This window comes from Hydra vulgaris, chromosome 05 (assembly GCF_038396675.1).
Source record: "Hydra vulgaris chromosome 05, alternate assembly HydraT2T_AEP".
Lineage (NCBI taxonomy): Eukaryota > Metazoa > Cnidaria > Hydrozoa > Anthoathecata > Hydridae > Hydra > Hydra vulgaris.
Window position 1 is genome coordinate 25,457,371 of NC_088924.1, and position 72,089 is coordinate 25,529,459.

General features: G+C 28.8%; 3 protein-coding genes and 1 long non-coding RNA gene across 4 annotated transcripts in view; 2 read left to right on the forward strand and 2 right to left on the reverse strand.

Annotated features, from left to right (window-relative positions):
• Positions 1 to 1,001, reverse strand: part of LOC136071915 (transmembrane protein 107-like) — a 19,913-nt gene extending 18,912 nt beyond the window's left edge. Inside the window, exon 1 of the mRNA XM_065797727.1 lies at positions 860 to 1,001. The gene's annotated coding sequence lies outside the window, so the exon portion shown is untranslated. The remainder of the gene's footprint in view (positions 1 to 859) is intronic.
• An 18,731-nt stretch (positions 1,002 to 19,732) lies between these two features.
• On the forward strand, positions 19,733 to 25,715 carry LOC136080716 (uncharacterized). Its single transcript, XR_010638606.1, has 3 exons — positions 19,733 to 19,898; positions 25,139 to 25,207; positions 25,556 to 25,715. It is a non-coding gene; the product is annotated as an uncharacterized LOC136080716 (long non-coding RNA).
• An 18,119-nt stretch (positions 25,716 to 43,834) lies between these two features.
• LOC136080717 (uncharacterized) lies at positions 43,835 to 44,711 on the reverse strand. The gene has a single exon (XM_065797729.1). The coding sequence runs from the start codon at positions 44,654 to 44,656 to the stop codon at positions 43,892 to 43,894; it is 765 nt and encodes a 254-aa protein (XP_065653801.1). The 5' UTR covers positions 44,657 to 44,711; the 3' UTR covers positions 43,835 to 43,891.
• Positions 44,712 to 68,456: 23,745 nt separating this feature from the next.
• Positions 68,457 to 72,089, forward strand: part of LOC136071916 (heterogeneous nuclear ribonucleoprotein F-like) — a 23,814-nt gene continuing 20,181 nt past the window's right edge. Inside the window, exon 1 of the mRNA XM_065797730.1 lies at positions 68,457 to 68,609. The gene's annotated coding sequence lies outside the window, so the exon portion shown is untranslated. The remainder of the gene's footprint in view (positions 68,610 to 72,089) is intronic.

Below are 72,089 nucleotides of genomic sequence, written 5' to 3' on the forward strand. Positions count from 1 at the left end.
ACAGCTTAATAGTAAACTATTCTGATAAATAATAAAATAACTATTCTGATTTAATGTATGTGACAAAACAACATTTCTCAAATTAAGAAATATGTTGTTCCAAGCACATAAAATAATCACTTATTGAAAGTATGAATGTATGTATTTATTAATGTATGTATGTATGTATGTATGTATGTATGTATGTATGTATGTATGTATGTATGTATGTATGTATGTATGTATGAATGTATGTATAGATTTATGCATGAATCCATTCATACCTACATACATACAATCAAAAAAAGAAAAATATAGCTGGCCATTTTCTGGTACAATGTATATGAATTTTATGTTTTATCAAAAAAAAAAAAAAAAAAAGGAAAAAAAAAAAAAAAATTTTGAGTTAAAAATTAAAAGAAAATTAAAAGATTTGTAGTTTTTTGTGCAGAAAATGAAATTCAAAGAGACAATTATAAAACTTTGCAAAGTCATGGGATTTTTGGATTTTCAATTTAGAAAATTTTGTTTCAATATTAGATCTTGAATTAGATATTGAAAACTAAATTTTATGATAAATTTTATGATTTTGGGACAATTTTTACAGGTTCTCTATGACATTTTAGTGCAAATTTGTGTGGAATTTAGGACATTTTAGGACAATCTAAAATTATAAAAAAGTTTCCAAACTTAATTTTTTAAATTTAGGTTTGGGAATTATTAACCCTTTAACTTCAATTATTAATAGTAAATCATTTACCCTTTAATACCCTCGGAAATTATTTACATTTATTTAAATTAGACATTAAACAAAATATAATTTGAATAAAATATGAATTAAAATAAAATATGAACTAAATTTAATAACGTCAACTCTTACATGGAAAATGCCTCCAAACAAAAACTTTTATCTAAAATACTTAGCGTTAAAAGTACCAAAGTTAAATATACTTTTATTATGTGATAGATTTGTAAAGGACTAACAGAAACAAAGTACAAAATGTTAAGAAAATTTTCTTCTTATAAAGTTGATATCATCCTACAGATGGTTTATTCGAGAAAAAAAATTCTTTTAGAGTTATAACAGAGTTCAATGCAAAATAAATTGAGTTTTAATATATTTATATTAAAATATATTTCTAAAGTAACTAAACTGACAGTTTTTTTTTTAAGATTTTTTTATTTTTAATTTATTTTAATTTTCATGCTATATATTTCGGAAAGGGCAAGATACTACGACTCTAAATGAGGTTTTGATTTTTCAAAAAAACGCGACGGCTTCACTCAATATAAAAACGATGACAAGATTTGTCATCACTTTCCTGTTTTTTGCGATATTTACGAAAAACGTGGCTTAGGACAACTAAGATGGTCTGACAATCTGAAATTTGGAACACCTATCAATAAATGTCAGTTCTATATGATTTTTGGTGCCCTTTGCTTATATTTTGAAGAAAAGTTAGTTTGTAATGCATTTCTATTTTTAATTTAATCACTATTAAATCAAAATCGTAATTTTTTTGCAAAGGGCACCAAACTATCGAAATTGCAATCCTTTAATCCTACATATGAAAATTAAAAAATTATTTTCTGTATCTTTAGCTGTCAGGCCATATGTCTTCAAACTTGGCTGGTTTACAACATTTTTTCTATTTTTATGCGTAAATTTTTGTTTACATTTTAAAACAATCACACGACCTTTCATATTTTACGAGTAAAAAAATAGCGATTTGCTTTACTGACATAAATATTGTCTGTTTCAGTTAAAAATTAGGTTCAAATAAATTTCTTTTTAAGTTAAAGTGGTCTTACAATGTGTATATTTAATATTAAATATCTAAAATATACTTTTTCAATTTTTTTTTGATAAAAAGTGACAAAAAATTACTAAAATTTAGCCAAGCATATCATTTAACAATTTTATCTAAAATCGAATAAAATTTTTAATCATACATTTAATGTCATATGGTAAAACATTTTATTGGTGTTTATATTCTTTTTACAGAACAAAATTGTATTTAATGTTTTAAAAGTTTAAAAAGTTTTAGTAACACCTATTGATTTTTAAAAAAAAACAAGAAGCCGTAAACTCGCTTTAAAACAGCCGTGACGAAGACCAGATATATTAGTGGTTTAGGGAGAAACGTAGGAAAGTGCTGCTTCATTGACTAATTTATGGATAACATGCAAGGGATTGCTGCTACATCGACTGAGGGTTTGGGTTGGGGCAGGCATGTATCATTTCCTGAGATCAGATCCCTGTTTTGATCGACGAAAAATTTAACTTGAACTAAGTCCGAAAAAATGTTTCTTAAAAATTTTTTCCTACCTTGTGCAATATATCATATGCGCTTTACTAATATTTTAAAATATTAGTAAAGCGAATAAGATATATTGGAAATATATAATTTAGATTAAGGACAGTTTGAAACTAGTTTTTTGTCCAATCAAATCAAGGATCTTATCTCAGATCTAATATGACCAATGATTTATTAGGAATAACTATTATATAAAAAAAATAAAATTTGTTGAATGATAAAAATTATTCTTAATATAATCATTGCACAAAACTAGGTACGCGGAAATCCGTGTTTTACGGAACCGAATTTTGTGCTAAAACTTAGTGGCAGGATTTTTAAACTTTTTTTTAGATAGTGTCATTTATGTGTGGTTGGTAATTTTTGTATTGATTTTATTTGTATTAAAAACTTGGTTGTTGTTCTCAAATTAAGTAACTGCCCCCTTTATTTGTACTCGTATCTACTACAAAGGCCAGATTAAGGAGAAGACAATGAACCATATCTTTCTTTTTATTAAGAAATGACTTATAATTAGTTGCACTCTTCACATTGGCCAGTTGGCAGTTTATAGGGGCAGTGGTTCTAGTAACAAATTCAACCATTGATAATTAAAAATAAGGCTATTTAAAAATCCCGGCATTTTTGGTGTGGTTTTGACAAGTTTATAATGTTTGTATTTTCAGATAGTTTGGTCTAATGGTCTTATATGCTGTTAATCTAAAATCAAAACAAAATGTTAGAAAAATTTACAAGCATCTCAAAATGGCTGAAAATTGAACTTTTTAGAAGAGTGGACATTTTGCTTTTAGATATATTTGAGTTCTAAACTGCAACAAGCTGCCTATATTTTGTCCATTTATTGCAGACAGTAGTAGCTAATTAGAAAACTTATCTGTAAAGACTTGTGGATGAATAGAATAATGCTACAGTTAGTTTTATTTTGGTATGTTTTAACAATTTTAAAATATTTTCCAAAGTTGAGGAGGTCATAATTTTTTTTCTAATTTAACACAAGTTAATAAAAACGACTTTTTTAAAGAAAGAACTATCCAGAAAAATGTTCTAGAAAAAATGAGGCACTAGTTGAAAGTGAGAAAAAAGTTATACAGCTCTAAAGTAGTCTATTTTGACCATTTGTAAATCAAGGGGGTTCACTGTGTCATGTTTCTAAGACTATAATTTCTGAACTGTTGTACCTGGAAGTCTGAAATTTCAAATTTAACCTGTCTACATAATGCACATAACAGTATGTAAAAATCAGAGATGGTGACCCACAAAGTTTTCTTCAAATTGGTTGAAATGTAATAATTTGACCCAAGACTTATCCATTATAAACCTGAATGATAATTTATAGCATGTTATTGGCAAATGTACCAACATGTAACATACCATTTCTAATGGAGAAAATTATGCAATATTTGAATGTCATTTTTAATGATATTCCCCATTGTTGTATGATTGAACAAATTGCTTGTGAGCTTGGCAGTATAGCAGAACTGCAAGCATCAGAATGGACTATCATAAATTCACGTATTACTCTTGGATTTGATGCAACAACCCAAGAAGGCGTACATATTAATAGCATTCACTGAACATAAAGAATAAATACCAAGTCATTGCTCTGGATCAATTAGCTGGAGGTACAGCTTATGATTATGAAAGTCATATATGTAAAGCAGTTGATCATCTAGCTTTTATTTATTCAGATTTTCACTTAGCTTCTTTTAATGATAGTCGTCGATCGATCATCTCAAATATATCAAATGCAATATCAGACAGAGTTGCAGCTTACCATCTTACCATAAGCAAACTGTGTGACACTTGGGAGTAAATTCTGAATGAGCTAAACTGCCATTAACACGCTCTTGATAAAATTGCTACCTCATGTCTGGCTATGATTGTATGGCACTTAAAATAGTTTTGACTATAAGCAAGTTGAAGTTTAAACATGGCAAAGGTGATCCAAAAGGATTTGTTAGTTTTTAGATGATCAAAAGCTGCTACAAGGTATCATTCCAAGGTATCGAGGAAATCGTCTTCATATTCTTTTTCATACTTGTTTTATTTTTATAAAACATTATAATGAGTTTAAGCATTTTTTTAACAATCGGAATCATGTTTACATTGAATCATTGGAACAGTAAATGCGGAACTCTACAAACAGTTCTTAGAGCAGCATTTTGTAACAAAACACTCTAAAACAAATGTGTGTGCTTGCATTATTTGAAAAAACCACCTCCTCAACAGTCGTGTAAAACTTTGTCATCTAGGGTCCATCCTGGATGACAAAGTTTTATGTGACTGTTGAGGAGGCAAGTTTTGAACATTTTAGTGGAATCTGGGTATTAAAAAATGTTTTGCTAAAAATTGCAGATTCTAAATCAAATCCAGGTTCACTTTTTAAAATGACCTTAAACCAAATATTTTAGATCCAATAAAAAAATTTTGCTTGATTGATGAACACTTTATCAAGATGACTTCTGCTTGTCTTATTGCAGTGGGAGACGTAATAAGTCATCAATATAAGAGATATTTCTTCCGTTCTATTAACCAGACTCTCAAAGAGAAGACAGCAAGTGCAAGGTTTCACGATATAGATAGTAAAGAGTAAATGGGAATGTTTAGCGAGGCTAGAGAAAGATCACCTAATGCAACAGTTTGTTATATTTCATGCAAATTAAGATAAAAAAGAATCAAATGCCAAAATATGGATGAAACTAGTAAATTAAAAAAAAATTCTTTTTTCAAATCCATGCTTTATGCAAGCAGAATTCTATTGGGCCTAGAAATTCCTTTTTTGTTATCTTTTGTAGAAGGAAAAATTACTGTTTTTTTTTTTTTTAAATTTAAAAATTACTGTTTTTACTAAATTTTTCTTTTTTAACTTAATAACTTGAGACTTATTAACTTAATAACTTAAAACAATAGGTTTTTAACTTAATAACTTAAGACTTATTACTTAAGAGCCGTTTTTTCTAAGAATCAGGCAAATTCCTGAAACTGTGGAAGTGACCTCCTCCAAATTGCTTGAATTTTTTATATATTGATCAGAATATAGAGAAAACCTGTTGGGGAAAAAAAAAATTTTCAAAAATGTTTCGTTCACTCGGAATCTGGGCTTAAATTTTTGAGATTTTTTTAAAAATTTTTAGAAATTTAGTTTTTGCCACCTTTGAACCTATTTTTTTGGCAAGGCAAAAAGTTGCACATAGCTTTTGTAGTTAATATCAGACGTAACCCAAAAGCTCTCTCCAAAAAATATAAAAAAGTTGCGTGACACTGTGCGGTTGGCTAATTATCATAGTTCAAAAGTACAAAATCAATCACTTTTGTCAACTTTTAATCGGAGTTAATTCTAGCGGCGAAGTGTTGCACACAATTTTTCTTTTAGGATTTGAAATTATCAAAGGTATTGAGTCTAAAAATGCAAAGAAATTTATGTGATACCTAAGGCCTATTAATATATTAAGGCTTGAAATTGGAAAAAAATGTTTTAGTATACTTACAAAATGAACCATTACGGCAGAGGCGCTTAGTTTTGTAAAAATGTAAACATATCCAACTGTCAATACAAAAATGTCCTAACATAATAAAAAAAAAAATTCGTGTGATTTTGTCACACGCATGATATAACATGAATTAAAAACTGAACAAAAATCTAACATCAAGATAACTATATTGCTAATTAAATAAAACATAAATCAAACATTTAAATGTTTTTCCATTTAAAAATTAGTTTTTCATTTATTAATAGAGTCATTTACACACATTATCCACCACATCACACATAATTTCTACTCTGCTGCAGTAAGTTTCTCTAAGAATAATGATATGACTGTATTATAGTCTTCTTCGGATAATGAATAATCGCCACAACCACTGATTAGAAAAGGAGCATTTACTAAACAGATAATTTTATCAGTTTGGTTATTTATCTCCTCGGTAGTAACTGGCCAGCGAAAAGTATTCTTCTCTTGCCCGTTAATCATACAATTAACTCTGATCCCAGTTAAAGATACCTAAAAGTATTAGCGCAACATTTAAAATAATATAATAAAAAGTTTATGATTTGTTTAATTTTGCTTACATTCAATAAAACTTGTAAAGTCTTATATAATGTCATTCTGAAATTATTTTTACATTTTATTTATATTCCTTTTATTTTAGAGCACTGTTTTGTAAAACAAAATAAAAACTTGAAACTAATATATACTTTGAATAATATTACCTCCACAATATATCCAATATTCCATTGTTTTTCATATGCAACAGCAACCCAATCATTTACTTTCCATACAAGACAAATTTCTTTTGCAAGATTGGCGATGTCTTCCTCATATTTATTATCATCTTCATTGTCTCCTGCCAGATTAAAGTCATCATTTTCGCCATAAACTTCTTTGTTATCGTTAACCTGACTATTTTCATTATTTTCTGTTGTCGGTTCTACCAGCTTACCTTTTCTTTTCAGATTACTAAATCTATAACAATATCAATTGTACATATTTTTAAACATATGTAAACAAACACACAAAATTATAACTTTCACCTAAATTTTAATTTCATATTTGTAAAAGAACTATTTAACAGTCAGAAACATAATCTAATTTGCAAAAGTTTTGATAGCAACAATGCCTACCTTGAAAATAAAGATCTTATCTGTTGGCTAGTTACATATTGATCAGGCGGAAGTTCTCTCTTCAGCTGCATGTGAACCCTGCTCAGGGCTCATTTTATTACCTGATTCTTCTCCACGAATAAAGTATTTATACAACAGTTCTTTCTGCTGATTTGAAAATCTAAAAGAACTTCGAACTGGTAATGCCCAACCTTGTAATAGAAAAATGTTCATGCAATGTGGTTTGTCTTTTACGGAAGCAATGTTAGAGGATGAAGAAATTGGCATATTTAGTTGTGAAGTAATTTTCATCTTATGAACAAACGAGTTGCGAACTTTATCCAAAGATGTTAATGATTTCGGAACTGTATGAAGACCGGATAGCATGTGTTCTTCTAACTCAGCATCGCTTTCAAATGATAAAGTACAATTCATTTCAGTGCAAAATCTTAATGAATATAATTGCCTGTCACTTCTTTTCTGTTTTTCCTTAAGTGACTTGTTACGCTTAATTGAATTATCTGTTTTGCTATATGGCAACAACAACTTAATCGAGGGTTGAATTTTAAGATTTCCATACTCTTGTTCAATTCCCTCACCGATATTGAAATAACGCCACATCTTCATACTTTTCTCACCAAACTCAAATGAGTGATAGTTGCTAATGTTCTAAATCTTTGGTCCAGTAACTACAGTTTTATCATTGCTAATTTGAGCAACTGCTACTTTTGCATCTTTAGCGCCAAAACTATAATGCATAGCCTTGTGTATATCTTTAGCAGTCAAAAGATTATTACCAGAGTCAACGTAACTCCTTAAAATTGTCTTTACAACTGCACTCTCCCTGTCACATTGATCTTTTCCACAACAGGGTTCATTATAATCATATCTCAGCAACTTTATATCTCTCTCTTTGCATACATTGTAGATTGCTTCAGCTGAAAGATTTCCCTAATAGCAGCCGGCATTATCAGATTTGGTAAACATTTTCTTGATATGCGGTTGATCAATTCTGAATTGGTCTAAAACTGCAGTGGCTAACGAAACAACATCACCTATTCCCTGATCACACCTATACATTGAAGTAAAGTAAACACGTTTGAATAACTTTCCTGCTATTTTTATGAAGAATATATCCACATGTAAACTCATTCCTTTCTTGCCAAAATACTCTCTTTGGCCCTCTCTGTATCGAACCGGAAGAATTTTTTGACAAAAATCTTTAAGCCAGAAAGCAGTTTCATCGTTTAATTGCTTAAAAGCTTCGATTTTTGCCTTTTTCTGTTGAGAATCTCTCATCAGGTGTTTTATGTAGTTGAATACATCCTTTACAGCAATTTCCAAATCATAAATAGAATCAGCATCACATTTTGAATTGTTAGTTCTTTGATCATCTCGATAGCTTTGCACAAATCATAGCAATCGGCACATACCACTTCTGATGTCTCTGTGTTGGATTGAAGATTTTTTTCAGATGGATCTGATAAGGCATGTTTTGAGCTATGAGAAGAAATGTTTGAGTCATTGACACTACAATTGGTTTGATAACTTGTTTTCAAATACCTTTTTCCTTTTTCAAGGGCAGCTTCGAGAGATTTAGAACTAAATCTTTGTGCCAATTTTTGTAATGTTTGAAAACCATTCATGCCTGAAGCAGTAACATCATCTAATCCAGCTAAGCTTTTTCGACTTGAAGGTTTTATTGCATGCAATACTTTCCACAAACTTGAATCAGATAATGGTATATAATTGTTTTCACTACAACTTTTTCGATAGAACATGATAGCGTGGCTATATTTTGTCGTCAGTATTGCATGCACTATCTTTTGTTCTTCACCGCTGTCGTATTTTAATTTGGTTATTCCATAAGCAACATCATGCAAAATACCGCTTGTAAATATAAAGTCTAAGAAATGTTCACACTTTGTTTGATCAAGGCTAGATTGGACGAATACTTTCTTCTCTGGAAATGCCAACCCTTTATGAGATGCATGCCATTTTCTTGCTGTTTCTATACGATGTTTGGTACACTCAAATGTGTTCATTATAAACTTTTTGGTATACTTGGTATGGTCTAATAATGAGAGGATAACTAACTTTCCCATGGAATCACTTTGCTTATATACTTTCTGAGCACGAATAATTTCAATTGGGAGAGGGCTATTTATTTCATCAACATTTTTACTGTTAAGAAAATCTATAAGTATTTCCTCTTGTCCAGGAGCAACAGCTTCCGCAAATTTTTTCTTTAATAAGTTTTCTAGGCGAACATACTTGCGTTTTAACTTATCTTTAGTAGTATCTTCCAGATATTCGAACTTCCTTTTTAATCTAAATTTTATTGGACTTGCATTAAGAACCTCAGTTACACTCTCACGGCTTCTTAGAGATTCGTCCAAAATCTCCTGTGAAACATTAATTTCACCGGGATCAAATTCTTCATCTGGAGTAGCAGGTGTCATATATGTTTGTTCTTGTTGTGTTTGTGTTTCTGTACATAAATTGGTGTTTTCGTTGACTCTAGATAAAGCAGTTTCTTGCTTTAAATGGGTAAAACACAGCATTGCACCAACTGAAAATACTTCATTGTATCGCTTTGACATTGATATGACGACATGTATTGGCGACGCCCTTAAAGCGGGAGATTTTTTTCCTTTTATATTTAGATGGTGAGGATGAAAGCATGTTTTTGGAGGACTCCATGCAATACCAAACGTGTACCGGTGAAAAGCACATATTTTTTCATCCTTTTCAAGATTTCTTTTAAGTCTATTTGCAATAAGTCCATTTTCTTCCCAAATATTATTATCGTTTAATCGCATGACCTAAAAACATTTTTTTAAACAATAATAAGTGTGTCATTTAAAGCATTGTTTATAATCTGACTCTTCACGAAAAATGTTTACAAGTTTGAAATACATTGTTGTTATTATTAAAATACAATATTGCAAGAGTGTGATTAATTTAGTGATTATTTATTAAAAGAGTGAGGAATTAATTAAAAGAGCTATTTTTTTTTGTTTAAAGAACTTTGTCTCAAAATCTTATCGCAGAGAAGTTATAAAGTATGTAATTATAAAAATTATATTACAGTCTGCGTAAATTTAAAATACATAATTACCTTTAAGTTGATGAGGTGTTTCTTAACATCAACATCTCCCAGCTGATGAATGTAGAACATTTTGTTTATAATTTTATGTTTTATGAATGATCCACAATTTCCTTTTGAAAAGCAACAACAGTTTTCATAAAAATATTTGTTTTGTTTCATACTCAACTAAAAACAAGTTCTATTTATGCAGTACCTATTTCTCAATAGCAGTGATAAAATATCTACTCTATTTATGCAAATTTTAAAGATCGTTAAAATAAAGTTAAGACATTTTTATGGTAAAGTAAACAACCGCCCACTAACTTGTTTCTCCACAATCGTGATATCAGCGATTCTTCTTCCATTCGATCACCCCAAGTTATTTGGTTATGACGTAAATTTAAATAATTCACTTCTGATCATGTATTGTTTTTTATTATTATTTATTTCAATTGTTATGATTTCTATATCATAGTCAGAAACGCTTAAATTTTTTCTTAACATTACGTGCAATGTTTTGTGTAATGCTAAATGCTAATTTTGGATGATAGAAATTTTATTGTGAGCGAAAACCTCATCTGTGTGTCCAAAAAAATATCTCTTCGTACTTAATCATTTTTAACAATTTGTACCTTTATTTTTAACTTAATATCTAAAGATCACACGAATTTTTTTTATTATTATGTTAGGACCTTTTTGTATTGACAGTTGGATATGTTTACATTTTTACAAAACTAAGCGCCTCTGCCGTAATGGTTCATTTTGTAAGTATACTAAAACATTTTTTTCCAATTTCAAGCCTTAATATATTAAAAGGCCTTAGGTATCACATAAATTTCTTTGCATTTTTAGACTCAATACCTTTGATAATTTCAAATCCTAAAAGAAAAATTGTGTGCAACACTTCGCCGCTAGAATTAACTCCGATTAAAAATTGACAAAAGTGATTGATTTTGTACTTTTGAACTATGATAATTAGCCAACCGCACAGTGTCACGCAACTTTTTTATATTTTTTGGAGAGAGCTTTTGGGTTACGTCTGATATTAACTACAAAAGCTGTGCAACTTTTTGCCTTGCCAAAAAAATGGGTTCAAAGGTGGCAAAAACTAAATTTCTAAAAATTTTTAAAAAAATCTCAAAAATTTAAGCCCAGATTCCGAGTGAACGAAACATTTTTGAAAATTTTTTTTTTCCCCAACAGGTTTTTTCTATATTCTGATCAATATACAAAAAAATCAAGCAATTTGGAGGAGGTCACTTCCATTGACTGCCTGATTCTTACAAAAAATGACTCTTAATAACTTAAAACAATAGGTTTTGAATCGCTGCGCTTTAATGTCTTCGAAACTGCAAATAATTTGCAAATTAATGATTTTTGTGTCGTAATACGCAATTCATATCAATATATAAAATATATGGGGAAATACAAATGAAATTTTTGTTAACTTAATTAACTTTTTTGGGTCAAATTTTTCCATTTCCTTGTATTGTCATCGAAAATGATTAAGTGTGCAAAATTTGAGCAAAATTGGTTGAGAAAAAAGCTTTCAAAAATTGATTTCACGTTTTGTGGCACACAAACATATATATATATATATATATATATATATATATATAATATATATATATATATATATATATATATATATATATATATATATATATATATATATATATATATATATATATATATATATATATATATGTTTGTGTGCCACAAAACTTGAAATCAATTTTTGAAAGCTTTTTTCTCAACCAATTTTGCTCAAATTTTGCACACTTAATCATTTTCGATGACAATACAAGGAAATGGAAAAATTTGACCCAAAAAATATATATATATATATATATATATATATATATATATATATATATATATATATATAAATATATATATATATATATATATATATATATATATATATATATATATATATATATATATATATATATATATATATATATATATATATATATATATATATATATATATATATAGAAAGTAACCTTATATAAAGCATGGAAAAAAAAAGAAAGTTAAAATCACAGTTGCATGAACTCTCTTACAATAAAATAAAGAGTTTGTATACATTGTGTACCAAACAACTTGATGACTAAGATGATGTAATGTCAGATAGAATTGTTAAGCAAAAACTCTCCCCTGAATCGTACGATAGTGAGTATTTGAAGTATGTCATGTATGATGGTAGAGAAAAAAAAAATTGAAAAAACAAAGTTTACACTCTTTCTTACTGGAATAAAGATAATACTGATACTGAAACTGTTGACTACAACATGAAAAAATTGCAGCATGCTGCTGATACCGGACCAGGAGAGTTGACCTTTTCTTAAAGTGTAATATGTAACAAATTATAATAATATTACATGTAATGAAATTTTCAAAATAGATGCCGCAAGTGATAAAACTTGCAAAACAGATACTGTATGTGATGAAGCTTGCATAAAGGTATTGCAAGTCATAAGACTTGATAAGATAGCTGTGTACTAGTTTCACTTATTTTATTAAACATAGAAATATTTATTTATAATAAGAGAATTAAATATTTTTGAAATTAGGGTGTGTTAAACCATCACCACCATATCCACCACCAACTTTAATATACATCAATCATTGTTGTTGGTCTGGAATAAAATTATAGCAACTTTTTGTATTAAAAAATCACCATTGGCTGAAAAAACACACCCTTTTTACTGAAAGAAATATGCTTATTTTTAGAGTAAGGGTGGTGGTTAGGCACCCCCTCTAGCCCCAAGGAAATGCCCAATAGGTGGATGCGTAATACATTTATAGCCCACTGTTACACCTATCTTTTGATACCAAATTATAAGTATTTAGATAAGAATTGACAAAGTTATAACAAGTTCAGTGAGGAAAAATTAAATTTTGACCACAGTTTCTTCAACAAATCCATATATCAAAAATTTGCGACTAAAAACCTCATAACTTTTTGTAGAACAGTTTGATTTTAATAATTTTTTTGCCTTTAAAATACTGTATTAAAGCCCTTTCCAATGATATATAACAATCTAGCCTTTGATTAATTTAAGTTTTTTCAACCACATACCTAAAATAACTAATTAATTATATGAGATTGCTGCGCATTCTTTATCTTATATAATGTATGATTGAACAAAATAACTTTATTTAATTTATTTTAAAGTACAAATATAATACTATAGTTTTTATATTAATAATTTAGTAAAATTAATGGCTCAGGGTAACAACATCAGTTTTTGTTATGTTTAGTAACATCTGTTCAACAACATTGTAAATATAATGATGTATAACTACATCTATCCAACAACATCTGTAAATACACTGAGGTATAATTATTATACCTTAGTGTACATTATATGAAATCATAAATTATATGAAAAGATGTGACTACATCTGTAGTAATCATACAGAATACTACAGATGTAGTTACATCTTTTCAATCAGTTGAGAATAACTACATCTGTGCAACTGCATCTATTCTTCAGATGTAGTTACATCTTTTCAGTTCTAACATAATTGAACAGATGTAACTAAAAAAATACAGATGATCTTGGATAAAAGTGTACAAATAATCTATTACTACTCTACAGGTGTTGTTGGACAGATATAGTAATCTTTTACCAAAGTAATTCAGTTTTAAATTACTTAGTTGGAATTAATTAGTTGGTTAATTTTATTTTTTTATTAGAATTAATTAGTTGGTTGTTTTTTTAATACTTGAAAAAGATGAATTTTGATGTGATAATATGAAATAAGTTTTTAGTATTTACATGTAATGTAAATAAATACTTAAAATTTGAATAAATATTTAGTGTTTACATATAACAATAAAGTTTATTTAAAAACGTTTATTTAATAAGAACTACAGTTTTAGTCAATAAAAATTAGTCTGTGCTGGTATAAAATGTATATATTAATAAACAGAATTAAGCTACCCACAGTGGCTTATACTATTTTATAGATTATATATTTTTATAGATTAAAAGTTTATTAAAAATCTATGGCCAAAATAAAAATATCTCTATTCTTTTTTAGAATGTTGCATAGAATGATTGTGTGAAGTGTTTTTACAAACAAAATTATTGGGATACCTCATTGTGAAGATTATTTTGTGACTAACATTGTATATTTTTTTAATCACAAAGATGTTTATATCTTAGTACTCACATTTTTTAAACAAAAATATATAAAATCACTTTTTTTTATTGAAAAGTACACAATCTTATTGAATATTATCTTTTTTTAACAATGGGGAGGACATGTGATTTTTCTTTATGTGATGTGATATGATGTGATATTTCTTCATGTGATGTGATGTGATGTGATGAAAACTAGATGAAATTTGTGGATTATTAAAAAGTACAAGCATGTTGCAATATAAGACAGCTGAGATACTTAGCATTTTTCAAAGCACAGTGAAGAGAGTGTAGCAAAAACTTGATTTTGACATACCTCCACAACCTGCTCGTAAATGCTCTTGTGGTAGAAAATGGTTAACAACACCCAGGGCTGATTGGAAAATTAGGGGTATTTTTCTACAGCAAAGAAAACACCCTTTCAACTTATTGACCAAGATTGTTAACAAACTAGGAATCGATATTTCCCAACAAACAGACCAGAGACGTCTTACAGAATTTAAGGTTTAACTTCGAATCCGCCAGCATGTAAACCAAAGTTAATACCCATTATTGCGAAGAAACATCTAAACTGAGCAAAAAACATAAAAACTTCACTAAGGATGACTGGAAAAAAGCTTTAAACCTTAATCATGTGTGTTTAGTTTTATTTTAATAATATTTTTTATTTAAGTTTGTTTTTCAGATGAGAACATTTTTCCAGTCATGAGTGACAAATCTAGCTTTGTTAGGAGAAGAGTGGGTGAAAAATTTCACTCAGATTGCTTTGTGTCAACCGTAAAGCATCCTACATCTGTCATGGTGTGGTCAGTAATTAGTTTTCAAGGTAATGGAAGGCTGCATATAGTAAAAGAGACAATAAGTCAAGATCAGTAACTGGAAATTCTTATTGATATACTAATAGCACAGTTGGCATAATGGTTCCCGAATAAAGAAAAATGTATTTTTATGTATGATGGGGTACCGTGTCACAAGGTTAAAACCATTACAAATTTTTTGAAAGAAAAAAAACATCGATGTCTTGGATTAGCCCGGAAATTATCTAGATTTAAATCTGATTAAGAATGTATGTGAACTGCTCAAGCAGGAAAACTTAGCTGAAAAAGTTAGGTTTAGTGATGTACTTCAACATAATTTATAATTGTTTTAACTAGTTTTTCTAATAGAAAATTGCATTGTTTTTAAAGTTGAAAACTTATATGTTAGCTACTTACGCTGTACTTTTAGAAATGATTTTTTTTTAGTGATTTTGAGCTTAGCTACTTACACTGTACTTTTAGAAATGATTTTTTTTAGTAATTTTGAGCTTAGCTACTTAAACTTTTTGAAATATTTTTATTAGTTAAGCATCTGTCAGATGTTTTAAATCATTAACTAAGTGGTCAGACATGAAAACCTTCAAATTAAAAGTCAACTTTACAAAATCAGTTAAAGGTAATTTTAATCTTAAAATACTTATTAAGTTATTAAGTCTTTAACATTTAAAGTTATCTAAAAGTAAGGATGCAATATACTTTTGTATCAAAATATTTTTTGTACATTGTTAAAATTAAATTTTGTTTTATGCTGCTAAATGAACTTTAAGTCAAATTTTGAAATGGAGTATAATTAGTGTACTTATAATTTATTTTTTTGTGGCTAAAATCAAAATACTTAAGACAATGCTATGATAGGTTATTAGTTAAAAAAAGAGTATGTGAAAGCTTAGACCAACCCTAAGCCTTTTTACAATGATCCTCAGTTGTTTTTTTTTTTTAATTTCTATTCAAATAATGCATTAGTCAGTTAATAAGAAAAATCAAAATTTGGTAATGCTAATTGGTTACAGAGATAAGGACCATGCAACAAATCTAGTCTCTTTTTTGACAGACAATAAGGTTGTTATTAATGCGAAGATTATATTTGTTTTTTAAGTTTCAAATTTTAAAGATTTATAAATAATGTAAAAAATTCTTTAACATCTAAAAATTAGGAATAAAAAAATAAATGTAAAATTTTGTGCCATAAATTAATTTAACATATTTTTGAAGTTTTTAATTTTAATAATTATTTTATCAAGCATTGATACAAAAGACCAAAAAATTTTATTTGGTGCTGAGAAACGCAAAGAAAAATGAACTGCTGTTATCTGGTCATAGTATGAAAAGTGAGGAAAAGTTACTAATTAATTTTCTGTCTCTGATGAAATAGTGAAATTTGAGAATTATTGTTTCTGGGAAATTTGTATCTTTACCCTGCATAGGGTGTTTTAACACATGGCGTTGTTGTTAGGTCAAAAATAACCTTAATTTTTATTTGAATAAAAATAAGTGATCAAACTTTAGGTTTCAAAAAACAACGGTTCCTTGTTACAGAGTCGTTAATAAAAAGTCGATAACAAAAAGTTAATACTAATTATAAGTGCATTTTCATCCAATTTAAGAACCGGCTAAGCCGACTTTTTAGACCCGAATTTAACTGAAAGACGAATTCAGGCTATATATGTGTCCCGAATTTAACTGAAAAGACAATTTTAAACTTTTAAACCGAATTAACGGATTTTAAAAACGTTTAATTGATAGAGAAACTTTATAAAAACTTATATAAATTTTATAAAAAATTTTATACATTTCTTGTTTGTTTGTTTTAGTTGCCTCAAGAAGACTTAACAGTGTTATCCCAGAGTACACGGAAAGCATTTAACTAGGAAGTTCAAACATTCTTCCTTACCGATGGTGCGATATATGCCCAGAGCTCGCTTCGAATCTTAGTTCTCTTGCTTCTAGAGCAAGTAACTAACACCACTCTTAGCACTGCGCCATAGCTGCTGTATGATCATTTTTTGTAAACCAAAATTATTATTTTTTTGCTCCTTATTAACCATAATTCAAAACATGACAAAATACAAGTGAAGCAAAGCAATTTTTAATTTATTAAAAATATATACGCATACAAAAAACAACAATTTGCGTTGAAAAAATAAAATCTAAAAATGCAATAATAATAACAATATAAGTTTTGAAATCTTTACAACTGTTGTTTTTGAACAAAAGAACATTAAGAACGTTCATTTAAAAATATCTAATGTCAATTTTATAAAGGAAAAAGATCGTTAAGAATATAGGTTAGATATTTGCTTTTTTGCCTTTAAGATTTTTTGAAAGCGATAAATAAGATTTAATAAGTGACGAATAAACTTTGTGCTTAAAGAAGGCTTTTCAAATATCGACTCTGTAAAACGAATCTGTTTCTATAATAATTTTTTTTTTTTTTGCTGAATTCTTGTTCCCAAGGCCGAATGGACCACTTTATGTCAAAGAAGCTACTCATTTTTATTTTCTTTTTATAGTGGTTACAACCTTCTCTCAACTCCTAAACTCCAAAACACGAACCTTGACGAACAAGGTCATTGCGCGGACAAACAGGTTGATATACATAAAACATGTTATATATAATATAACAATTCTTTTTATTTAATTGAAAAAAATTAACAACTTTCAAACTTAATTGAAAGTTAAATGAAATTTTACAATTGTTACCGAATTTAAATCAAAGCTGAGGTTCTAATTAAGTTCGGCACCGAAGTCGAAGCCAAAGTAAACTTCGCGGGGTTTGTATTAAAGGCAGTGGGACTTTGTCTCCAGATGTAATTAAGCAGTGGTTTCTATTAAAAAATTAGTCTCAAATTTTAAGAAACTAATAAAGAGGTAGATAAATTTCCTTAATGTACTAACATAGAGGAGAACATTGGACTTTCAGATGTTTGAGTTTTGACACTTACAGGCATTATATGCAAACTCCAAACTTTTGTATGCTCATGCTTATGTCAAATTAGAATGTTTTGCAAAGAATTGCAGTGATTGGAGCTTGTGAACTATAAACCCCTATTTTTTAGGCCCACCCAGCCCTTAATGTGGGAGTAATTAGTTTATAATATATTTTTTCTATTATTTTATCTAAATTTATATTCATTAACAAATTTCAAATTTCATGCAATTATCTCTTATTTTTTGAAAATTTTGACCATATAACGTTTTAACCCCCCTCAATTTGAAGGGACTGTAAACTTTGCAGGGTCATAAAAACTGAACACTAAGAGATTGTTGCATGAAATTTCAAATTTGTTGATGAATATAAATTTAGATAACAATACTAAAGAAAATATTTTATAAACTTGTTGCTCCACGTTAAGGTGGAGCTGGGTGGGCCATAAAATTAGGGTTTTTTGTCCAAAAGGTCTAATCACTGCATTTTTTTGCAAAACATTCTCATTTGGCATAAGCATGAACATACAAAAGTTTGAAGTTTGCACAATAACTGTCAGTGTCAATTCAAACTCAAACATCGATAAATCCACCACTGTAGCACTATGTCCCAGAAGAAAATGAATAAATTTTAAAACAGGTTTTATTATCAACTTAAAATAATTTCAATGATTTTCAACTTTATAAATAAATTAAATTGTTTGTCAGCCTATAATCAAAACTTGTAAATCAAGGTTTCCACATAAAAATAAAATTAAAACCACAGGACTTTCCAGGACCGTTTTTCTATTTTTCAAGAATATTTTGTTATAAAATTCCATGACTTTGCCAGGATATTTCCCAAAAAAGGAAAAAATTTCAAGACTTATCAGAGTTTTACCTTAAAAATTTGTGGATAAAGAATTTTTTAGTCAAAATATTTTTTCCATTGAAAGCAAACATTTAAAAAGTTTTTAAACAATTTCACTTGAAACTCCATACAAAAACTAATAAATATACATTTAAGGCTTTTAGTTTTCTACAAAATCTAAAGCATAAAAGATTTGCTTTTTTAAATACTAAAATTGTTTTATGTGACAATAAAATATTATCAAAGAAAATATTTTATTTTTGCTTTTATAAGCCTTAGTGGCATCAACTACTTGCATTTCTGGCATGTTGCTGCATCTCTCAGCCAATTTTAATGCTTTTTAAGAGTTTCTCCAGAAGACAGAAGGTGGTCTTAAATGATACGTCAAGCAACAAGTGATTTCTCCTTCAAGTTTTCAAGTAAAAGTTGCTCATTAATACTAAAACCACGTTCATTCAATGACTGCCCATGTGAGGACAACAATGGTTGTTTTATTTTTCACAATGAATTCAGAGAAAAATGGATCAACTTAAACACTTTGAAGGTCAAAATTCTGAAATTCATTCAAGCAAATGTTATTTTAAAAAATAACAATATTTTGAAAAATTTAGATAAATTTTTCAAAATTCTGAATATATTTTGAAACATTTAGGACTTTTTCAGAAAAAAATTAGGCTTTTATACAGAACTCATGGAAAACAATTTATTATAGTGCAGCTTGTGGCTAAAATTTAGTAACAGCTGTTTTGAATTAAGGTTTAAGAGAATTTTTATAAAGGCCAACGATTACTTAATCTTAATTCCCAGTGAAAAATAAAACCGCGTCCCACATGGGTTCCGCGTGGGTTCCGTGTGGGATTGATGGGATTTATGTGGGACGGATTTTCCCATGTGGTATCCGTATGGAAATTTGTCACCTTAAACCCATGTGGGTAATCCCACATGGGTTACCATGTGGGTAATCCCACATGAGTTACATGTGGGAACCATATGGTATTTACACACATGGGAAATCCCACGTGGGTTTCCTGTGGGATTTGCATGGGAATTAGTTTAAAAGCTGGAAACTAATAAAAAAAATTTAAATCAACATTGCATTGCGTTACGTTTATATTGTGTGAAAATATTTTATATTAATAAAGAGAATGGCAAGCAAGTATGTAAGTACCACGAATAATTTTTATCTTTCTTTATAGAAATAAGATTAAAATTTGTGCAAATAGACGTATTATTAGGATAATATAATAGTTATTTGAATATAGATCTTGAGTAAATTATTTGCAAACAATTAACTGATGCAAGTTGAAATGTTGTCAAAAACCAATCTTGCATGCAGTGTCCCACAGTACCACAGAACCACAGAAAACTGAAACCAGAGGCTTTATTCTCAATAACACTGGAGTACCAAAGTGTTATTGAGAATAAAGCCTCTGGGTTCAGTTTTCAAAGTAATATGATCTAAGTAATGTTTAAATAAAATAATATGCTTTAAAATGCATATACAGTCGTCCCCCGGTTAACGAACTTAATTCGGAGTACGAACTAGTTCGTTATCCGAAAAGTTCGTTAACCGAAACGCGTTTTCCCATAGGCCGCCATTAAAAAATTTTTAATTGGTGGATTTTGCCGAAATAATGGGGGAAAATATTCAAAAAATTGTCTAACTTGATAAATAAAATAGGCAAAGGTGAAATGATTGAAACCTGAGATTTATGCACTTTTAAAAATTGAAACAAATTGAAATTGTGCATGAAAATTGCTTGTCAAAGTTTTAGAAAAAACTAAAAATTGAACATGAACATTGCTTATCAAAAAATGGTTGATTTATTCACACCAAACTCCTTAGCCAGGTCACTTTGCTTTTCACCTTTTTGCACTCTTTGAATGATTGTCTTTTTCTCTTCAAGAGTGAAAACTTTTCTGCTTTTTTTCGCAGGGTTCGACATTTTGAAAAATCGCAAAATCGAAAAAATCGCAAGTGGGAAAAAAACCTAGAAAAAAGCACAAAAATGCATGAAAAATATTAGTGAAACAAGAAAAGAAAAAAATGAAACAATAAAAGCACACCCAACACAACCATTCACCTCCCAGGCTTCCATGACACTCACAAAACTGAGGGGGAAATGCTGGACGGCGCGCCCGACCTTCACGCGCGTGTGCACGCCATTTGGCGGTCCCGGTTCGTTAACCGAGTTCCGGTTCGTTAACCGGGGGAGGATTTTGGGCAAACTTTCGGTTCGTTAACCGAAAGTTCGCTAACAGGGGGGTTCGTTAACCGGGGGACGACTGTAGTTATACATATAACTCCTGATAGTTAACTATATGTAATTTGTTATAAAAACTTATTTTTTAAGGTTATGCTTGAACAAATTAGTACCAATTAATTCAAATTCAAGATTTAGTTAAAGTTCAAGTTAATGTTCTTATTTATTCATTGTTTTTGTTAATTTTATATTTATTTGTTCAAATTTATCAGTTAGTACTATATTTTACTACAGTAAGAATGTTTATCATTGTTGAACGTGATTTTATTAGTAACTTATTTTTACTATCAACATATTTTGACAACACCCTTTATACTTTAAATGATGACAGCTTTACTTTTCTATTGATGTTAAATTTATTACGTTTCAATAACTCAGATTGAATTTTAACTGAATTATTGTAAGCTTTGTAGGGGTTTGTTGTATATCAAATGTTGTTGTAAATAAAGTAAAAATAATATATATATATATATATATATATATATATATATATATATATATATATATATATATATATATATATAACATTAAAACAATAAAATTGATACAAAATTTCACTTTAAATCGAATACCATTAACATTGTGATGATAATAGCATTAGGAAACTAGTATTTATGTATTATTATTGTACTATAAATAAATAGTTATTTAATTCATTTTATAAAATGGAGACTGACAACTAATAATTAGTGGAAATAAATACAAATTTTAAAAATCATGTAAACTTCATTTATTATTACTAAATACTATATTAATGTTAGTCTACAAAGTTAAAATCAATTTAGAGCATTGTTATTAGTTCTTTTGCGATTCGCACTTCCACTTCTGTCTCTCAAATTTATAAAATAGGTGGTCAAAGCTTGCTCAATAGGTAGGTTCCCAGCATAACAATGCTTTTTTCTTACACTTTCTAAAGAGAAATATGGCAAATTGATTACTTATTTTACCTAAATCGTAGGGTCATCTATGCATAATGATGTCAGATTATGACCCGGTTTATTGAACAACTTCACCCTTTATCAAACAAATTTTTTGCCATCTCCCATTGAAAATGATGTCAGTTTTTGTTATCGTATTATGATGGTATATCTGAATTGTTAATATAATATAAAAAATGCATATACCATCAATTTTTTTCGGGTTCAATTATACATTTATTCTCAACAGTACTAAAAGTAAAAAAAAAAAAACATAAATTGTTCTTTCAGATAAGCAAGCTAATTTCTGAATTTAAATTGTTTTTCCTATGATCCTCTACAGTTTTAAGCAACAAAAGCAAGAAGTTTTTAGACCACATTGTTGGTGTAAATACCTCTAAAACCTGCTCATAGCTAGCATAAATTGTTTTACTTTTTTTTTAAATAAAATATTTTACTTTTTTTTTTTAATTCAATTTTTTAATTGACATTGTTTTGGTCTCAACAACCCCTCCCCATTGTCAATTATTGTTAAACTCACACTGCCCCTCTATCTACTGGCATCATTTATGGATGATCCCATAGCCTAAATACTATATATATATATATATATATATATATATATATATATATATATATATATATATATATATTATATATATATATATATATATATATATATATTATTTTTACTTTATTTACAACACCATTTGAGATACAACAAACCCTTACAAAGCTTACAATAATTCAGTTAAAATTCAATCTGAGTTATTGAAACGTAATAAATTTAACATCAATAGAAAAGTAAAGCTGTCATCATTTAAAATGTAAAGAGTGTTGTCAAAATATGTTGATAGTAAAATTAAGTTACTAATAAAATCACGTTCAACAATGATAAATATTCTTACTGTAGTAAGAATTAGTACTAGTTAACAAATTTGAACAAATAAATATAAAATAGTGAAAAAACAATGAACAAATAACTTGAACTTGAACTAAATCTTGAATTTGAATTAATTGGTTCTAATTTGTTACACTGTGGTACTCCAGATTAAAAATTTAAAAGTTTCTGTAAATATCTTGTTTTTGTTCCTCAATGTACTTTGTAAGTCCCTTAAGTTTTATGAACCTTATTATATATAAAGTTAAAAGTTTTGGAGCCTAAAAAAAGTTACAGAAACCTCCCTATCTCCCCCCTATTTTAATTTTTTTTTTTAATAAAACAAAATTTGACTTTCAAACCTGCATTTCTTTGTGGGACACTGCAGTGTCCCATGCATGCATGCTTGGTTTTTGACAACACTAGAACTTGCATCAGTCAATTGTTTGCAGATAATATACTCAAGAACTATATTCAAATATCATATGAACATGTTAGAGAATGTTGATATGATATTTGAACATCACAAATTTAATAATATTGTTGTGATATGTTATATAAATAATTCCATAATAGATTATGATATGAAAATAAGATAGGATATGAAGGCAATGATCAAAGAATAAATTTACTTATAGAAATTTAGATGTTTGTTTATTAGTTTCAGAATATTATATTATGTGTGACCGCGGCCTTCTATAATAAAAGGCCTTGACATCGCGCAACAAAGTTGTTAAACTGAAGGCCAATTCCTAATACTTTGTTTACATTTTCATCTTTTAACATTAGACGAAAGTTTGTGTTCACGCTTTTTTAATAAATCTTTAAAATGTGATTGGTTTATAAATTAGATAGCCCAACATCAAGACGATAACGTTGTAAGGTTCAAGGCGTTAACATTGTAAGGTAATAATATTGTCAAACTAACGATAAGTTTTTTTAATAATTAAAATGCCTTAAAAATGCCTTTAAAATACTGTGTATCTTTTTGCAAGTCGAACTATCTCAACTACAACAAAAATATCAATTTATTCAACTACAACTACAATATCAATTACAACTACAACAAAAATATCAATACTCAACTATGACAAAAACATCAGTTTATAAATTCCCGAAGAATCTAGAGGAGAGAAAAAGATGTAGTGAAGCTATCCCAAGAACTGGTTTTATTGTTACAGACTATATAGCATTATGTCAACTGCATTGGCCAAATGAAGCACCTTTTGAAAGCAAATATGGGAAGCAACGACCTTTAAACCCACCATCTGTTTTTAAAATATTCCGCCTAGTTGTTTAGCCACACCAGCAAGTAAAGTTAGAAAAAATGTAACTTCAAGCGGTTTTCGAAGCATTTTACCAGATGAGTTAAATGATTTTCTTAAAGAGGATGAACTTATATTTGACGATATTCAATCTTTGTTAAGTGATAATAACAATTTTATTGTTTTCCAGCTTAATAAAAAAAGTTTGCACATACAATCAAAAATGTACAAACTTGGTGTTCCATTATTTATTTTAGTAATTTTCAATGATTATTTATTTGTAGCTAACCATAATGGCACAACTTGTAATATTTCATATTTAGCTGTAAACAAATTAAAGTTAATAAAAACAAAATCAGCTTTATTTGAAGCAGTTAGATTTTTTAAAAATAAAGAAAGTTCGCTTCTGTCAAATATTCTATTCGAACACCTTAATGCTATGAGAAAAAATAATGTTGGTGAAGTTTTATATACTTCAGATATTATATGTAGAGCATATGAGTATTTTGCTATGCGATGAAGTTTATATGATTGTTTGTGTATTGACTACAAGTTGCCAAGTATAAGGACTTTAACCCTGTTGAGATATATTGATAAAACTTTTTTTTTGCTTGAATCAACTTTTGTTGGTGTTTTTTATTGTTGGTGATTTTTATTGTTACCATTTTTAGCAAAAAAAATTAAAAATACAGTTATCTTTCTAATATATAGATATATACTTTGTTATGGTTCTGCTTGTTATTGATACTATTTAATATTACATAAATATTCTTAATGAAATTTGAAATACAAAAAGCATGATTATCTTTTAACAATTTTGTGGTTTTCTTTTTATATTTCCGTTTTTACTAGAGATTATTATTAGAAAACATAGATTGCCATTACACCCTACCTAATATAAAAATATATCAATATAAGTAAAAGTGAAAGTTTAATCGGCCTTCAGTTTTTACGGCATTTTGCGCGATGTCAAGGCCTGTTATTATAGAAGTCTACATTGAAAAAGTAGGTTTTTACATTTTTGTTTTTGTTTTTTTGTTTAACTACTTATCCTTATTGATCACTTTTTTTCAGGATTCTTCTCATGGGTTCAAGCTCATTACGCATAATATGTGTTCAATTACGCATAATACGTTAGTCATTGTAAGTAATAAATTATGAAATAATTATTTGTGAAATATTGTAGTCATTAATGACTTCAAACTGGCTAATAATTAAAATTGCTCGACTAATAAGGTTCCTTATTAAAATTGCTCTCTCTCTCTCTCTCTCTCTCTCTCTCTCTCTCTCTCTCTGTCTCTCTCTCTCTCTCTTTCTATATATATATATATATATATATATATATATATATATATATATATATATATATATATATATATATATATATATATATATATATATATATATATATATATATATATATATATATATATATATATATATATATATATATATATTTATATATATTTGTATTTATATTTTTTTTTTTAGAAAATGTTTGAAGAAAGTTAGAAGATACTAAAAACCTTGGTATTATACAAGCCGAAGCGATTTAATTAATTCAATTGACAAAAAACGGAGTGTAAATCGCAAAAGAAAAAATAATATTTTTAATATTCGTTTTGGATGTATTGATTAATAGCATTTATTTTTAAATAAATTCATTTTGCAACACGTTTTTTAATTTTTTAAAATTTCGTCATAATAGTTTAAGGTAAATCCCACATAGGTTATAGGTGGAAAACATCACATGAAAAGATCAAAAATGCTACACGTTTTGAATACCAAATGGGATAAAGTAGCAAATACCAGATTAAGTTAAGCCTCTCTGAAAGCTTCGATGATTAATTTTAAATTACTATTTAAGTAATTTTTAAATTAAAAGAATTTTAAAAATTATCATAGAAGCATTCGGACTTTCATTTGTCTAGTATTGACTACTTTTATACCATTTGGATTAAAATCTGTGGCATTTAAGATCTATAACATGTAGTATTTTCCACCTATATCCCATGTAGGATTTACCACATAAAACCCATGTGGGATTTACCATATGAAACCCACATGGGACAAAATAATAATCCCCATATGGGTTACATATGGTAAAAACCCACGCGTATCCCATATGGGATTTACCATATGGAATCCATGTGGGATTTACCATATGAAACCCACATGGGACAAAATAATGATCCCTACATGGGTTACATGTGGAAAAAATCCACGCGTATCCCATGTGCGCTTTTTCACTGGGTTACACTGACTGTTTTTATTTTTATCAATTAGTTTATAATTCTGATTTGTAATGTTAGTTTACACTGAATTTTTTTTCTTTTGACAATATAAAAGAAATAAAGAGAAATAAAAAGGAAGGCCTTAATAAGCTCAGTGTGTCGGAAAAATATACAAAAATTAATAAACATCCTCTCCTGTGTATTAAGCACCTGAGAGTACTTAATAGCCCGAAATTGTTAAAATAAGATCAAAATTGTTAATTTACATTTGCATAATTAACCATAAAAACCATTTCTTAAGTTATCAATAAAAAAAATTATTCTTACCTTGGAGTTAAATTCAATCTATCTTTACTGAACTGTTAGCTAATGATCAACAGAGTAAATTTCAATTCATGAAAATTACAAAATTAAAACCATGTCTCAGCGGTGTCCAAACTAAAATTAAATGAAATTTTCTATTTAACAGAACTTTAATTTAGTTAAAACACACGTAGAGAAGAAATAAGTTATTAAAATATATATATATATATATATATATATATATATATATATATATATATATATATATATATATAATAAATTTTTTTAATTTATAAAGAGGTTAAAGTTTGTTATTAAAGCAATTAAAAACAAGAAGCACTACAGTGTTACACAAAGAAAAGTCTAAACAAGTTTAAAATGGAGTTTATACTAAGTAAAATTTTATTTATCGTAGAAGTACGATAACCGGGAATTAACTGTATCTATCAACTTTCTTAACAATTTGTTAACAAAACCTTCGCCTACTGCTCATAAACTAAAAATTCATGAAATCAAATTTGCTAAACATAAAGTTTAAATTAGACCATCCAACTACTCGCGCTTTTCAAATATTGAATTAAAAAAATGAACTTATTCAAATAGTATATATATAATAATATATAATAATAATATATAATAAATCAACATATAATTATTATATATAATAATATATAATAATAATATATAATAAATCAACATCATATACCTTTTTAAAAAAATTCGTATATCAATAATTGAGGACAAAAATATCACATGAGTTTTGACAATTTTTTTTTTTTTAAGGAAAAATTTAAAAATTTAACTTGGAAACTTTGTGAAATTCTAAAGAATGCAAATTTTTTAGAATTTCACAAAGTTTCCAAGTTAAATTTTAATAATACAACTTGTGACTCTTGTCAACAATTAATTTTATAATAATAAAAAAATAATTAGCAAAACCAGTTATTGACAAATTATTGACGCACATTAAAATCACAACATCTCCCCTAGCTCAACAAAAACTCATGCATAATCGTTATACTTCCAGTTATTAAATACTCTTCTTTCGTAGCGAGTGAACCAAACAGGCTGTAAATCTCTCTCACAACCTGTTGCATAGTTTTAATTAGTTTTAAACATATTTAATAATAAATAAAGAAGACGTTGGACTATATCGTGACGATGGTCTGATGTCTGATAATACTTCGTAAAAAGAACTGGATCACAAATTAATAGCATACGAAAAAACATAATTAGAGTTATGAAAATGATCGGTTTTAAAATAGAGATCCAAACAAACCTACCCGCAGTCAACTTCTTAGATCTTAGAACTGCCCTATAATAGGAAAATGTAGAGCCTCTAATGTTATTTATAAATGTATAGTATTCCCCCCCCCCCCCCTTAACACTTCAGAAAAAGTATATATTGGCCTAGCAGAAGGTGAATGGAAGAGAAGATGGGCTAACCACAAACACTCATTCACAAATAAAAAGATGAAAAATTCAACCATCCTTTCAAAGTATATATGGCAGATAAAAGAAAACTTAAAATTAACACCCAAATTAAACTGGCCAATAATTAAACAAGTCCGCGCCTACAGCAACGTAACAAAAAAATGCTTGCTTTGTCTTCATGAAAAACTTTGCATAATATCATACAAAGGTATGCAAGAATTATTAAATAAAAAAACAGAAATAATATCTAAGTGCCGTCACGAAAACAAGTTTTTGCTTGACAACCACGATCCCAAAGATTAAAAAACCAAACCACGCTTGCAAATAGTAACAGTTTTATAATTGTTTTATAAAACTATATATATATATATATGTATATATATATATATATATATATATATATATATATATATATATATATATATATATATATATATATATATATATACACATACATATATATATATATATATATATATATATATATATATATATATATATATATATATATATATATATATATATATATATATATATATATATATATATATATATATATATATATATATATATATATATATATATATATGCATAGGGTAGACCGGGGCGATTTCGCCACTTTTGCTGCTTTGATGTTGTCTGAAAAATATTGAATAAACTATATTTAGTTCAATCGCGTTTAAAAATGCAAAAAAAAGTTATTTATACTCATGAACACCTATTTGTGTTGCACACTTATATGGGGCGATTTCGCCTTTTATGGGGCGATTTCGCCAATTTAAAAAGAGTTAGAGCTTTATTATATTTTGTCGAATTAAGCGCATTCTGTGCACATCTTGATGCAAAAGCAGACTTCACATGCCCATATATGACAAGAAACGCATTAGAGCCAGTCTTCTGATGAATCCATTCATGCCACACCGCACACACAGCAGTGAGTTGTTTTTTGCTGTTTCTGTTATAAGCATTTGAAGTAGTCGGTAGCTTTTGATTTTAAGCTATAGAATTTCCTCTTCTTTGAGCTATATGCTTTTATTTGATTGGGCAAAAAATTCCTTTTCTTTTTTGAGCCCCTTTCTTTTTTTTGTTTTTATTGTAGAACTTCTTCTTCTTCAAGTTACTTGGATTGGAAAACACATTCAGAGATTTTTTTTTTATATAAGTGAGTAATCTAAGTGAGATTTAGGCCATGTAGGGAGCAAATCTTTTTGAAGTAATCAACGACTATGTAGTTTTTTAGCATATAAATAAGCATTATACCTTAACCACTTTGTTTTTAATGGAAATCCACGATCTGCCATGTAAAAAAGCCAGTTTACTAGTGCTTGTTCCTGTTGCTTTGTAAACACTGCTTTTCCTTCCACAGAGCTTGATTTTTGACGTCCATTTATCTTATCTTTCAGCATTAATTTCGGTACTCCAAATGATTTTGCCGCCGTTAATATTTTACCGCCATCTTTTACAGCTTGAATAGCCAATTGGAGATTGGTATCACTATAGGATTTATTTTTCTTTAGGAGATACTTGCTTACCATCTGAAACATAAGTAATATAAAGCGAGTTTTAGATTTTAGCACTTGGGGTAAAAATGCAACAAGATTTTATTACTGATTGGCATAATAACTATCTTTTTAAATATCGATGTTTGCATCTTATAATGGTGTATTTTAAACATCCTAATCGGTATAGTGGCTAAAACAATCATCGATGGTAAGCATTTAATGATAAGAAATGCAAATATTAGAAATGCATTCAATTGGAACAAATGACATTTTAAAATACAAAATTTTAGGAGTATTTTAGAAAACTATTTGTAAGTTAAATTTTAAAGTACTTTTAAAGCACTTTAGTTTCAAATGTATATCTAAAAACTATTGATTTATTATATCTTCAAAATACTTAAAATAAATTTATCATGCAATAATTCCTGTTATATGTCCAATGATTTTATAAAATTGTTTATATAATAATAAATATCAATATTAAATATTGTTTAGAAAGCAAAATATTGTACATTATATATATTTTTTAACTGTGGGACTATTTTATCATTCTGTGGCGAAACCAACCTACAAAATTCTACTTGGACAAAAGCCTATTTAAAATATATACCACGAACGCCAGTTAAATAGTTTTAACAAATTTATGAAGCTCTCACCTTAGCAGTTATTTTCAAATGTAATATTAATCAATTTCACAAAATTAATAATAATGCCACATGGAGCATATATATATATATATATATACATATATATATATATATATATATATATATATATATATATATATATATATATATATATATATATGTATATATATATATATACATATATATATATATATATATATATATATATATATATATATATATATATACATATATATATATATATATATATATATATATATATATATATATATATATATATATATATATATATATATATATATATGTAAGACAACTGTGAATATTTTATGTATGAGTATATAAATTTTTTCTAGATATTTAGTATAATGGAAAATCACATTAAACTGCTTTCAAACTGTTGTAGAGTTTGTGGAAAGAAAAAAATTCTTAGACCAAAGCCAGTAGGATCTTTCAAGAATTTTTTAATGCATGCATATAATATTAATATTGATTTAGACAATGCTCAAGTTCACCCATCTAAACTTTGTAAAAAATGTTATATGAAGTTGTATCATATTCACAAACAAAAATTTAAGAAGGACTTCACGCCAATGTTGTTATACCCATTTCAACAACATAATGATGAGCAATATGATTTATACAAATCTAAACTGTTTTAAAAACACAAATTGGCTAATCCCATAAAATTTACTGATCTGAAAAAAGTTGCTGAGTATTACTGCTTGAAGTGTTTTAATAACAAGTTTGTATATATTGAGATGCAAGATTATGTTTTGGTGTACAACCCAGTGGGTACCAAGATTTATGTCAAAGCAGGGATAGTATTGAACAGTTTGTTTTTGATGATAGCAATTAATTGGGATGCGCAGAAGCTGTGTTGTCTTCATCAGATACCTCCGATGGAGACATTTTAGATACACATGCTTTTCAAATGAAATTAAGTCAACTCATCAGTGGAAATAACTGCTCAAATGTATTTGCAAATGGTTTGCTAAAAATATTAAGGAAGAATGAGCACTCATCATTACCTAAAGATTGAAGAACTTTGCTAAAAACTCCTTGAACAACCCATGTAATAAAAAAATTTGGAGGTACCATTATACATTTTGGTATACAAGCGGGTATTGAAAAGTGCAAGCTAGAAAATCTAGAGTATTTTAATAATAACGATAGCATTGATTTACACATAAATGTGGATGGTTTACCACTCTTTAAATCCACTGGAATTCAGTTTTGGCTTGAATTGATATTTTGGTTGTCTTGACGTTTTATAATTTTTTTGTTTTCTGGTAAGAGTAAGCCAGATAGTGTACATGAAAAAGCTTTTCTTTTTTTTTGAAGAATTTTGCTTGTGATGTATCTGCTCGTTCATTCCTGAAGTGTATCGTAAACCACACAGGTTTCAATTTTTGTGAATGGTGTATGATTGTTGGCACATATGTTCAACATAGAGTTGTTTTTAATTGTACAAATTTAAGAGATTTTCGAACAACAGCAGACTTTAACCAATTTGCATATGCAGGTGTTTATCAAACTGGTCGCTCTCCATTAATTCCGATAATAACATCAATTTATCAATTTCACCTTGGATTCTATGCACCTCGTATTTCTTTACGATATAAAAAGGTTGTTAAAGTTTCTGAAACACGTATTTTTTGGTTGTCAAGTGTGCAAATTTAAATAATTAACTGTAAATTAATAGAGTTCAGTAGAAATTTACTACCCGATTTTGCACGACAACCACGTACATTAGCTGATTTAGATCTTTGGAAAGCAACTGAGTTTAGGTCATTTTTATTGTACACTGGCCCATTGGTTTTAAAATCTGTCATAATAAAAAAATATTATCAACATTTTCTTGTTTTGCATAATGCTATTAGTATACTTTGTAATTCAAACAAAACTTTTAGAGAATATTATCATGATTTCGCTGAGGGTCTTTCTTGTTCAGAGCGCCAAAGATTCATATGGTCCAGCCTTTATTGAGTACAATATACATGGCCTATTACATTTGTATGAGGATGTTGATTTTTCAGCCAAGTTGCTAAATGAAATTTCAGCAATCCCATTTGAAAACTTTATGAAATTAATCAAAAAAATGGTAAAAAATGCGAACAACACGATTGCACAAGAAGCAAAACAATTTTCAGAAATCGGATTGCAGAGATCAGTGCATATTGCTGGACCTAAAATTTTAGTAAGAGAACAAAATTCTTTTTTTTTTTGAGAAAGAAAGGAATATATGCAATCGTGCGACGAAAGATCGACGATGATCATTTCCAGTGTGGTACCTTTAAATTGGCAAAATGTGAAAACTTCTTTGTATCACCAATAAATTCTAAAGAATTAAACATATCAGTGATTAAAAATTTTAACAATTTGTCTTTCAAATCAGTTGTTTTAAACACTGCAGAATTATCATGTAAAGTTGCTCGCATGAAGTACCACAGAAGTAGTTTTTTGTTGTATCCGCTACTGCACATGTTTTAAAAGCTATTGTAGGTTGTTTAAAATATAGTATAGAGTAACAAAAAATATAGTATATAGTATAAAGTTGATTTTGATTTCTCTTTTACCTCATCACATTTTCTATTTGTTCTCAAAGAATATGTTACAATAATAAAATGTTTTTACTTAAAATTCCCTCATAGTAAAAGAAATAACCTTTTTAGTTCCTGGTTTAAATTTGCATTCACATTGTACAATAATATAAAAATTGGGCACATTTTTTTAAGCCCAAATAAAACACTTTGTAATAATAAAAATTATTCCATCAAACACTAATATAATTATTGATTGTGTAATGATATATTTTTTCTAGTTTGTTCATCAATTAAATTTGATTTAACATTATTATGTCTATTTTCCATTTATAGTGTGTATAATTTGTAGTGTCGTTACTTTGTTAAATTAAAACTTTCAAACCCATATTTTTTAATTGATTATCTTTAACTTTTTGATTATCTTTTTCAACCGGAGTTGTTGCTTTAATTGAGTCAATATTACTATTATTTTGTTATTGGTAAATAGATAGGTAAACAAATAAATTCTTAAAATAAATAGTAAAGAAATAGTTGTTTTTAACAGTTGTTGATTGTTTGTTGTGATCTCCACAAACAATTCTTTCTGTATGGTGTTTAATCCTACTCATTTGATACAGTCATATTTCATTATAGACTCACCTTAATAATTTACTTTCACTCTATTATAAAGAAAAATTGTAATCATTTGCAGTACAGTATACATAAAAGTGAGGTCTCTTGTTGTGTGGGAAGAGGATGGAAAGTTCATGGAAGATGTAGTTCCATACGTTTGGATTGAAAGTGAAACACTTCGATGGCCACCAAAGGGTCTTTCTGCTGACCGTGCCTTATCAAAGAAAATGGTTCCAAAAGATGACTGGAGACGCTGCTCTATAACGAAAATCAAATTGACACATTGTAAGTATTTTGAAATGAAACAAAATTTGTTTGTTATTGCTCATTTTATCTCTCACGAGTGTTGACATTCCATAAGTCTTTTCAGTTTTTATTGTAACAATCTAAAATCTGAATTATAATTAATAAAATTTGAAAGTGAAAATTATTTTCATTTAAGATTGGGTTTAAATCCAAGACGTATACTCAGGTTTGTATCATTAATCTCTAATCCTTAGGCCTCGTTTTGATATACTGTTATATCAAAATGAGGACTTTTCATTTTTCTAATTGACGAGGAAAAATGCATGACTTGCAACTACGCTACAGCAGCTGCTATTAGCAATGACGAAAAGTTGAAAAACTGTGATTAGAGGGTGGCTTTACCACAACCACATGCAATTTATCAAACAAAGGAAAAAGAACGCAAGAAAAAAAGACCCGTTATTTCTTCTGATTTTGAAAGTGATGATATAAATATATCCCCTAAATCCCCAGTTATGGTGTAAACATAAATTTTAGGCTTTCCCTGTTTACAGCCCAATTAATTGAATTGCTATACATAAGATCTTTTTTTAGAACAACAAAAAAAAAAGTTTTAGCCTAAACCAATTGTTTTTCACTCTAGCTGGCGCAACTTTGGCAAGTGGGTGGATACGACTGAAAAGACTGCACCAAAAATATCATGAAACGTGTTCTGAGCAATGAGGTAATGGCTAATTTGAACATGCAAGACCTTGGTAAAGGAACAAGCAGAAAAACTAAATTTGCGGATACGAAAATCTACCGCCTCATATACAATGCTGTACTACATAAATTTCTGAAAACAACGGAAATTTATGTAGTACAGCAATTTATGTGGAAAACAACTTAATATATGCTCTGAGTTTTTTTGTAAAACTGAGTTTTTTTGTAAAACTGAGTTTTTTTGTAAAACTGAGTTTTTTTGTAAAACTGAGTTTTACAAAAAAACTCAGAGCATATATTAAGAAAAGCTCCCGCACGCAAGAATGCTGAACTAAAAAAACTATACATTGAAATAAATATTTAAGTTTTAATTAGTTTTTATTGTATTGTATCTTCTAATATATGTGTATTGCATGTTTTTGAAATAATACTTTTTATCTTTATAATATAAAGTACTCATCTGATATTTATTTTACATAACGCTACTTTAGTCCAAATGTTTTAATATTTTTGTAACCTTTTTATAGTAAATTAGCCGTCTTCAAAATTACTGGTATGAGGTGTCTCGAAGACATCTGATTGGTGGTAATCTCACAGATGACTAATTTGAGATGCTTTGAATACATCTGAATTCAAACGTCTAAAAGGTATTAACGTAGTAGCCGTCTGTAAGATTACTAATTTGAGGTATCTTGAATACATCTAATATACAGATGTCTCACAGATGATTGATATGAGATGTTTCAAAGACATCTGATTTCAGACGTTTAAAAGCGAAACAGTGAGATTTCTTTTAGATGGCATCTAGACACCAGTCTGAGACGTTTTTTTTTTTTTTTTTTCGCTGTTTATATAAAAATAAAATAATAAAATTAAAATGAAACTTTTACGTTACACAAAGAATATATATAAAACAGACAGGGGCTCAAAGAAGATACGGATGACTGGTGTCACCACAATCTTTTCATAGAGCCCCTTTACTATAACATATACATCCTCATATGTACACATACACAAACACATATACAAACATACTTGCACACATATATAAACATACTCGCATATATATCAGAAGTTTAGGAGATGCAATTTCATTTGTCGTTTAAAAGAGGAAGTGCTTTTCAAATCTTTTATATTGTTATTTTTTAATTGATTGCATAATGACGGACCTTGGTTAATAATTGAGAATTTTGACACTTGTGATTTTACACTGCTCAATTGATAGTTATGGTTGCTATTTGACCGAAGATTATATTTTTGTGAAAACGCCAATGTAATCAGAAAATACTTTTGGCAGCAAGTTATTCTTATATTTAAACATAACTATTAATATTTGAAGCGAATTAAGTTTTGATATATTTAACACATTCATGTATTTCATTACAGAGGAAGGGTTTTCTAATCTTTTTAAATAGTTAACCGCTTTACATGCGTGGTTTTGTAGCCTCTGTAAATTTATTATTTTAGTTTTGTGTGTGTTAGCCCAAACAATATTAGCGTAAGAGAGATGACAATGAACAAGACTGAAGTAAAGCTTTTTGCTGAAGTAAAGCTTTTTTATAATCAAGAAAGGCCCTAGATTTATATAATACACTTATAGCAGATGATATTTTTGCTTCAATAAGACTAATATGTTTTTTCCATGATAGATTCTCATCAAATATTACTCCCAAAAACCTTGTATAATTTATTCGATTTATTTCATTTTTATTAATTGACAGTTTTGGCAACTTTAACGGAAGATTAGTTGATTGTCTTATTTTATGGAAGAGAGTAAAACTTATTTTTTCACAATTTAATGATAACTTATCAGCTATAAACCATTGGTTAAAGCTTTCCAGTTCAGTGTTCATTGTTTCGAACAATATTTTTACATCAGAATTGTTGTAGAATAAATTTGTATCGTCTGCATACTTAATTGACGATATTTTATGAGAAGCTTTATTCATATCATTAACATATATTAAAAATAATAAAGGTCCCAAGATCGATCCCTGTGGGACTCCGTAATCAATATCAAGAGCTCCTGTCTCCTCCAGGACAACAAACTGTTTTCTATTAAAAAGATAACTTTTAACCCACTTATATGTTAGGCCTTTAATGCCGTAATGCTTTAACTTTGAAAGCAAAATTCCGTGATCAACGGTATCGAATGCCTTAGAGAGATCGATAAATACTCCAAGTACTTGTTCCCCTTTATCAAAGCACATAGATATTTTATTGGAAAGTTCAATAATAGCGTGTTTAGTAGAGCAGTACCTCTGAAATCCAAATTGATTTTTGTATAAATGCGTATTTAATGTCATGTAATCATAAATTCTATTAAAAATTACCCTTTCAAATATTTTTGAAAAGACAGGGAGTAATGATATAGGGCGGTAATTGGAAACAGAAGAACAATCACCATTTTTAAAAACTGGGTGAATTTTAGCTAATTTTAATTTATCAGGAAATATACTATTCTCAAATGAAAATACTATTAAATAAAATAATGGTTTACTTATACTATCCATAACATAGATAGCTACATTACTAGTAATGTCGTCATATCCACATGACTTGTTACGCTTTAGTTCAAATAGCGCTTTGTTAAACTCGTGTTTATTTATTTTTTTATTAGATATGCTAGTCGTGGGTTTATCTCCCAAGTATTCATCAAACACTTTAGTCGACTGAACAATATTAGATGCAAGAGAGGCGCCTATATTAACAAAATAACCTACAATAACAAAAAAACGTTGTTGAGATGTCTAATAGTCATCTTGGTGCCCACTGGGAAATTAAGCAGGGTGTCTCTAAAAGGGAGTTTAGATTTAACTTTTTATATTTGAAACTTTATTTTAGCTTGTTTATGATTCAAAATGTGAGTTACTTAAAAGGTCTTGTGTATTAAAATATATCAGTAGATATGGGAATATCCATTGTTATATTTTAATGTATGGTGGTTGTTACTAATTGTTATTGCCTCCTGGTAATAAGTAAACAATAAAATATGACAAAAAATTTACTCAGGGTGTATGCAAAAAAGTCCGAAATTTGTTCTATGTGAAATAATCATTTTTGTTTTTTTAAAACTAATAATGGAAAAAAATAAAAAAATAAAGCTCCATATTACGAAATAAAAAAAAGGTTTTTTTTATTTCGTGTTTTAGATTAGAGGCTAAATTAATTACTGAATTCTATTACTGAATTCAATTACTGAAACTCTACGCGAGTTTGAATTCTTAGCGTCATTTTTTGAAATAATTTTACAAAGTGAACCGACATTTAACCGACACTTTTGGTTTGCTAACTTCTTTCAGTAAATGTGTTTATTACTCGTAAAATACTAACTTTTGCAAATGCATTTTATATAATTAAGAATGTCTCATGTCTTTGAAAACATTTTTATTAATATAAAAGCTTTCTTTAATAATAACTTGTTTATAAAAAAAACTGATTAATGTTTTTGTAAAAATGCAATATATGATTATACTAATATGAACTTTGTAAAAAGAAAAAAAAGTAAGAAGAACTTTCTACGTGTTGTAGGTCATATCATAGATCATTTAAAGGTTGAACTAGAAATTGTTGGCAATCATAACTCCCTATACTTTGAATTTACTATTTTCTTAAAGATTTAAACTTCTAATTTTTGATGGAAATCAAGTTGTTTTTTGTCTCACAACTTTGTTTTGATATTTTTTGGTATTTGAATTTTTTTTACTAGTAGAATTTTTAAAAAATTATATGATTTAAAAAATTTTATTATATAGTTATACAGGAGTTATAAAAGGGTAATAAAATAATTTTTAACAAAATTGTAAAATAAATTAATCACAATACTTTGCATAATAACGTTTTTTTATTTAAACGGATAGATGAGACTTGTCATTTTGATGAATATCATACAAAAGTATTTCCTTGTGACGCAAATGTTTCCATTATTTGGCTATTGTTATTTGTAACAATTATAAACGCGTACATCTTGGCTTTTAAACAATAACTTAAAGGTCCGTCTATTAAAACGTCCTTGGTTAAACGTTGCGTAATTTATAGATGTTCTCTGAGACTTTCGTTAAATTGGCAATACCGCAAAATTATGAGATTTCTCGAAAATTATTAAACCTATATGAAATGCTGTTATGTACTCCGGTTTTTAACTTCTTTCAATCAGTTTCAAATAACTAACAATGCGTAGTTTGTTTAATTATTGCTTAAAAGCATAAACTTATTGCATAAATTTAAAGCTTAAATTTATGCTTTAGTAATTTAGTAAACATTTATTTTGATTTTTTAAAGTTGTCATTTTAATCAAATGTCGAGTGATCGAAGCAAGAAAAGAAGCTTAAACTAACATTTTAATGTTTTAATAAAAACCATTTCAGGGAATTTTTGTTGTTTTATTGCCGAGTAAAGCATGTTTTTTTTTTTTAATTTTATTGTCAGATTACTTTGTTTGCTTATTTATTGGGTCATACTGTCCGTATTATTATTGCGTCTCGTTTTGTCCGTAGTCTGCAGAAACTTTTTAAACATATGAAGGAAGTAATCAAGTTATTTATTGTAGCATGCTAAGAAAATGGCATTTTGAGAAAAAAACCATTGATTGATTGTTGTGGCCATTTAGTTGTTTAAACTAAAACCTCTTCATAGTTTAAGCTAAAACCTCTTCATAGTTTAACTTCATGATTTTGCTTCAATGAGTATCTTGTTATCTTATAAGTAAACATTGAAAGTTTAAGCTTTCATAGGATCTACCATTATCTCAATACCTACCAATAAATCTCTTGACTTTTTTAGGGTTTATGAAGTATATAATTTTGATTTTTTATTTTGATTTTTTTTTAATGCAATTTTTAATATTATCTGAAAATTAAAATCAATAAAATTTGTTGAAAATAAACGATTTTAGAAATTTGACTACCTTAATTTGTTGTAGTTGTTAAATAGATGCTATTAAAATTGTTGTAGTTATTAAATATGTTTGGTGAGATTCTACTAGTCCGATGATGGGCCATTAGTGGCTTGTAGATGAACATTGAAGAACCGATGAGCAAAGTGCAGCGGTACAAGCAAGGCACGCCAGCGTCGCGCCAGCACATTGTGCCGATGGCGGGAACACGGCGATCCGATAAAGGCATGCTTGCTAGGTATATATATATATATATATATATATATATATATATATATATATATATATTATATATATATATATACATATATATATATATATACATACATACATATGTATGGTATGCTATCGTATTTTTGATTTGATTAGTTTGATTTAGTTTGATTCAAAACAAAAGTTTTAAATCAAAGTTAAGAAACTTCAACAGAAGTTAGTTTGAGAATTTCATTATGCAAAGTTTTTTCTCTGAGTTTTTCTTGCACTTATCTTTAGTAAAGTCAACAATCATTTTTCTTTTGAAAATATATATTAAATTAAATTCTGTTTAGTAGTCGTGAAAGCAGTTCATATTTAAAATACTTTTTTTTTGTTATCATAGCTGCAGCTGTAAAATATTCATACCATATATACTTACAGCGAGCAGTGAAAACACCCTACCTTAAACAATCAGTTTAATAAATATTCGTTGCGAGTTTTATTCCCAACCAGTGATCTAGTCTAATTTTAAAAGGAAGCGCAACTGAGTAGAAAGTTACTTGCACGGTTAGTTCACTCCAGTGTTTTGCTGATACATTATGTAGTTGGTTGTGTCTTGGAAGACAGTTTGGAACACATTCTTGCCTTATTTTAAGATGGCGATCACGTGACAAGTTGTTAATAAATTTTGGTTGATATGTACCATTAATTATATCAAATCGATGTATTAGTTGAAAGATTTTAATAAGATCGTAGGCGCCTAAACTTAAGTGATGGTATATTTAGTTTTTTTAGTCTTTCGTACTATTGAAGATGTAACTTGAAGCCCATTTTGTTGCTTTTGTTACTTTGAACAGATTCAACCTAAGCTAAGTCAGTTTTTAAATACGGCTCCCAAACAGACACTGCATATTCAAGGTGTGGTCTTATACACACTTTATATAACTTGACAGCCATATTTTCATCAATGATGGTGATTGTCTTTTTTAGCATACCAAGAATTTGTAGAGATTTTGAGACAACTGATTAAATAGGTGTGCTCTACTTGAGGTTAGATGTAAAAATGTCTCCTAAATCGCGGTCTTTAGTGGAGCTTCTTAAGTTTTCATTTACTCCTCGATTATTTTGCAACTGTACATAGGATTGGTTTTACTATAATGAATAACACAGCATTTTGAAATGTTTAGTCTAAGTAACCAAGTGTTTGACCACTCGTTTACTAAGCGTAGACGATCCTGCAGATCAACAAAATTAGTCTGCAATAAGGTTTTAGAAAAAAGTTAACTATCGCTGCACAGTGGGACAGAGTGTGCCAAAATACGAAAAAATCAATATCAGCATTGCACGGTGAAAATTTGTCATAATGGTGAATACATGTTCTTTAGAGGAAATGTCTAGTTAAAAAAATATTAAATTTTAATTTAAGCGTAATTTTATGCGGTTATTTACACGTTAATTTGACATGTGTTCCAAAACGCTATTTTACATTTTTTATTTATCAACTTTCTTACACTACCATTGTTTTAAATTTAATTTATTGACTTTCATTTTAAACTATATTATTTTAATTAAGAATGTTTTTTTCACTCAGACTTTTAAAAATAATTTAACGTAAATGTAATCATTAGTTTTTATACATCGGAAACAGACAGTTTTCGATATTTTTTTTGCTACTAACCTTTACTATTAGGTATCAGATAAAATGTCCTCCAATATTCTCCAAACACTTGGCTATGTAAATCTCATGCTAAATGTATATAAATAGCCATGCATCATAAATATTTTGCAACTTTTTGAATAAAAAAAGTTATAACAAAAGATTGGTCTTTGGTTAATGGTCAGTTAATGAGAAATACTGAACATGTAAAAAAGATGTTTTGTACTCAAAGAATACCTACGAAATCTTTCATTACTGTTATAATATATTAGTTTTGTAAATATAAATCTAAAAAAGTTATTTTATGATAAATGCATGCATCGAAAAGTAATATTTTTAATGTTTACACTGATAAAAGTTGTCTTGTCCATTAAAAATATTTCATATTTTTCACCAAAATAATTAATTTTTCTAATATTTTTTTTATATTGTATAATCACATGTTTATTACTTTACTTATGCATTTTATATATAAATATAGCTATTCTAATAAAAAAAACTACGAAAATAATTTTGGCACAAAAAACTCGATTTTGTCCCACTGTGCGCTGGCAAGTATTTCATAAGTTTCAGTAAATTCGTTTGTAAATATTTGCATCAAAGAACTTTTTTTTTTCGACATCTTCACTCTTAACAAGGCTGCAAGCAACCACAATTAGAGTTGGAAGTTACTGGAAGAAAAAGGATGAAGTTTATAGAGCAAAATAACGATTGACAGACGACTTAAAAGATTGCAAGTTATATAAATCAGGAATACAAGATGAAGGAAATGAACTCCAAAGAACTGATGTTCAAAAGTAAATACAGGTCCAACTATGTTTACAATGCGTTTTTGCACGTTGTCTAAAAGAGAAAGGGCATTATTGGAAGATCCGCCCTAGATATGGCAACAGTATTCCATACAAGGACGAATTTGAGATTTACAAAGATAAATAGTTAGGTGAAAACTGCACAAATATAAACGCCATAAAGGTCCATTTGATCAAGTTGTATTCTACCAATTGACTATTTACAGATATTCTTTTGTTTGATAATTAAAAAGATGTAACTTTATCTTAAAAATCAACGGATGTAGTTGGACAGATATTATTATACTTTGATAATTTAAAAGATGTTACTACATTTGTAGAATCGACAGATGTAGTTGCACAAATTTTAATACACTTTGATAATTTCAGATATTGTTGTACAGATGTTATTAGACATGACAAAAACTGATGTAGTTACCCTGACCTGGTAAGTATAAAAGTGTAATAACATTTGTGCAACTACATCAGTGGGTTCTACAGATGTAGTTACATCTTCCTTCATCTTCTTCTGTAAACATAATGATGTATAATAATATCTGTCGAACAACATCTGTAATACAATGAAGTATAATAACATCTGTCAAACAACATCTGAAATTTCATTGGTGTCTAATAATATCTGTGCAAAAATTAAATTAATATTACAGATGTAGTTACATATTTTAAATTTTGAAAGTGTAATAACATCTGTGTAATTACATCTGTGGGTTCCACAGATGTAGTTACATCTTTTAAATTATCAAAGTGTAATTACCTCAGTGCAACTACATCTGTAGATTCTACAGATGTAGTTACACCTTTTAAAGTTATCAAAGTGTAACAACATCTGTGCAATTACATCTGTGGATTCTACAGATGTTTTATCATTTTAAAAATACTTAATTCTCATTTAATATTAAATATTTAATTCTAATTTAGTATTAAATTCTACAGATATTTAACCATATCAAAAATATTTTATATTCACGGATGAGTAAAACTAGTACACGGAGAAGAGATTAAACCTCCTTTGGATGCAAACGCCGGACGCTCGTCCTCGGACGTCCAAGTACAAAATGGACGTCCGAGGACGTACTATTTTGGACTTGGACGTACTTGAACGTCCATTGGACATCCCATCTTGGACTTGGACAAATTGAGCTAAACGGTACGTCCTGTGCCCATTGGGATCACCGCGCCTATGAGTTCAAAACAAATATTTTCAAATAAAGGATCCGAACCCCGGCCACCGTGGAGAGAAATATCCACGGTGCTACCACAAGACTAAAAATACGACACGAAGTCAAATTTTAAAATTTGTACAACTAAGCTTTTAAAATTAACCAATTATATTTGCTGGCTTGATTATTTAAATAATAAATGAACCAATCATACTTTACTACCGTGACTAAAAAGTTTACTACCGTGACTTTAAATGATTAAATCGGACTTTATTACCGTGACTTAAAGATAAAAAATTAAAGCGGCAGTTCCGTTGCCCATAGATATATAAATTACTAATTACCAAAATATAAATTAGTAATTTATATATCTACACCGTTGCCCTGTAGCCACAAAGTTTTAAAGACCTAAAGCGTTATATTTTGAATGAAATCTCTGCGTAAGAGAGCGTAATGATCTCATTCTGTTTAAAAGTTACTTTTAGCATGACGCACTTTATGAATAAGGGTTTTTGTGTGGGTCATACCAAAAACCTCAGACAAAACAACCGTTCTATTTTATTAAGAATGGCCTAAGAAAAAGTTTAGAAAAATAAGAAAATAAAATAAAAAATTAAAACAAAAAAAAAAATGTATCACGAAAATTTTAAATTTACAAAGGTGAAAAAAGCAATCGCAATTCGTGATCACACTACGATTAACTCTAGGCCTGCATACATGTAAAATCTAGTTATCATTTCATTTATAAATTTCAAGTAGCATCGTTTATATTGGGTTAATACATTTTTAAATATAATTTTTTGCTTTATGCTTAAATTAAATTCAATAAAAATAAGAAACAATAAAATTGAGACTAAAATAATTAATACATATTAAAATTTGTATCTCATCAAATTTTAATGTTCATTACAAAACAAAATCCAATTCCGCAGCACAACGTCATAACTACATGAAACAACAAACATGATCTCCAAAACTCATTATCCGCCTTTTTAAACACCTCAAATGTTTTAGATTTTGTAACAAACGGCACATTATTTCCTTCTGTAATATTTTCTTTTGGAAACTGGGTCACGGGAACACTTTTGTTCAAAAATTGACACAATCTTTCCCAGCCTTCGCCGACTTTGTATACCAACAATTGGTCTTTTGGAACAAGTTGTTTGACTGTCGCTTCATGAAGTCGCATGCTATTAATCCAGTTCTCTTTATTTAGAGTGCCAGACATGTTTTGCGGGAAAATCTTGTTAAAAGCTAGTTCTTCCATATAGTATATATTCGACCATGTGGAACTCAGTAACGACCGAATGTATTTTTTACTTCTTGATTTTTCTATTAAACTATGCGTTTTTTCAAATGATTTGAACCAAACCTCGTAATTTTCTCTTGTTGTTAGTATTACTTTTGAATCAGGAAAAGCTTTAAATATTTTTTGCCAAATAACATAGGTAGGGAATGCAATGACAGCATCTACTGCTTCATACATTTCTTTCAACAAACCTTCATGCTCTTCGTCTTTCAAAAGTGTTATGTAGTTTTCTAAGTTGATATTATAATGTTCTTCAAAGTCGTGAACGACAAAGCCTAATTCATTTAGTGCTTTCGTCATTGACTTAGTTCCAGTTTTAGAGTATCCAACACATATAATTTTCATTATAATTATTGTTTAGCAAATTTTCTTGAAAATAAAAAAAAGTGATAGTTGTGATTTAAATATATAATAATTGCAAATAAACAAAAATTACATACCTATGTATATGCACACAATCACATACAAACAAAGTTTAACTAGCATATACAAACTTTTTTGTAAGTGCTTGTATAAAAAAAACAAAAACAAAAAGAAAATGTTGAGCATTTACGATTAAAATTATATAAAATTTGACCAACAGCTTTCCGAGTTTAATAAAAATGATTACTGACGTAAAATATAATTGATATAAATTAAAACTAATGTTTATGTTAAAAATATCTTTTAGCTAAATAATGCGTGGGCAATTGGTGACAGAGTCAAAAATTTGTGATCGAAATTGATATTTCTATTTGAATTGCGCACTAATCAAATAAATTTAGATAAAAAAAAAAGCATAAAAAATGATGACATTTAAGTATTATAAAATACGGAATTTCATACTGTAACAAAATAACTGTTAAGCTATTATTATTTTGGTCAGATTTGTGACGAAAAATTCTTGATTTTATTAACAATCATATAATGATCAAAGGTCATAAGTCTGAGCAACATTTAACAACAATCTAACAACTAAGTATTAAAGGTTTAAAGAGGCTTTTTTTTTAAGAGCCTATATTTGTCTCTGACGCTCTGCAACAAATGAACTTTAATTTTAAACTATTGTATTGTACTAGGTACGATGGATTTTTTTCAATTTCTTGTTTTACAACAAGAAATTTTTGCAGGTCCACGAGTTCATTATGTGTCGAATGATCTTCTAAGGATTTGCGGTAATGATTTATGTGCCTAAGGATTTGCGGTAATGATTTATGTGTCTAATGATCTTCTAAGGATTTACGGTAATAGGCTATAAAATAAAATAATAAAATTATAATGAAACTTTTACGTTACACCAATAATATATATAAAGCAGACAGGGGCTTAAAGAAGATACGGGTGACTTGTGTCACCACAATCTTTTCATAGAGCCCCTTTGCAATAGCATTTAAAGCCCACATGGCTTTAGTAAATTTACAATAAAATATTTTTTCAGAAAAATAATACGTGAAGAATAAAAACTCATAAATGCATACATACTCAAGTATACATATACACAAAAACAAGGCATCTTTTATTTTACAAGGCATCAGAAAGAAGATCATAATGATCTTATCATCAGAACCTTTTACAGCTTTAGACATTTTACAGCAAAACAAAAACAAATAAATAAAAAAAATTTCAATAAACAGTGTAAATAAATCTGACGATGCTATATAAATAAAATAAAATTTCGTGTAAATAAATCTGACGTTACTATATATAGAATCTATATCATTTATATATAAGATAAAAAGAAAAATTAAAACGTTTCATAAAGCGTATTTTACAATAAAATAAAAGTTCTAAACAAAGATTACAAAGTTTCAATTAGAAGTACTTGACTACGTCATCAATAGATAAAATAAAATTTTTCAGTTTATATTTGAAAGTGGGATAAGTGTGAAATGTATCAAAATTTGATAAAACAATCTTATTCCAAAGATACGGTGCGCGATAAGCAATACAAAACTTATTAAACTTGGTTCGACAAAAAGGTTCATATATGAGAAAATTATTTCTAAGTGTATATTTATTTATTGGTTTTTCACAAAAGAGATCTTTAAAGACAGATAAGGATAAGTCATTTTTCCACAAATACATAAAGCATAAGACGTTAAACACAATAAGCTCATATATATTGAGAATTTTCATTTCAATAAAAAAAGGTTTGAAATGAGTGTATCGATTCGCAAAATTAATTAAACGGATCGCATGCTTCTGGCGGCGGTAAAGACATTGTAACTTACTTTTTTCTGTGCTTCCCCATACAATATTTGCATAATTTAAATAACTATAAATATAAAATAAATAAATTTGGGGGTAAATAAGCTTTTTTTGAGACAGGATGGAACAGAATCCATTTTGTTTTGTTACTGTTTAGAGTTAGTTTATTGCATTTGAACCACTTGGATATATTTTTAAGTTGCTCGTTCATGCTAGAGAAGAGTTTGTAAATATCGTTATTGGAAAGAAATAAGTTGGTATCATCAGCAAATATGATGCTCATTAAATTTGAGGCTTTGTTTAGATCGTTTATATAAATCAAGAACAACAGTGGTCCCAAAATGGAGCCTTAGGGAACGCCACATGAAATATTCAGAAACTCATTAGAATAATTATTATTACTATAAACAATCTGTTTACGGTTTGATAAATAACTTCTGAATCATTTTATGACTTTGTAATTTACTCCATATTATTTCAGTTTTTGTATCAAAATTTGATAATCGACAGTATCAAATGCTTTTGATAGGTCGATGAAAACACCTAAAGTATATTTAGATTTTTCAAAAGAATTTGAAATTTCACGTACAAATTGGATAATTGCATGTTCCGTAGAATTGTTTATTTTAAAACCAAATTGGTTGACGTATAACAAATTATTAGAAAGAAAATAACTGTATAGTCTATTGTACATAATGCGTTCTAATATTTTTGAAAATGTGCAGAGGACGGAAATAGGACGATAATTACTGATATTTTTTGATCTCCCTCTTTTAAAATAGGGGTAACTTTTGCAATTTTTAATCGGTTAGGATATACAATACTCCTTGATGGATAGACGCTCCATATACTTTAAAAAGAATATCTTTTAATTGTTCAAAACATTCTATAACTATATTACCGTTTATGTCATCTGTTCCGCTTGCTTTGTTTTTTTTAAGTGATTTGAATGCTCTTTCAAATTCTTGAAAAGATAGTTTTGAATATAATTCGTTGGAACCATTGCAATTATCCATCTGTACTAGAAAATCGTTAAATTTTGCTTTGGTAAAAGGAATTTTATTTTTCTAGTTTAGGACCGATGTCAATAAAAAATTTGTTAAACTCATGAGCTATATCTCTTGGATCACATATACGTTTGTTATCAACAATAATCATCTGGGGTAGAGAACCTGAGCATTTCTTTTGTCTACCACTAATTTTGTTCATTACTTGCCAAATGCGTCTTGAGTTATTTTTGAATTTATCTAGAAGTTTTGAGTAGTAAATTTTTTTCAAGTTTTTACGAACTTTTTCAAATAGAAATAGGTAATCTTTATATATTTTCTCATTTGATGATTTTGTTTTGAGATATATTATAAACAGCTTCTGTTTTATCTTGGATGATTTTTTAAATCCTTTTGTTACCCAAGGATTGTTTATATTTTTGGAGTTATTGTTCTTTTAATAATAGGGAAGTATGCATCATATACGGAGTAAAAGGTTTCAAAAAAAATTTCGTAAATTTTGTCTGCATTGTCATTGAAGTTAATATGCTTCCAGTGCAGTAACGATAATTGGTTTTTAAACTGGTTTATATTAGTATGGTTAAAAGTGCGTGTTTTAATTTTGATTTATTTATTTTTATTTTCATATTTTGAATTAGATGTAAAAAATATTGGAAAATGGTCAGTAATATCAGATTTTAGGATACCCGTTTGAATATCATTGTTGAATATATCTGTTGTAATGATATTATCAATCAAAGATGCCGAGTTTTTTGTAACTCTGGTCGGCCTATTTATTAAAAGAATTGCACCCGTTTCAAAAAAGGAGTCATAAAAGTTTTTAATTTTGTTATCTTCATTATACAGAAGACAATTCATATTTAGGTCCCCAATAATGAAACTCTTTTTTTTTTCCTTAATACCTTTTCTAAAAATACTTTGTTCAAAAAAAATGCTCAAGTTCTCGCTCACGCCGTCAGGTGGTCGATAATAACAGTTTAATAAAATGTTTTGTGATTGATTGTTTATAATTTCTATAGTACTTAAATCATTCCTAACGTAATAAAAAATATTTTCATTCACATAAATAAGGGCTCCTCCGCCGCGTTTATTTACTTGCCTTTTGAGCGAAATTAAAATGTGGATTATTAAAATTAGAATTACTATATAAGTCATTCGAAATCCACGTTTCAGTTAAACAAACTATATTAAAAAGATTTTTTGTTTCGTCTAACAAGTTAAGAAGTTTTTCAAAATTGTTATTAAGACTTCGAATATTTACGTGTAGAATTCTAATTTTATTTAAATTTTTGTCATAAACATTTTTAAAAAGAAACCCTTTTAATTCGCATGGATAGTGATATAAGCAATCCGAGCAATTTATATATCAGGGTTTATATTTTCATTAGAATTCAATTCAGTAAAGTTAAATTTTATAAATTCAAAATCCCTTATTCCAGCCATTTTTATTATTTTTTTTAATTTATCAGATCATTCATTTTAGAAAAGTTTCTTTTTAAAAGGGTTTCTAAATTCTCTGCATAAAATTCTATCATATTTAATAATAGCATACTTAACTTAACCGCGCAATTGCTTGACCTCTTCCCATAATTTTTTGCGACTCTCGATCGTTTCCTTCGCGAAATCTTCGTTGATAAACACACCAGTACCTTTCAAGTTTTTAACGGCGTTTAGAATTCTGTTCTTGTCCTGATAGTTTAAGAGTTTCAGAACTATTGTTCTGGGTATTTTGCTATCTCTTGTTTTTCCTACTCTATGTGCTCTTTCTACAACTACTTCGCTGTTTATTTAAAGTTGGTTTTTAAAATATCTTTTACTGTATCTTCACAATCAGTCCAGGTTCATTCGGTTTTTTTTCTACTCCATCTATTCGGAGGTTATTTCGTCAAGATCTAATTTTTTTTTTGCTCAAAATGTTCAACTCGTTATCATAGCATTTCTTAATTTGTTTTATCTTTTCTATTAGGTTTGTTTCTTGAAAGTTTAATGTAGTTTTAACATCGCTTAAGTCTTTTTGAATATTCATCACATTAGATTTATTGTTATTTACATAAATTTCGATTTTTTCAATTCTTTCGGTTAATATTCTTAAGTTTGCACTCATTATACTTTTCTGTTTCTTGCAGTATACATACTTTTTGTTCCTCCAATTTCTCGATAATTAACTTTTTTATATTTTTAAACGAATTTTCCATATTTGTAAAATATTTTATAATTTAACACGCTGTAGAAAAAACGCGTCCGTTCGTTTTAACACGCTGCTTTCAAAAGCATACACACATGTACAAACATACACGCAAAAGCATACACACATGTACAAACATACACACAAAAACATACACGCATGTACAAACATACTTACGTATATGTCAGAAATAAAGAAAGTGCTTCTCAAGTTTTTTATACTGTTCTTTTTTAATTGGTTCCATTATGACGGGCCTTGGGTAATAATTGAGAATTTTGACACTTGCTATTTTACTCTGCTCAAGTGATAGTTATGGTTGGTATTTGACCGAAGATTGTATTTTTGTGAAAACGCTGATGTAAAAATATCAAAAAATACTTTTGGCAGCAAGTTATTCTTATATTTATACATAAATATTAACATTTGAAGCGAAGTTTTGATATATATTTAACACATTCATGTATTTCATTACAGGGGAAGGGTTTTCTAATCTCTTTAATTAGTTAACTGCTATACATGCGTGGTTTTGTAGGCTCTGTAATCTTATTAATTTAGTTTTGTGTGTTGAAGGTTGATGCATTAGTACATAATTCAGTTCAAAATGGCAAAAACTACTCTGTCTCACTTTCCCCAAAATCTATGGCAAACTGAGACAAATTTCATTTGAAGAAAAAACTAAGTAAAAGTGTAATTTTCAGTAAAATAAAAGCAGACTTTTGAAAAATTCGATCTGATTAAAAATAAAATCCGAATAAAAAACACAAAGTTGTTATTTTATAATGTAATTTCTTTAATGCAACTCGAAATATATGAATTTATTAAAAAATTTGATTGCATTGAAAATAAGTATTATCTAAAACAAAAAACACAATACGAAGTAAAACATATATTGAACACAAAGTTTTATGTTTGTCAAATATTTGAATATATCTTTTCTTTTTTTTTTTTAACATCTTCTTTTCTAGTTAGGCTGCGAGCAACTAATATTAGTGTTGAAAGTTACTGGAAGACAAAAGATAAAGTTTATAAAACAAGATAATAATTAACAGACGACTTAAAAAAGTTGCAAATTATATGTATCAGGAAAACAGGAAGAAAGGAGCGAATTCCAAAGAACTGATGTTCGAGAAAAAAAACTAGGCTAATAAGAATTTTTGGAGCACTTAGAAAGAGTTACAGTAAAAGAATGAGAGTTATTTGAATGACGAGACACGAGAATGAATTTTAGTAGATGACAATAGAGATGCTAGCTCTATAGTGCAGTGCCCATTAAAAGTATTTATAGAAAAGAGAAAGAGAAGCAACATTGCGACAATCTGACAATGGTTAAAACTTGGCTGCAAGAGCAGGTTCAAACATGTTTAAAATGCGTTTTTGCAGCATATCTAAAAGAGAAATGGCATCATTCGAAGATCGGCTCCAGATTTAGCAACAGTATTCCATACAATAACGAATTTGAGATTAACAGAGACAAAAAAAAGTATCTAGAGTAAGAAAGTGGCGATAAAAAGATACAACCTTAGCAGATGCTAATTTTGCAATGGATTTGATATATTGTTTCCAAGTAAGATCGGAAGTAAGAGTTAATCCTAGAAGACAAAGGATAAATGACTCATCGAGTACATTAACGTTCATAAATATAGTAAGATCTATATTGTTTCGGTAACAATTAGCTGAGAAAAATTGAGTTTTATCTGAGTTAAAAAAAATTGTCAAAATTGTCCTAGAAGACAGAGATTACATTTATGCTGCATAGCTTTATTAAAATGTCACTAAACTGTCAAGGGTGTATGATTAACAAAAAATTAGATGCAGTGTTTTCCTGTCAAATGCAGAAATACAGTGGCGGCACAAAGTAAGGGCAAATACAGCAGAAATTAAATCACTACAACTTTTGTCCAAATAATTACCAGATGAAAGCGTCATAGCTACATTTATTGATCTCTGTTGTGTTGACACGTCAATATCTTTGCACTTCCTGTTTACCTTAGCAACAAGCACATGTTTTTTTAGATAAATTAATATAACACATTAGAAAGTTGTTTATCATATTTTAAGCATAGGAAACAAGACATTAGAGGTAAGTGATGTGCCTTCATTGTGATAATAATGTCATCATTATTAATTGGTAGAAAATATGTGTTCATTGTATTACCAATCACATATTGAGTCAGTATATACCATTTAAGGTCATTTAAGGTCATCTAAACCCCGATATGGTTACTGAGAACCAGCAGTCAAGGGTAACTATTGAGTTTTAAGGTATTCTCCACCAAGTTTTTTTACTTTAGCCAATTTTTTTGTGTTTTAATAGCACCTCCTTCCATTTTGACAGCTTCACTATCAGTATTAATACTATTTTGTCTGTTTTAGTTTAATTTAATGACCTAATATCAGTATTTTTTGTTGTAGAAAAAATGGTAAAATGTCGTCGCTTGTCCCAGAAAGAGCGCCTCAGTGCTGTTTTCATGGCAGAAAATGGTGAAAATTATAATTTTGAAATAAAAATTATAGTAAAATTATAGTAAAATTATAGTAAAATTATAGTAAAATTGATAGTAAAATGATAGTAAAATGGTAAAAATTATAGTAAAAGTATAGTAAAATTATAGTAAAATTGCAACAATTCTTGGTTCTACTGCAAGCGGCATCAGGAAAATTGTTAAGAAATATCAGAATTCAGGTTCTACAGCAGACAAAGCACGTTCCGGAAGGCCAAAGAAGGCGACGGCTCATACCGATCGGGTGCTGGTCCGCATGTCACTTCAGGATCGTCGCCTGACTGCACCACAACTAAGCCGGAGACTGTCGGAGGAACATGGAGTTAATTTGGCCTCCAGAACTGTGCGGAAAAGACTACAAAAAGCCGGAATAAAAGGGTGTGTGGCAGCAAAGAAACCTTTGCTCTCTGCCGCCAATGTCCGGCGACGGTTGGTCTTTGCCAGGGAGCACAAAAACTGGACTGTCGAGGACTGGAAAACCGTTATTTTTTCCGATTATTTCAACTATTCTGTGGGGCAAAGAGACTGATTGTTAGAAGAAGAGTTAGTGAAAAGTTTAAAAAAGACTGTATTGCACCAACTGTGAAGCATGGCGGTGGTAGTGTTATGATTTGGGGGTGCATGTCTGGACACGGGGTAGGGCAGTTGTATCGGTGTATTGGGTCCATAAACCAAGGCCAATACATTGGGGTGCTTCAGGACTCAATGCTACCATCTGCTGATACTCTGTTTGGACAAGGAAATCGGTTTATCTTCCAGCATGACAAGGCGCCATGTCATAAAGCAAAGAAGGTAACCAATTTCCTTCGTCAAAATGGAGTGAACGTGCTCGACTGGCCTGCTCAGAGTCCAGACATGAACCCCATCGAGAATTTATGGAGTGTCATGTCTAAGAGCATTGAGGGAAAGAAACCATTCAATTTGGATGACCTGTAGGTATTGTTACAAAGCGCGTGGAACAATATCTCACAGAAAACAATCGATGGTCTTTTTGCCTCAATGCCTAGCCGTATGAGGTGTGTGATTAAAGTTCGTGGATACCATACCAAATATTAATAAAACAATGTTTATTATACATATGTGTTCACTCTGTATGTAGTGTTCAATAACTTAGATAAGAAAACATAGATCTCTTAAAATCTCTTTCGTTAGAACCTCTTAAATGTAAAAATGCTAGATTCTGTCGGATTTGTCGTTACTTTGTGCCGCCACTGTAGTTATGCATTTACGATTAAAATTATATAAAGTTTAACCAACAGCTTTCGGAGTTTAATAAAAATAATTATTGACGTAAAATATATTTGATATAAATTAAAACTGACGTTTAAGTTAGAAATATCTTTTAATTAATTATTGCGTAGGCAATTGGTGGCAGAGTCAAAAATATGTGATGTTACATTAGTACATAATTCAGTTCAAAATGGCAAGAACTACCCTGTCTCACTTTCCCCAAAATCTAGGGCAAAGTGAGACAAATTTTATTTGAAGAAAAAACTAATAAAAGCGTAATTTTTAATAAAATAAAAGCAGACTTTTATTAAATTTGATCTGATTAAATATAAGAATGCAAATAAAAAACACCAAGGTATAATTTTATTATGTAATTTCTTTAATGCAACTCGAAATATCTGAATATATTTATAAATTTTCTAGCATAGAAAAGCAAAAAGCACAATACAAAGTAAAACATATATTGAACACAAAGTTTCATGTTTGTCAACAAATTGAATAATTTTTTTAAAAATATCTTCACTTCCAATAAGGCTGCAAGCAACCAATAGAATTGGAAGTTACTGAAAGACAAAAGATAAAGTTTTTAAAGCAAGATATCAAAAGTTGTTATTTATATGGATCAGGAAAACATGACAAAAGGAGCAAATTCCAAAGAGCCGGCAGTCGAGAAAAAAAACAAGACGAATAAGAATTTTTAAAGCACTTAGGAACAGTCACAGTAAAAGAATGAGACTTAATTGAATGACGAGTGACACGAGAATGAATTTTAGTAAATGGTACAAGAGCCGCTAGCACTTTAGAGCGCCCATTATCGTAGTTATAGAAAAGAGAAAGAGAAGCAACATTATGACGATGTGATATTGGAGGTTCGCTGCTAGAGCAGGTTTAAATAGTTTACAATGCGTTTTTGCGCCATATCTAAAAGACAAAAGGCATCATTCGATGATCCGCTCCAGATATGGCAACAGTATTCCATACAATAACGGATTTGAGATTTTTAGAGATAAAAAAAAAAATATGGGGTAAGAAAGTGGAGAGCACGATAAAGAGATGCAACCTTACCAGATGCTAATTTTGTAATAATATTTGATGTATGGTTTCCAAAAATGATTGGAAGTAAGAATTAATCCTAGAAGACGAAGGGTAGATGACTCATCGAGTAAATTACCGTTCATAAATATAGTAAGATCTAGATTGTTGCGGTAACAATAAGGTGAAAAAAATTGAGTTTTACTTGAGTTAAAATTCATCAGCCATTTAGAGCCCTATTCTGTAGTAGAAGTGAAATCCTTTTCAAACTCAAATGTCTCCTTTAAGCAATCAGAGAGTGTTGGCTACTTATCAAGATAAGAATAAGTTGTAGTATCATCAGCAAACAATGCTACTTTAGATGTGAACATTTCTGGGAGATCGTTAATGTAAATTTAAAAAAAATGTAGGCCAAGCATAGAACCTTGAGAAACCCTTGATGTTACAGGAAATAAAGAAGCGTGCTGTCCATCGAGGACAACTTTTATACTACGATTGGTAAGAAATGACTCAATAATCTTAAAGATGTTGCCTGATACATCTTAAGAAGAGAGCTTATGGAAAAGATCATCATGCCAAACTATATTAAAGGCTTTAGAAATCTCAAGAGCAATAAAAGTAGTAGAACGAGAATATCAAAATCCATACGATTATTAGAAAGTAACTTATTAGATTCAAGATGAGAGATTAAGTGTTTGTTAATTAAAGACTCGAAAACCTTGCTTATGATAGTAAGAAGACTAATGGACGGATGAGTCAGATCACTCTCCAGAATTTTTGAAAATAGGGATAACAGAAGTGGTTTTCCAGCAGGCAGGAAAACAAGACCAGATAAGCATTTTTTAAATAGTTTTGAAAGTATAGACAACAATGGAGAACACTTCTGCAAGACTATAACAGGTATGTTGTTCGGACCACAAGCAGTGGAAGAGTCTAAGCAGGAAATCACTTTAGATAGAGAAGCAAGAGTGATACGAATGTCAAGCAATGGATCAACCAGTTTGTCGTATATATAAGGAAGGATGCGCTCAATGGAATTAATAGATGAGATTGATGAAAAGTTCTTTGAAATGAAAAACAAAATCTGAACCATGCGAGAGAGGTAGAAACAAAGAAACAAAATAATAAAAAAAGGTAAAATAGCAAATTTGCCTTTATTATAGACACTGTTAAAGGTTCTCCATAAGTCATTCGAGCCTAATTTTTGAGATTAAATACGAGATGAGTAATTTTATCGAGACACTATCTCTTTACTCAATCAAGAGCCCAAGGCAGTGGACTTTGCTTAAAAAAGCAAACCCTGCAAGGCAAATTCCAAATCAACTTGCATAAAAAAGCAACTGAGCTTTTAAATTGAAAAACATGGCAGGAACTAAAAAAATAATATCAACATAAAAAAAGTTATATGTAATAAGCCACTGTCATGTGTCAAATAGCTCTTGCATGGGATTTATGTATTCTATATATATAAACTATTTGCCACAAACGAAATGCTAAAAAAACTGTAATCTTTTTGGGAAACATAAAAGAAAAACGGCCAAATTTAAGAGTAAATTTTCCTAACATTTGAGAACAAAACTACACTTTTCAGACGGTAAACAGTTACTAATAAAGCATTTTACAAAAAACCAACAATGCTCTGCGGTGAGTAAAAAACTATTTACCAAGTTATTATGTAAATTAATTAGTTTTTATTTGGATTCGAATGAAATATTGATTTAAAAATGAATTAGCTTACTAGTTACCTTGATAAAATTTTATTAACCGTAAAGCTGTTTTGTATTAAGTTACATACTCATGTTTTTAATTCGAAATATAACATTATTAATTACATTTAATTATGTTATTTTTACAATCAGTGGCGTATCATAACAAGTGGAGGCCCTTAGCGTCTAAGGCCCTAAGCCTCAGAGTCCGGAGGTCCTAAGTGAAGGCCCTTAGTTGCTTTCTGTTTATCTCATAAGTTTCATTTTTAAAATATATTACAAGTATTATCAAATAATGTTTAAAAAACAGCCCCTATTTGGAGTCACTTACTTGCTTGGGTCCTCACATTAGCTCAGGCCCCCCGTCGTCGCTTAGTCCACGTACCTTATAAAATACCACATAAATTAAAAATTTAAAAAGTTAAACCATATAAATAGTTAATTACATTTTTAAATTAAGTGAAGAGTTTGAGGAGCAAATAGTAAGCGAAAGCAATTACTCAGACCTTACTGAAACTGAAGAAGAATTAGTATTAAGGTTTGAGACTTGGAAAGATGAAATTGAAGCAAAAGGGCTTAAGATAAACATAAATAAGCCAAAAATTATGCATTGTAAAGTCAAGAATGAGCAAGCAGAAAATACTGGGAATTGTGTAGGAAGAGAGTTGTAGCTAACTATAGTTTATACAGTTTGTATTCAATGGTTTCATAAGAGATGTATATATTAAAGAGATAACCTCTAAAGATTGTTGATTTTGAAAGTAGAAAATGTACTTTTGGTGAGTATTGAAAAGAAGTTCAAAACGAGATTGAAATAAAAAGTGGAGAAAATATTGAGTGTACTTGTAAATTTTGTTATCTTGAAGCTAATTGGATTAGCTGGTAGAGCAGAAAAAGCATCTAGGGCAATAGTAAGGTCTGCTTGGGACTTGGGGTTTTGAGAGTTATATCCACTTTTGACAGCAAGAGGTGCTTCATTGATGATTAAAGGAAAGTTCTACATCACATATGTCCGGAGTGTTATGATATATAGCAGTGAAACATGGGCAATGAAGGCTGATGGTGCCCAGCTTTTGGAAAGAATAGAGAAGACAATGGTTAGATGGATATAAGGTGTGACTTAAAGAGAAAATAAAAGCAGTGATGATTTAAGAAAAAGATTAGGTGTTGTGAGTATATCTGATTGGGTGCTTCAGGGGAGATTTAGGTGGTTTGCGCATGTAAAGCGTAAAGATGCCGCTGACTGATTATCAAGTTTATTATCTTAAGTTTGATTTTCAACAACCGCAGCCCAGTGGTGGATTAAGATTTTTCGGGGCCCGGGGCTAGAAGAAGAGCTGAAGCAGGAGACTCCTTTCCATGTCATTAACCAAAGATTTTATTTTCAGAGTTTCTTTAAAAAAATATTTTTTGAAGCGGGCCCTTTAAAACTGCGTAGCCAGGGGCTTTATTCTCCCCTAGCTCCCACCTTAATCCAGCACTGTCGAAGCCACTAGTCCTTCTACGGATTTAAGAAACTTGAACCAACTACAGTAGCTAGTGTTGTTAGTGTGAGTAGTCTCACTATTAGAGTCATCAATGTTAATGGCCATAGATATGTCCTGAACACACGTTCTTAAGAAAAAACAACTGGAACTAGAAGTTCTCGAACACCTTCTGATACTTATATAAAATCAGTGATTCGTTGTGTTTTTAAAATCAAATTCAAATTTTTTCTGACTGCACTTTAAGACTTCTCCGGTTTTGTGCTCTTCTCTCCACAATGTGTGGGGTCTTGCGGCAACCATTACTACGATCAGCCATTTTGTTTTTTCTAAAACTAATAGCAAGAACAATAAATAAAAACATTTTCCTCTTCATTTGATTCATCAGCTAACAAAACAACTAATCAATCTAATACGTTCAAACTAGAACAGATCATGTTTACAAGAATATGAGGAAATAAGCTAGGTCTACATTATAAATTATTAGTGCTACAAAATCAAAGTAAAATAATACAAAATTAGCTGTTCTACAAAACCATAAATCCTAATATTGTTCTCAAGTTACCATTAACAACAACAAATTCATGGTACTAATCTTGATACAAACTACTTTGTTTCCTTAAAAACTATACACGGTACAAACTTATTGCAAATTAAGTATTCACCAAAATTACAAACAACTCGATAACTGTTGTGTACTGTTTAACGTTAAACTTCGAGTAGTTAATCATAAAAACACTTTGCTGGTTTACTGAAAACTTTTAAAATTGTAAACAGTTAACACCAAAAACATCAAGTGAAGTTTATGTCTGTTACAGATAAGTACTACTTAATTATTATTCAAATCCAACTGTAAAGATTTTGACTCAAACAATTCCGTTCGGACAATTATTAACAATTTTATAGTTCTCTTTGAACAATTATTAACGATTGTAACACTACTACTCACTCGGACATTATTAGAGTACGAAGGAATTCTCGCGTGAATGCTTAAAAAAGTCAAAACGCTAAACTAACGAAATAGTCGATACAAGAAAAAACGACCAATGGTTAAACACAACAGATATTAAACAATTAATTGTAATATTTAATATATTTAAACGAACATATGGCACAGGGCCACTACCAGGGTAAATACGACCTTGTAAATATACATAGAAAGTATAGTTATGCTATTATTTTTAAACTTCCTAGTTATTTAATTTTAAGTTTTCAAAAACTCGATGAAAAAGGTTGTAAACCCGATATTATGAAATTGAATTTAATATAAAAATTGTATAATTGTTTAATAAAAAATGAACAATGAGCCTGAGAAAAAATCATCAAAACGCAATAACTACTTCAACTTTAAAGCAATAAGGTTGTCGCCATGTTTTTTCTAAAATAACTTCAAACAAAGATTTCTACACTTTTAATAATTTCTAAGTCATTAATATTTGGCTCCCTAACATTAAAAGGAATGATACTTTTGGTGGTGTAAAATGTAGTGTTTTTTTGATACACTTTAAAACACACAGTTTGAAAACCTGTGTGCTTTAAAGTTATTCAAGATTTTGAAATCCTACTAGGTTTTGGTTTTGTCACACCACAAGGATTTGAAATTCAAGGTTTTGAAGCCTTACATCGTCCTTGAGACTTTTTCCAATTTTAATTTTTTTACCATTTTTACCAAATTTCGCCTATGACAAGTTTTGTTTCTTCAAAAAAAATGTTTAACAAAACTTTGTCTTACAAAAAAACTAATAAAAAAAGAAATATGTACTTATTTTAAATGTTTTTATTTTATATAAGTTTACGTTTTGAGTGATAGTTCGTGCGGCATTTACGTTTTAAGAGCTGTAAAAAAAAAAGTGTAAACAAAACAACTTTAAATTCTACAAAAAAGGCAGTTTCTCAATAAATTTCATTATTTAAAGCTACCAAGAGTAAAAATGCTAAATTCATCAAAAACACCTAATGGCTGTAGGAAAACAGTTTTTATTCTCTGCATGATTAAAAGCAAAAAGAAAACTGACAGAGATTCAAATGACAAGATTTCAACACGTATCCCAGTTGTGGTCAATGTTGTTGAGAAAGCCGTCAGCAATATTGACCACAACGTGTGGCTGCTTTATTTTTTAAATTGGCAAGCTAAAGACAAATGGAAATCATCAATAAACAAGTCCACAGGTCAACCAGTCAAAATTTATGAGTCATATAAAAAACTCTGTGCCAAATGTTTTTCCATTCTTGGTAAGGACCTTCCACATCAATGCATATTATGATCTCGCCATGAAACATTAAAAAGGATTGCAGAATCTGTTTCTATGGGGGCTGAGCAAGTAGCATTATTAGTTGTGGTGGGTTAAGGTTTATCAAATTTTTTTCATTTTTGAAATATAGGAATAGAACTATTTGATATATATGTGCTGAAGGTCTTGTTAAAAAAAATATTTTTATTTACAGGACCTTTAGCCGCACATCAACTCTTCAAAGAATCTTTGACAACTCACAACATTTAATAGATTTTGCAAAACACTGGTCTTTTTAACAAAGCTAAGTTTCAGACTGAATCTGTTGAGCCCTATCAGAATTGTGGAACCAAATTTGGAAAAAAATTGCTCAAGGAGACTAAAAACTAAATTATTTCACTGTTAAATTGTTAAGCTCAGTGAAAACAATTTTATAAGCCAGGTTGTACACTGCCATGATCTCAGCAAACTCAGTAAAGTATTTAGCAGCTATTCATGGCATCAAGAAATATTTCTGATTCTGTTGTTTTGAAACTCGGAACTGATAGAGGAAGATCATTTCTAATAGTAATTTTTTCCCTCGTTATGATTTGAGATGAATCTAAACTTTATAATCCTTTCAAAAAGTTGTCAGATTAATGTCACCCTCAACATCAAAAACTACCAGCGTCAAGCAACAAATGCTCATAGCAATATTTTAAGGCGCACCAAAAACTAATGTCATGCTAAAGCTAATGTCAAGTCTTTTATTGATGGCTGGTACTTCAAAAGGAATATTTGCACAAAACTTTTGAGAGACTAGATAAATTGCAGGAGCTTGCTCATGTTGCCAAATTCATTCAGCTCAATCCTCTCATTTAGATTTCTTTTAAGAGATGTGGTGTCAACATGCTTTAGCATTCAACTGGATTCAGAACTTGAATCAAAAATTTCCAATTTCAGGGACAGCTACGTCAACTCCCAACATACATCACACCAAAAGCAGATGCAGTTTTCCACCGTATGCAACAAATAATCAAAACTAAAAAGATTGGACTTGGTCAATCAGCAAATAAGCAACAGAAGCTTATCATTAAAATTTCAAAATGCATTGGAAGTGATATAAAAGAAATGTCACTTATCCAGACTACTCGTAGTAACTTTTAAGGACAAAAAAATTAAGATTCAATAATTTATGCTTTTGTTATAGATTTTATTGTTGTTTTATCATCTGTCAAGAATTTAAAGTAAGTGAAGTTTCAAGGATATAATTTTTTGAGTTTTGTGACTGCTTTTTCTGCCTTTTTTTTGCTTTCACAAATTGGTTTACAATGATAGGTTTTTAGACTATTTTTATAAAAATACTTTTTTTTCTCCAAATAATTGGAAAACATCTAACGGATGCACAGTAGGCCAGGTGGTGGACAAAAGTAAAAAAATACATTCTTAAAAATTATATTATTATTTACCATTTTTAGCTTAAACATTCAGCTCTTATAAAATGTATATATCTTTGTGTAATTATCATGACGTAAGCTTCGAAGCTGTAGAATAAAAAGCTTTTTTTTTTTCGAATTTTTTTTTAAATTCGATAATATTTTTTGTGTTACTAATAAGCATAAAATAGTTGTTAATTTTGAAACATTTCTATTTATTGCATAATTTAATAAAGTCAAATATTATCTTTTTATATTGAGTTATTACAACACTATTTAGCACGAAAGTTATGTCAAATAAAATGATTTCAAATGATGGCGTATTTAAAGGTACTTTTTTCAGTTAAAATTTCACTTATATAGTTGAACACCTTTGGGGTCAAAGGTGATCCAGTAATTCGGGATTTGAAATAGATTGTTCAATATGTATATTGTCAATATAAATTTGGTTTATAATCCATGGATGTCCGCATGATCTGTAATAATGATTTTTACAAGTTAAATGATGTATTTGATTTTATGAGGCGAAAACATTATATGTATTTTATTTTAAATGGTTATGTAATAATTGGGTCTCAGTGAGACTAGAATAGTGCTACAAACTTGTTTTAATATTTATACATCTTAAAATACCTATTTATAAAATTTTGAAAATGTAATTCCACATTTTTATATAGTTAAAACCAGGGGTGTGTTAAAATAAGAGTCGCAAAATAAAGTACCAAATCCGACTCCAACTCCAATCGTTAAAATTTTCAGAGTGCGACTCCGACTCCAAAGCAAAATTTTTTGAAAATTTCTTTGAATTCTTTAAAAAATATTACGCGATAATTCAAAAAAAATTTTTTTGCCTAATATATGAAAAGTTCTTTGAAGGTTAAATATTTTGTACTTGCACGTGCAATACCCAGAAGTTTCATTATTGGAGTCGGAGTCGCGAATTTGTTTAGCGACTCCGATTCCGACTTCGACTCCGCTAAAAATGTCGCGACTCCGACTCCACGACTCCGACCCCTACACTAACTCCACAGCCTTGGTTAAAACTATTAAAAATAAATATTTTTATTCATATATAATGCAAGAAAACTTGAGGTTAGCTATTCCTAACATTTTGGATGCAGTTGTAAATAGCATGAACTTAACTGCATAAAATAACTTTCTAATTTCCTAAAGCATCTTTGACAAAGGTCGCATACACGCAAAATCTCTTAAGTTTGTTTTGAAGAGAATAACAAACTACGACAACAAAATAAACTGATATCGATTCAATTTGTAGTTTTTAATAAGAATATTCTTCTAACTACTTCTATTGATAAAAATAACTCTGATTTTATACAGTTGTAGTATTTGGCAGACTTCAGGTGAATTTTGATACTTTAAAGTAGTAAAAAAAGAAATAAAGATTGCTGTCATTAATTGCATCTTTTTCATCTTCAGAACTGTAGTTTGCACCAGTTTCTAGTTTGCGCCAAGATGGTAAAGAAAAAGAAGATAAAACTGTTTTATAATTATCAGAATATATGAGTTTTGGCTTGAAATAATTTCAAACCAAAACTTTTTACATTATTATATATACAAAAAGGTTTAAGCTTTAGGTTCTTTTTAAATGGATTATGTATAGAGCTTGGCAACTAGTCGAAGTCGTGCACCTTATCTTTGGAATAAAATAGTATCACCAAATTTTGATCCTTCTATTACTCTTCCTGTTTTTAAAACTAAATTTAAAAAATTCATTCTTTCTATGGACAACATTCTAAAATTCTATAAAAAACGTATTTAAAACGTATTTAAGATGTATTTAAATCTTTAGTATTTTATATATTAAAATGTTAGAATGGCGTATCTTTGTATTATGTTAAATTTTCAATAAATCTATATATTATAAATAAATATGTTTACTTTTAAAGGTTCCGATAATAAGATCCTTATGATCTTCCTTCGGAAACCGAGCATTATATTGTTAGTATGTTGAGTTATATATATTTGTAAAAATCTTATATGTTATTATGTATTACAAAAGAGTAATTCCATGTCAAAACAACCAGGTCATGCAACCCTATGTCCTTGGATTTTCTTTATATTTTTACCATAGTTATTACATTATAAAATAAGATAAAACCCAAAATTTCAAGGTCTAACTCCCAACGGTTCGTGAGTAATGGTTGCTTTAATTTTGGTTACTATTATTGTTTTGGTCATTTTCCGCCATTTTTAAATTTACATTTCTCCTTATAAAACCAAGTCTTTAAACATGTGAATTCTAAAAATAAGTGACTTAGTTAATCTCAAGGTGAGGAATTTGAATATATAAATAAAAAGCTCATTTTATAATTAAAAAGTACCTAAATATCAATTATAAATGTTAAAATAATGGACACCTGCCCCAGTAAAATTTTTAGGTGTGCGGTAAATTTTTTAAGCTTAAAATTTTAAATTAGATTATTATATGTTTGAAGAACATTGTGTGAAAAAATCATTTCTGCCAAATACATAGTTTTGTAAATATTTTACTTTTTGAACTATAAATGCATATATATTGCCATGGTAATTTACGAAAAATAATAATTCCTATCTAAATCGAAGTGTTTTTTAAGTTATGTAAGTTTTTTAAATATATTTTTATATTTCCTTTTTGTTTCCTTGTCTTTCCAAATTATTAAAGTTTAATTGTTGAATTCAGACATATTCATCTTATTTAAATGTTGCAATTAATCCTACATAAATAATGTAATTAGTACTTGTGCATTTTTAAATTTGCAAGTATAACATTTTTTAATTCATTATCAAAATGATTTCATGTGATATTGGTAAAGTTTTGAAGTCAGAATGCCATAAAACCTCATATTCTAGAAATAAAGAAATTTTTTTAGTACATGATCTAGACACTGATATTCGTCAAAACATTTTATGGAGATCTGAGTTGCGTGCTTGTGAAGAACTATTCAGCATTTGTAATCACCATTTTCACTCCTTTCGCAATTGTTGTGATGTTTATAAAAAAATAAATAAAAGGTAATTTGATTTCAAATATATGAATACTATCTGTAAAAGTATACAACACGTATCTTAAATATCCTTTTTTTTAAGGTAAATTTACAATATCTTTAATGTTGGCTAGACACTTTGAGTCATTAGGATTAAGAGTTTTACCTGGGTGGAAGTTATATACTAGCTGTAAGTCAAAGGCAGTTTTATCAGTAGAACACCCTAGTGAAAATGGAGTAGATGAAATATTGACAGAAGAAGATGAACCATTTGCTCATGTTAATTTATCCCTGGAAGTTTTAGGAGAACCTCCTATTAATTTACATTCTGTTGCTTTACATCAACGTGTTGCATCTGCAATGAAAAAATATAAAAAATCAATAAAAAAGATTAGTGAAGATTTAGCAGCTCATTATGGAATAAGTAATTTGCATTTTATAGATAATTCTACTGCGTCTTATTCGAAAACAGATCAAAGTAAAGCATCTGATCTGGATAAACTGACACTATTGTGTCAGTTTATCCAGATGAAAGAAAAGATAAATGCTTCTGACTATAAAAAAAAATTATAAATTCTCACTTTAACTCCTGAATCTTGGTCTAGAGACTATGCTTCTAACTACTTTGAAGTTAGTGTAAATGCTATTCGAACAGCACGTTGTATGAAACAGGAGAGTGGCATACTTTTACTCCCATTGGACAAAATTGTAGAAAGTGTTGTCTCCATTGTTCAAAGTTTTTATGAATATGATGAATACTCACGAACAATGTCTAATAAAAAAGATTATGTAAGTGTTGGAAAAGGAAAAAATAGCAGAATACAAGTACAAAAACGACTGCTATTGTGTAACCTGAAAGAATTGTACAGCCAATTTAAAGTTATAAATCCAGGGATTAATTTTGGAATTTCTAAATTTTGCAGTCTGCGTCCTAAGTGATGTGTAAGTGTTGAAGCCTCAGCTGCTCACTCAGTGTGTGTATGTGTTTATCATCAAATTGCAGTTCTTCTTTTATATGCAATGAAATGGGATATAACTTATAAACATTTAATGAAAAAGGTTTGTTTTCAGTTATAAGTGTGTTTAATGTACGTTATAAGTTAGGAAATCTAAAAAAAGATATCAGTTTATACGGAAATTAAATTTGATATTACTAATACTTTTAATTATTATTATCATGATTTTAGTTATTATTATGATTATTTAATGATTATAATAGAAAATTTAATAGTAAATTATAGTAAATAAACTTGTTTTTTAGGTGGTTTGTGACATTTCAAAAAATGAGTGTATGGTTCATAGATGTTTGAGTTGCCCAGGAACAGATGTCTTACAGCTATTTCTTCTTGAAGAGCTTGAAGAACTTGATTTTGATGACGAGATAAGTTTTAATCAATGGCAAGGTACTGACAGGACCCAACTCGTCACACAAACTGAAACTGTTGAAACATATAGAGTAGTAGTGAAGTGTATTGATGAACTAACAGCTCACTCGTATATTTCTAAATGCCAAACAAAGTTTCTTATAGCTTTAAAATTCAAATTGAATGAAAAAGAGTGTATCGTGATTTGTGACTTTTCAGAAAATTATGAATTTGTTGTGCAAGATCAGATCCAAAGTTATCATTGATGTAAATCTGGATGCACCCTTCACCCAGTTGTTTTATCCTAAAAAGTAAATGGCATTATTTTACACGAATCATTTTGTTTTATGTCTGACGATGCGATACACAATACCTATTTTGTCTATCAAATTCAGACTATTTTTATGTAATTATGTCAAAGAAACCCTTCCTTTAATTTTCAAATTGTATAACTTTTCTCAAGGATGTGGAGGACAGTATAAAAGATATAAAAATTTTCTAAATCCATGTCATCACTCAGAAGATTTTTTATTGGAAGCTGAATGGATATTTTTTGCAACCAGTCACGGCAAATTTTCTTGAGATGATATAGGTGGTACAGTAAAACGAACAATAGCAAGAGAAAGTTTGCAACGTCCAAAGAAAAATAAAATACTAACAATCAATGCAATGTTTGAATTTTGCACTCAAAAAATGCTCACAATAAAGTTCTTTAAAATTGATAAAGAAACTATGGTTAATGTTAAAGCTACGCAAAATAAACGATTTGAGAAGGGAAAAACAATACCAGTAACTCGAGGATTTCACCATTGCATACCAGTTTCGAAAATATCTATGTTATTTAAAAAAACTAGTAACGATATAAATCTAAAATCTATTAATATAACTGAAAAATCAAGTTACCAAAATTTAAGTTTAATAAATTTTGATCTAATGCAGAAGTACGAATATTACGCATGTACATATGACTCGTTTTGGTGGATTGCAGTAGTCGAAGAAAAAGATGAAGAATATAACGATATAAAAATAAAGTTTATGCATCCACACGGTCCATCTGAACAGTTTTTCTGGCTGAAAAGGGATGATTATCTTTGGATACCAATTACTAATGTAATAAAATTAATAAGTGCACCAACAATAATATTAGACAAATATGAACTTTTAAAAAAAGATTTTTACAAAATTAAGTATATATTTGTAAATCAATAATTTTTTAATGGATATATTATAAAAAATTGTATATCAATTCAAGTATGCATCATTTTTATTTATTTTGAATACTACGATAAACGAAATATACTATATTTGCTTTTTTTGTAACATTTTTCATGTAATTTTTAAACTATGTATTTGGCAGAAATGATTTTTTCACACAATGTTCTTCAAACATACAATGATCTAATTTGAAATTTTAGGCTTAAAAAATTTACTGCACACCTAAAAATTTTACTGGGGCAGGTGTCCACTATTTTAACATTTATAATTGATATTTAGGTACTTTTTAGTTATAAAATGAGTTTTTTATTTATATATTCAAATTCCTCACCTAGAAATTAACTAAGTCACTTATTTTTAGAACTCAAATGTTTATAGACTTGGTTTTATAAGGAGAAATGTAAATTTAAAAATGGCGGAAAATGACCAAAACAATAATAGTAGCCAAAATTAAAACAACCATTACTCACAAACCGTTGGGAGTTAGACCTTGAAATTTTGGGATTTATCTTATTTTATAATGTACTAACTATGGTAAAAATATAAAAAAAATCTAAGGACATAGGGTTGCATTTAAAAAAAAAATTGGTTGTTTTGACGTGGAATTACTCAAAAAGAAGTATTGGAAACAAAAAAAAAAGGCTTCAAAGAAAAAATAATCCAAGTTCATTAGATTCGAACTACGTTAATAATGAATAAAAAACAATATTAGTGTTACTGTACATTGATAAAAAACTAATGTTTAATAGGTAATGAAAAAATTCAATTTTTTATTTTACCTTAAGTATGAAAAATTTTCTTTTAGTTTACATATCTAATTTCAGTATATCAATTCTGTAGGTTATTACAGTATAAATCCAATGTAGGTTACATTGGATTTATAAAAATTTTGCGGTTTTTTCCTAGCGCTAATTATGTATTAGTTTCATGATATATAAAATAAAGCCCCGCAACTGCACGACAACATCTAAAATTAGATATTGGCTATGCATTTAAACGTTTTAAACGCATAAAATAGTTTTCAATCTGACTGACACATTAATATTAGTCTAGTTTAAAACTTTCTGGTATTAGCCTATGGGTTAATTCAGCTCTGTATGTACATTTATCAAATATCTATGTGAATATATATATATATATATATATATACACACACACACACACACACACACACACACACACACACACACACACACACACACACACACACATACACACACACACACACACACACACACACACACAAACGCACACACACACACACACATATATATATAAATTCAATAATTTTATCAAAAAAAATAATTAGGTGTTTGTTTACCCCAAAACGGGTAAATGGGCACCCGTATATTTTTTAACATAAATTCTTCGCTTTATATTTTTTCTTAAATCCAACATTCCTTTAAGAAAGATTTAATGTGGTATTAAAAAATCATATCTCACTTTTTAAAATTTTTCCCAACTTTTTTTTTTATTTTGGAAAAAACTATAAAAAAAGGTGCTCATTTACCCCACGCTACGGTAGAGTTTCTTTTTACATTTGACGGCGACATTAAAGTTCTATTCCGATTGTTGTCCTTCAATCAAAAATAGTTAACAATTGCAATAATACTCGGCAAACACTTAACAGACTTATAGCCGATGCGGATCGAATCAGTCGAGGACTGTTTCAATCGCATTGTCTTGGATGTACAGTGAGTCTAAACTTCGAAGAAATTTCAATAGTCATATCCAAACTATAGAGCATAATTAAAAAGGTTAATAATAATTTCGATAGTGCTTTATCTATGTATATTTAAAACTTAATGAATAACTAAATCTTTATTTAAAACTTAAAGTATAGTTTCGTATTTAGTTGACCCAACAGTTAGTTTATAAAGTTATCATGAAGAATAAACAAAATTTTGTTTTTTTAAAGTTTTGCTACTTTAGTTTAGTTTTAAAGTATACTTACTGTTTTATCATACTACTGTATTGAATTTTAAACATAGGTTGATTTTAAGGATTTAATTTTGTTAGTCTGTAATATTTTCAATTTTGTTATGTTCATGTTGTTAAATTCATGTTGTTATTGTGTTCATGTGCTCCAATACTGTAAGTATTGCTAGTAAAATTCTATTGCTTCCACCAACAAATGCAGCGTTTGAAAGATCATTTACTAGACAATTTTTAATTCATAATCAAAAATAAAACAGGTTTCAATTTTAAATACAGGTTCGGATTAAGACATGAGGAGTGTGCACACAGGGGCCTACAAAATTAGGGTCCTTCACAAACTAAAGATAAAAGAATTGACTTGTTTTTTATATTGATGAAATGATTATTGTAGATACTAGATCTTATCTAAACATAAAAAGTTTGTGAAAATAAACTTTGCTAGTTTAATTCAAAAAAAAAATAAAGTTTTTCTATAAATACTTATAATTATTCTGAGAGAAAATTGAATTATAATATTAAATAAGAAAAAAAAAATTTCTTTTCTATAAACCATTTTTCTGCGATAATATTCTGCATTTTTCTATAATAAATTTCTCCTTTTCTTTAAACCACTTTTCTAATTTTTTTTTTTTAATTAGGCTAAAACTCACAAACAGAAATTTTGATTTCTAAATAAGTTAGGGAGTCACAGTTTAGGACCCTTGTGGAGGGTGGGGCATTTTGACACTCTGTCATTAATAAATGACAGAGTATCAAAAAATTTTATTTCCCATAATTTAGAGCACATAAATCAAAAATTTGATGCCTAATAATCTATGACCAAGGCTGGCACGAAGGAGGGGGTGACACCCTTCATTAAATGGCAAATTGGAACTTGAACTTTTTTATTAATCTGCAAATTAGGGAATTAGATGACCTTTTTTTTCTTTTTAGTTGGCAAAAGCCTTAAGCCACACTACCTCCTACTTGATATTTACTCGCACCAGCCCTATCTATGACTCAAAGTCGAAGCCAAAAATTTAATCTGGGCAATTTTACTTTAGAGAGTTACTGGACCAAACTCACTAAACAGCAAAATTTGTTATTTAGACAACTCTTAAAAATTTCGTAGTTATTATTAGCAAAAGTTATATGTAACATTTAATAAGTTTTTTATAATATTAAATTCCATCATTTAAAAGAAACCATAAAAAATACAAAAAAAAAACGTTTTTTTTTTTCCAACTCTAGTATGGATGCTTGAAGAAAAGTGCACTTATGCCAGGCTTGACCAGAAAGGCGTGCGATTTTGTCTTTATATGACCATTAAATTATATTTTGTTTTGATGATTTAACCACGAATTTTAACAAATGCGCTGAAAAATCTGGTTTTTAATTACTGTGAAAATAAATAACTTCGACATATTTATCTTTACTAACGTTTTTATAGCAAAATACTTTTAAATAAAGTAGCTAATGATTTTGATTAAAGTATCATTGAAAGTTGGATAATTTTTTATTTATATTTAATTATCTTTTTTATATAAAAAGATTTTTTTATAAGCAAAAATTAAAAAAAAAATTTTAATTTTATAAGCGATGACTTTAAACTGTGAAGGTCTCTTGAGAAGAAAAAAAAGACAAACTTTTTTGAAAGTCATTTGAATTAAATAACTTATATCTTAACTTATGTTTTTGTATTATTGAAATGCATTTAAATAAAGTAACAAATCACTGATAATGATTTTTTATAAAGACAATAAATAATATATATTTTTTTATATTTATATAACAACTACACAAATAAGAGTTTTTGGAACACTTAGGAACAGTCACAGAAAAAGAATAAGACTTACTTGAATGACAAGTAACACGAGAATAAATTTTAGTAGATAGCACAAGAGACACGAGCACTTTAGAGAAGTAACATTACGATGATGTGATAATGGTTGGAGGTTGGCTGCAAAAGCAGGTTCAACTATGTTTACAATGTGTTTTTGCTCCTTGTCTGAAATAGAAAGGGCATCATTAAAATATCCGCTCCAGATATGGCGACAGTATTCCATGCAAGTACGGATTTGAGATTTATAGAGATGAAGTTTATCGGAGGCATTTATTGCTATGACATTTTTGTTCTCCTACCCAGCTAGCACTCATATGTTGATAAAATGTTAGAACAATCTTGCGCATTGCATTGGCTCAACATCAATAACCAACCTTGTTTTTATATCATTTTGGTTACAAATGCAACGTCGCCAACAACCAAAAAACATTGTTTTACACTTGTACAACGCTATATTTAACTTTTACAGCCCTCAGAATTTGGATACAATAGGTCAGCAATAAGTTGCCAACCTCAAACTGTTAGAGATTAGCATCAGGTCGGCAAAAAAAATTTTAATGGAGGGGGTTACCATAAAACATAAAAACGAGGTAGGTGAATATTTGCTGACCTAAAATGCTTTGAGGTTAGCATTGCCAAATGCTGACCCTAATTCCGAGGGCTGCTTTTATTGGAAATAAATTTATTTATATATTTAAGTATATATATGCACATTACATATTATGAAATTTTTAGATAAAATAATTCTTATAGATTATATAAATATATATTTGTATATCTGCTTTTTCTTGATGCAAAAACAATGTTGATCCACTGTATATAATCCAACATTATTCAAATATCGTCGCCTTAGAGGACAGAGGTTCTATCTCCATTTTGGATAGTTTTGCAGGATAACAAAAACAAAGTTTGAGCATTAAGCATAAATCAGCAATTTCATTTTTTGTTAGTGTTAATGTTTTTTGATCAATTAGAACTATCAAACATGATAGACCCACTGCCTAATCTGATTCTAGCACTTAAAATAGATGTCCCTAAAGTCATAGTTAAAATTGAGCACAACATGGAGATAGAACCTCTGCCCTCTAAGGCGACGATATATATGGAGCAACATTGATTAACGTTGGGATTAACGTTGATCCAATGTGCAGGGATCAATGTTGGATTATATACATCGGATATAATCCAACATTGATCCCTGCACATTGGATCAACGTTAATCCCTGCACATTGGATCAACGTTGATCTCTACACATTGGATCAACGTTGATCTCTACACATTGGATCAACATTGATCCCTACACATTGGATCCAATGTGTAGGGATTAACGTTGATCCCTACATTAAAAGTTGATCCCAAACATTTAAAAAATGTTTTATATCAAATTTTTATGCAATTTTTCTATTCTTTATTTTTTAGAGTGGTTGTTATTTTTAGCTACAGAATTTGATAAGTTGAGGAAAAAAACATAATTTA

What these genes read in the sequence shown, in the direction of transcription:
- LOC136080717 (XM_065797729.1), bottom strand. Translation starts at nt 44,656, where the DNA reads ATGAAAATTATATGTGTTGGATACTCTAAAACTGGAACTAAGTCAATG.